The 70,961-nt window shown below is 42.2% G+C and overlaps 4 protein-coding genes and 1 long non-coding RNA gene across 6 annotated transcripts in view; 3 read left to right on the top strand and 2 right to left on the bottom strand.

The window, feature by feature from the left end:
- Window positions 1–2,517, bottom strand: part of LOC122749822 (zinc finger protein 2 homolog) — a 24,085-nt gene extending 21,568 nt beyond the window's left edge. Inside the window, exons 1-2 of one of the 2 annotated variants that reach the window (XM_043996374.1) lie at window positions 2,468–2,517; window positions 1,161–1,244 (exon numbers count right to left, since the gene is read on the bottom strand). In XM_043996374.1, coding sequence (XP_043852309.1) covers window positions 1,161–1,193 — 33 coding nt within the window. In that variant the 5' untranslated portion in view covers window positions 1,194–1,244; window positions 2,468–2,517. Of the gene's footprint in view, window positions 1–1,160; window positions 1,245–2,112; window positions 2,184–2,467 lie in introns of those variants that run through there. The other variant, XM_043996375.1, reaches the window with a different exon arrangement.
- Window positions 2,518–18,932: 16,415 nt separating this feature from the next.
- LOC122748320 (zinc finger protein 93-like) lies at window positions 18,933–37,073 on the top strand. The gene is made up of 7 exons (XM_043993981.1): window positions 18,933–19,088; window positions 19,161–19,229; window positions 22,534–22,620; window positions 27,316–27,442; window positions 28,183–28,278; window positions 34,825–36,737; window positions 36,843–37,073. The coding sequence occupies exons 1-7, from the start codon at window positions 18,933–18,935 to the stop codon at window positions 37,071–37,073; spliced, it is 2,679 nt and encodes an 892-aa protein (XP_043849916.1).
- A 12,032-nt stretch (window positions 37,074–49,105) lies between these two features.
- On the top strand, window positions 49,106–64,314 carry LOC122745507. Its single transcript, XR_006355467.1, has 3 exons — window positions 49,106–49,240; window positions 59,801–59,895; window positions 63,949–64,314. It is a non-coding gene; the product is annotated as an uncharacterized LOC122745507 (long non-coding RNA).
- Window positions 54,198–54,674, bottom strand: LOC122745506 (complex III assembly factor LYRM7-like). The gene is made up of 2 exons (XM_043990844.1): window positions 54,584–54,674; window positions 54,198–54,430 (listed from the first exon to the last, which is right to left on the bottom strand). Exons 1-2 carry the CDS (start codon window positions 54,672–54,674, stop codon window positions 54,198–54,200), a joined length of 324 nt encoding a protein of 107 aa, XP_043846779.1.
- A 341-nt stretch (window positions 64,315–64,655) lies between the features above and the next one.
- LOC122745505 (zinc finger protein 850-like) lies at window positions 64,656–70,595 on the top strand. The gene is made up of 2 exons (XM_043990843.1): window positions 64,656–64,745; window positions 65,923–70,595. The coding sequence occupies exons 1-2, from the start codon at window positions 64,709–64,711 to the stop codon at window positions 68,886–68,888; spliced, it is 3,003 nt and encodes a 1,000-aa protein (XP_043846778.1). The 5' UTR covers window positions 64,656–64,708; the 3' UTR covers window positions 68,889–70,595.
- The last annotated feature ends 366 nt before the right edge of the window (window positions 70,596–70,961 follow it).

Genomic DNA, 70,961 nt, shown 5'->3' with positions numbered 1-70,961 from the left:
GCTAGAAATGTGCTCTCCCTTTAATAGATAGGAATCTAGGCCTTTCTCTCTCTCTTTACCAAATTCTTATTCTCCTTAATAAATGCTTAAAAGTCTAACTCTTGATAAAGCTTATAATTTATTGGCGACCACTCATTAGATATTTTAGACAGTTTAGCTAGAATTTTAGCCCTTAACAATAGACAGACAGATAGATAGATAGACAGACAGACAGATAGAGATGACAAAGATGGAGTTGGAGATAGAGATATATAGAACATACTGAGTAAAGACAAGGATATTTGTGGGAGGATAGCACCAACTACTGCAGTCGGTGGCTGACTCCTCTGAAGGAAGCCGGGGATTTTGGGATATGGAAGTGAAGGACAGTATATTACAGGAAAGGGAAAAAACTTGTTTAGAAGCAGAGAGACAGTGGAGACTGTTGAATACAAGGAATATTAAGTAGACAAGAGTAGACACTGAAGGCATGAGGAGAAACAATATTCAGTGGGGGGGGTGTGAGAGGGAAAGATAACAATGTTAATATATGCAAAAATAAATAAATGAATGAATACATTTTAAAAAGCAGAGGTCATGCCAAAGTCCAGAATGATATGTTATCTATGTGATTCTTGGTCATGTACTTTATGAACTAGGTACCTCTGATGTCCCATTGTTCATATGAAATTCTGAGCTTCTATATATGAGGTGATTAGGCCAGAAGGGAGCTTCCTTTAAAAGACACTGCAAAAACAAAACCAAAAAGGGGCAGCTAGGTGGTGCAGTGGATAAAGCACCAGCCCTGGATTCAAAATTGGCCTGACACTTGACACTTATTAGCTGTGTGACCCTGGGCAAGTCACTTAACCCTCATTGCCCCACCAAAAATAAATAAATAAATAAAAGACACTGCAAAAGTACTGGAAAAAAATCAGTTTCTTCATGTACTAAATAAAGAAGTTAGACTGCAAAATTCCTTTGAGTTCTGATGATCTATAAGCTTTCTGAACTCTAAATCATTCTTTAAAATAGCCAGTCTTCTGGGGGAGAATAATCAATGCTCAGGTCCCAGAACAGGACACTGTTAACCAGGAAAGTCCAGGAGCAAAGAAAAGAAATATATCTATACTTGGAGGAAAGACGGCACTTCAGGAGAGAGGAAAGAAACTGTATCTCACCTGGCACTTGGCCTTCAGAAACACAGAAGTCATTGCTGCCTCCTCCTCTTCTATTCACCTTTCTTAATGAAAGGCAGAGTCATGCTAAGGGATGAGAAAGAAATCGTGAGGGACAAACATGAAAAGACTTTAGGTAAGTTGGCTGGCTGCCCAGTAAGAATACCAAAGGAATCAGCTATGTCCGAAGCCAAATAAGAAATGTCATTCAAACCTTACCCACTCCCCATGGCAAAAAGAAAAGGGTATTTTATGAGGGCAGCTAGGTGGTGCAGTGGATAAAGCACCGGTCCTGGAGTCAGGAGGACCTGAGTTCAAATTTGACCTCAGACACTTGACACTTACTAGCTGTGTGACCCTGGGCAAGTCACTTAACCCTCATCACCTGCAAAACAAACAAACAAAAAATACCCCAAAAGAAAAGGGTTTTTTGTTTTTTGTTTTTGCTGGACAATGGGGGTTAAGTGACTTGCCCAGGGTCACACAGCTAGTAAGTCAAGTGTCTGAGGCCGGATCTGAACTCAGGTACTACTGAATCCAGGGCCGGTGCACCCACATGAGAGAAAGGGAGATCCTGTGACTTCCACTCAAAAACTCTAGAGTGGCACAGTTGGTCCTTGGAAATTATAATAAGAACTAGCATTTATATCGCTTTTTAAAGTCTGCAGACTTGATATCTGTTATCTCATTCCAATCTCACAACATCCCCGATGGGAGGTGCTATTATTATCCTCATTTTGCTAATGACACTGAGGCTGAGAGAGTGTTAGTGACTTGCCCAGGGTCACACCACTACTAAGTGTCTGAGATGGGCTTTGAACGCAGGGCTCGCAGAATCCTAAGTAAGGCGTTCTATGTACAGGGATGCTTCCCAGCTCCCTCGATCTAGATTAGATGTGGGGCTCACTCAGGCACCTCCATCTAGCACCTGCCGGGTCACGTGGAGGGCGCTCACCTGAGCTCCAAGCCCACCAGGTCTGGGGGCAAGGCCCAAACAGGAAGCGCGGAGTCCACAGCATTATTGGCCCCCAACTCCCGCGCTGTGAAGCAGGACTGCGCAGGCGCGAGGAAGGAGATGGAAAGGCGTGAACACGCATATCCTCGCCCCCCCCCCGGCCCCCTGGAGAGGCAGGGAAGAGGCGTAAGGAGTACCGTGGCTCCCCAACCTGTCCTTGGCAGCTGCCCCCTAGCATGCACACAGACGTAGCTGGGGCCCCAGGCCGATCGCAATACACCAACACAGTCTAGGCCTGGCCCTGAGGCCCACATAAGTACTACAGGGACCCCCCACTAAGGGCGCACCCACTCACCTATTCCACCATTCACTTCAAGGTAGCGAAACTCCCACTGCACCAAGCTGTGGAACTACCACTCCCAGAATCCTTCGAGTGCTCAAGAACCGTGAGCGGCGCAGACAGGTTCCAAGGTGCTCCTGGGAAATGGAGTACAGCTGCGGGAAACGGAATCCGAAGGTTTATTTCTGAGCAGGCGCACTGCCCAGTGGGTCAGATAATCTACCGAAGAGTTTCTGGGAGAGGGCGCGCGTGTCTTGAACCCTGTCTGCCACGGGCAGCATTTGGGTCTTTCCTGCACATGTTTGGACTTGAGAGGAGACGTGCAGTTCATGTCTTCTTCTCTAAGATAATTGCATGAATTCGCTGGAATGAACGAAGAACGAACGAAAGAACATTAGATGCGCAGCTCTACGGACAGAAGATAGTTACTTCCTGAATATACTCCCTTTACCAAGTCATGTCCAATCTTGGACAGTGACCTAGAGACCTGAAAGGTTGTACAAATACCAAAGCAAGACAGGGCCTGTCCTCAAAGAGCTTATAGTCTATAGGAGGAAAGAGACAACACAGGGGAAAGGTATTTTAACTTGGAAAATCAGGGATAATGATCGGAATCTGTGTACTCCTTACCCCTCAGTCAACCCCAATGCCTGGATGTGTTTTCCCACAGGCATGATCTGGTATTCATTCTGTGCTCTTTGGATGATCCTTGTCCATAGCTTCGGTAGGTGTCTATTAGAACCAGAGGGCAGGTTCGAGATAAAATCCCTGCTCAGCTCCTGAAAGAAACACCCAAAGGGGGAAAAAAATCCCTAAAATGACATGGACAAAATCCAGAGTTCCCACATCAAAGAAAAAATTCTGATAATGATGTGACTCTTCTTGCAAAAATCAACTCCCCTTCATGTTGGCTTCCCTTCCACTGTTCTACAGCAGGACTGCCCACTCTCTAATCTCTAATGGCTTCTTCCTTCCTGGCTTCAAATATGCCTAATATCCCACCATTCTTTTTTTTTTTTTTGGTTAGACAATTGGGGTTAAGTGACTTGCCCAGGGTCACACAGCTAGTAAGTGTGTAAAGTGTCTGAGGCCATATTTGAACTCAGGTCCTCCTGAATCCAGGGCCAGTGCTCTATCCAATGCCCCACCTAGCTGCCCCATATTCCACCATTCCTTTTTTTTTTTTTTTAGGCAATGGGGGTTAAGTGACTTGCCCAGGGTCACACAGCTAGTAAGTGTCAAGTGTCTGATGCTGGATTTGAACTCAGGCCCTCCTGAATCCAGGGCTGGTGCTTTAACCACTGCGCCATCTAGCTGCCCCCATATTCCACCATTCTTAAACATAAAAACAAAAAAAAATTTCTTTAATAGAAAAAAAAATCGTAGTAGAAAATGTGTTTCTACACTTTGCCTCCACTTCCTCTCAGCCCTTCAGAATCTGGCTTCCAACCTCATCACTCGACCTAAAAAAGCTCTCTGCTGAAGTGCTAATGAAATCTTAATTGTCAAATTTCATAGTCTTTTCTCAATTAACCTCCTTGAACTCTCTGAAGCATCTGACACTGTCAACTACTCTCTTAGTCTGGGAGAAACTAGCTAATCAATGCATTAAAAATCACTAGAGGGTGAACCCAGCGCCTCCCTCGGTGTGTGGGCATGAGCATGGCCAAGGAGCTCATCTTCACAGGACGCCAAATCAATGGAGAAGAAGCAAAGGGCATAGGGCTGGTGAACTATGCAGTGCTCCAGAACCAAGAGGGCACCCTGCTGCCTCCCACAGGTCCCTAGAGCTCACCAAGGAGATAGCACCACAGGCCCCCATCGCAGTGAGAATGGGAAAAGTGGCCATTGACAAAGGAATGGAGGTGGACATCACATCTGGAATGGCCATCGAAGGAATGTGCTATGCCCAGAACATTCCAACCCGGGACAGGCTGGAGAGCATGGCGGTCTTCCGGGAGAAGCGGCCATCCCGTTTTGTTGGCAAGTGAGTCTCCGACGGCATGTGCAGGGGTATCCACCACCCTGCAGACTGGGCCCCCGGAGGCAGGAGCACTTAGGAAATTCAACCCTCTGTTCTGTCATAAAATCCTTCACCTTGGTTGGTTAAAAAAAAAATCACTAGAATTGGTTGGTCATTCAAAATTTCTTGACAGAGTAGAAGTAGAGGATATTATTTGAAAACTGATCTCTTAACAACCCTCTGAGGGAGAGTTAATTTTTTAAATGAGTAGATTTTATGAGATGAGAAAGTTTACCAGTAGAAAAGCTTAGAACCATGTTTAAATGAGAGAAAGATGCTTCACACATAGGTAGCATAGATTTCTTATACCACAAAAATATCATAGATCAATGTTAGGAATCTTCCCCATGCAAGATCCCTCTCTTCTTCTTTTTTTTTTTTTTTTTGGTGAGGCAATTGGGATTAAGTGACTTGCCTAGGGTCACACAGCTAGTGTTAAGTGTCTGAGGCTGGATTTGAACTCAGGTCCTCCTGACTCCAGGGCCAGTGCTCTACCCACTGCGCCACCTAGCTGCCCGATCCTTCTCTTCTTGGGGAAGAATCAGTAGAGGTTTGGACTAGGTATTCTATAGAATGGCTAAAAAGTTGGCAGGCATCTGAGTTGTTACACAAAAGGTGTAATTTAGTGAAAGGTTTCAGAGGCCATGATTTTGAACTTGTGAAGTCTCTGAGAGCAAAACCCCCACAAATCATATATCAAGAGTGCTTGGGAGGTAGTTAGGTGACACAGTGGATAGAGCACTGGTCCTGGAGTCAAGAGGACCTGAGTTCAAATCTGGCCTCAGACACTTGACACTTACTAGCTGTGTGATCCTGGGCAAGTCACCTAACCCTCATTGCCTCCATCCCCCACCCCCCAAAAAAAGAGTTCTTGAAAAAGCTGAAGTGGAGTTATGGATCTGTCCCGAGTGCTGAAATAGTATTTTCCATATTCAACAATGCTATTTAGCACAGCAAAGAATCACCATCCAAATATGTGATGCCAACTGGATAGCTTGATAATAACTTTGGTAAAAATAGGTATGATATAACCCAAGAAAGCAAACATGGTCAAAATTACCCAAATGGCCCACAAGAATGGTCTGAGCTAAAGGTGCATTTTGCAAACTCTATGTTACAGAATAAACATTTGACTTGTATGCAGTTTACTAAAAAAAAAAAAAACTTAAAAAAAAATATTTGAGCTGTTGGCTGAATTTACCAGTTAGCTCAATCCAGGAAAAGTCAATCTTGAGTAACTTTTTTCCATGTCATTTTTATTTTTTAAAAGAAATTGGAGGGGGCAGCTAGACGGCACAGTGGATAGAGCACTGTCCCTGGATTCAGGAGGACCTGAGTTCAAATCCAGCCTCAGACACTTGACACTTAGTAGCTGTGTGACCCTGGGCAAGTCACTTAACCCCAATTGGCTCACACACACAGAAAAAGAATGAAAGAATGAAAAGAATTGTAACGATTGGAATGATGCCACCTGCTGGAGACTTACTGTAGAAAAGCTCCACCATGAGGTGAAGGTCTTTGAAGGCATGACCATGCGGCTTTTCTTTGGCGTCAGGAAGTGACATTTGCTTATAGGAGGAAGAAGGGGGAGCCTGGTGCTTTGACTGGGGGTCTGTCCTGTGGACTCTGGTGGAGAGCGGAGCTAGAAATGTGCTCTCCCTTTAATAGATAGATGAATGTAGGCCTTTCTCTCTCTCTTTACCAAATTCTTATTCTCCTTAATAAATGCTTAAAAGCCTAACTCTTGCTAAAGCTTATAATTTATTGACAACCGCTCATTAGATATTTTAGACAGACTAGCTAGAATTTTAGCCCTTAACAGAATGAAAGCAAAGAAATTGGGTTTTTTAGTTCTGAATTCTGTCCTTCCCACTTTCCTCTCTCCCACATTGAGAAAGCAAGAAAAAACAAAACCATTACAAAATGTATACTCAAGCAAAACAAATTACCACATGATGTAGAAAGATAGACATAGATATATAGCTATATAGCTAGATGGATAGACACATATATACACATACTATATATAAACATACATTTTGAATAAATCTAAGGAATCTTAGAAGAACCATTTTTGGGGGGGTGGGCAATGGGGGTTAAGTGACTTGCCCAGGGTCACACAGCCAGTAAGTGTCAAGTGTCTGAGGCCGGATTTGAACTCAGGTCCTCCTGAATCCAGGGCTGGTGCTTTATCCACTGCGCCCTAGAAGAATCATTTTTAAGAAGGGCACACAGACTTTAACCCCGCCCAGGCCCGTGCCCCAAATGGCATTGTTGGTTGGGATGTTGGTGGGCCAAGAGAAGTCACCCAAGATGACACGATCGCCCTTCACTACGATCTCCTTCTTCTGCCTGAGGTACTAACGAAGAAGGCTCAGACCGTCGGCCATGTGGCCCCCGCCGCTGCCTCCTTGCTCCAGGCTCTCTGTCTACTGCTCCTGGTCAACAGCTGCCGCCACCAGCGACACCAGCACCTGGCAGCAAGGGAAGGGGCACGAATGCTCGCCCCAGCCAGGGAAATGGCACTAAGACAGCTGTACGGTGGAAGACTGAAAGCAAAGCTTGAGCCCGACTTGGCAGGGAGCTGGCAGGCAAAGCTCAGCTAAGCAAGACGCTGTAGAGCTGGCCACAGCCCTCCGGAAGCCGCAGCTCCAAGGCGCTGCGATCGTCTGGCTGCCAGGCGAAAGAGGCGGAGGCAAGGAAGAACGGGTCAAGACAGCTAGGCGCTTAGAGAGAGGAGCAGCCGGGCAGGCAGGCAAAGGCTCAGAGAGCAAGCGGGGCGGGTTGGCGGGGCGGGTTGGCAGGGCGACGATGGGGCGAGGGCCTGGCACCCAGGGAGCACCTTGGTGACTCGAGGCCAGCGGAAGCCAGGGGAAGCGAGGCGAGGAGCGGCGGGTTTGGGCCCTGGAAAGGTCCTGCAGAGTGAGGGAGGGAGGCAGGTGGGCGACTTACCTTCCTTCCCTCAGCCCAGTGACTGAGCATGTCCAGGCACTAGCCCAGCGCGCCTTCCTGGCCGGCAATCTACTTCAGGAAGCATGTCTGGCTCTCTAGATGTTCTCTCTCCTTACCCCGAAAACCTCCTTACCTTGTAATTTCAATTGCTGGATTTCTCACACCAGAAGTACCCTCCACCCTGTCATCCCTACAGCCTCTGATTGTCTGGTTATTCCCAGAACCTCCATTTCCTCCAGGACAGTCTTGTCTTCGTTCCTCCCCTGACTGCATTTCTTACTCTCTAGGCCTTCTCTGCCATCCCTCTCCTGCTACAGTTATGTAAAAGGAAATAGAGTAGAGAATTACCAGTTAGTTCCAAGGATGCAGATGCTCAGGACTGCAAACAAACAAACAAACAACAACAACAAAAAAAAAACCTAGTATGAGACCCACATTTGTTATCAAGAGTTGAAGCAATAAGTTTTATTGAAAAACTTTAGTGTTCAAAACATTTTGAAGATATGTGAAACAAACTGTCATGGGGCGCAGAGCACCCCAGAATTTCTCTAGGGCACACCGAGGAATCTTCTCCTTGAGAAACTAAACCAGAGGACAGATAACGCCTAGAGGAACCAAATCGGACTGAGCTAGTTTGGGATTCCTACCCTTCATTCTGGTCTCCCTTATCCTGGGGAGATAAGTTTGGGTGTGGCTTCGGCCTTTGTGTTCTGAGGAGGGATCCATAGCCACCCCTCACCCAATTCCTTTAGTCACTACCAGTGGGGGATGGTCTTCCACTGCTCACCCAATTCCCCCAGCTACCACCAGTGGGGGATGGTCCACCCCCATCAGTCCTCTATAAAAGTACCTTCCGGTCTCCTGTTCGAGGAGATTTGGTACCTCTGAGCCATGTGCTTTATGCCAAATCTCCCCATGAAAAGTCTAAGGATTTCTTTCATGGTTTCCCTCCCTCCACCCTTCCCTTCCCTTGCTCCTAAATAAACTATCACCTTATTCTAAGTTTTGTGTGCAAGGGGGTGTAATTCTTTAAAGAGGAATTCCCAAGAACCCCAACCCCAACCCGTACCCCATTTCCCACTATATCAAAACTAAATAAAAACTTGAAAATAGACAGAAAAATGTATATATGAGGTATTTTAGCTGAAGAAGAAATCAGAAAGTTAGTTAGAATGAGCAGTTCTCAAACTTTTTGGTGTAAGGGCTCTTTAAAAATTGTGAGTCCCAAAGAGCTTTAGTTTATATCGATTGATATTTGATATATTAGACATTAAAACTGATAGATTTAGGGGCAGCTGGGTGACACAATGGATAAAGCACCAGCCCTGGATTCAGGAGGACCTGAGTTCAAATCCAGCCTCAGACACTTGACACTAGCTGTGTGACCCTGGGCAAGTCACTTAACCCTCATTGCCCTGCAAAAACCAAAACCAAAAAAAACCCAAAACTGATAGATTTTAACATTTTTATTCATTCAATTCAATAAATTATTAATTCATTAAAAATAACAATTGTCATATTACAAGTTAACAAAAAGAACATTTTAATGGAAAAAAATACTTTATTTTCCAAAAAAATTACTGAGAAGAACAACATTGTTTTACTTTTTTTGCAAATCTCTTTAATGTATCACCTAATGAATGGAAAGAAGGAAACAAGCATCTATTAAGTGCTACTATGTGCAAAACATTGTACTAACCATATTACAAATGTTATCTCATTGATCCTAACAATAGCCCTGGAAGGTAGATGCTGTTGTTATCTTCATGTTACAGTTGAGGAAACTAAGGCAGACAAAAGTAAAGTGATTTGCTTAGTGTCAGACATCTAGTGTCTTTTTAAAAAATAATAAATGTTTCTATTTATAGTTTTGAATTCCAAATTTTATCCCTCCTTCCCACTCACCCTTTCCCCCTCCTGAGCCAGTATGCAATCAGATATAGGTTATACATGTACAATTATGTAAAAACTTACCTTAGTTAGTCATTTTGTATAAGAAAACTTGAATAAAAGAAAAAATGAAAGTTAAAAAAAAGCATGCTTCAGTCTGTGTTCAATCAATATCAGTTCTTTCTTTGGAGGTGGATAGTATGCTTCATCATTAGTCCTTTGGGATCATCTTGCTGAGAATAGTTGTCATTCAGTATTTTTTTTCCCTGCGGGGCAATGAGGGTTAAGTGACTTGCCCAAGGTCACACAGCTAGTAAGTGTCAAGTGTCTGAGGTCAAATTTGAACTCAGGTCCTCCTGAATCCAGTGCCCATGCCACCTAGCTGCCCCACCCCTTTTTTTTGGTAAGGCAATTGGGGTTAAGTGATTTGCCCAGAGTCACATAGCTAGAAAGTGTCAAGTGTCTGAGGTCGGATTTGAACTCAGGTCCTCCTGATTCCAGGGCCAGTGCTCTATCCACTGCAAAGTCATTCACAGTTCTTCATCAAATAATATTGCTATCAGTGTGCACAACGTTCTCCTGGTTCTGCTCACTTCATCATACATCAATTCATATAAGTCCACACCTTTCTTAAGTCATCCTGCTTGTCATTTCTTATAGCACAATAATATTCCATCACAATCATATACCACAGCTTGTTTATCCATTCCCCAGCTGATGGGAGTCCTTTGATTTCCAAATCTTAACCAACACAAAAAGAGCTGCTATAAATATTTTCATACAAATAGGTCTTTTTCTCTTTTGGGGATGTCTTTGGGATATAAACCTAGTAGTGGTATTGCTGAATCAAAGGGTATGTACAATTTTATAGTCCCTTGGGTATAATTCCAAATTGCTCTCCAGAATGGCTAGATCAGTTCACAAATTCACCAAGAATGGATTGTTTGCGGGTTTTCTTGGCAAAGATAATGGAGTGGTTTTCCATTTCCTTCTCTAGCTCATTTTACAGATGGGGAAACTGAAGCAATCAGGGTTAAGTGACTTGCCTAAGGTCACACAGGGAGTACGTTTCTAAGGCCAAATTTGAACTAAGGAAGATGAAGATGAGTCTTCCTGACTCTAGGCCTACCACACAGGTGGTTTAGTGGATAGAGTGCCTCTGGAGTCAGGAAGACTCATCTTCCTGAGTTCAAATCCAGCTTCAGACATTAACTATCTCTGTGACCCTGGCAAATCACTTAACCCTGTTTGCCTCAGTTTCTCCATCTGTAAAATGAGCTCAAGAGAGAAATGGCAAACCACTCCAGTATCTTTGGCAAGAAAACCCCCAAAAGGGGTTGGAATTGGACATGACTGAAAACAACTGAACAATAACAACAAAAATCCTTGATACCTGAAAGGGTCCTTGTTACACAAGAAATCAAGACTTTCATGTTGTGGAAATAGATAGTTATAGGCTAAAACATTCTGTGATACTATGGAAGCAAAATTTATAGATAAGCGAAGTTAGATAACATACAAGGCTTAATTGAAGGTTACTAGGCCTCCCTCTACATTTATAAGCTAAGTATTTGGTGATCAAAACAAAATAGCCTCTGTGTGAATTTTGGCTTCCACTATGAGATGTCAGAAAATATACATGATGTGAGAAAATAATGGGATTTGGCAGATACTCAAAGGCCCACCTGGAGATTAATCTAAATTGATTGAATTAAGTGAGAGTGGTTGACTTTGCTGATTAGCCTACTTCAAGTTAACTAGATTGTAACCACACCTGGCTAGCCCTTAAGAAGGTGTTGTTCTCAGAAGCTAAGGACTTTGAACTCAACTTGAGACCACCTTCAGGTCCAGTGAACCAATGGATTTGGATGATGCCTGCCAATCAGCTTGCAGCAGTGTGTAAAGACCGCCTCTGCTCCAGACCTATAAAAAGCTTCCACACTCAGTTTGAGAGAGTTTGTGGTTGAAGGAGGTTCGTGGTAGAGGACTTGAGGAAGAACCAGACCAGGCTGGAACTCTAGGCTAGATAGGCCTTTTCTTAACTCCATGTGTTCTCTTTTTTCTAATACCTAGTATGCTTTAATAAATGCTTAATGCCCAAAGACTGGTGCTAAAGTTTCTAATTTAAGGTAACCACACATTTAGATTTTTTAGATATCACAGATTTTAAACATCACAATGATGAGATAGCAGTTCCCTTAGTCTTATAAAGTTACTATTATTTGAATCTCATCATTTGCAATGGTTTCACTCCATCCTGGAAGTCCTTGAAGCTGTATGATCCCCATGGTTATGATTTAACATCATAAAATGTAATTTCAATCTGTTTCCCCTTTCTATTTGATAAATACTCTGTTCCTAAGCTTTCACCATGTAAAAAGCCCCTCTGGCCTAAGATAATCTCCATGAGGATTTCCACAATAGTATGTATGACTCAGACTCTCCTTTGTAACAGAGAAAGTTCTCTGAGACCACAATCCTCCAAACAGCTGTTTGAATATTTATATTTTTTTCTTTTTTTTAATTAATAAATTATTTTATTTTTTTCCATTACATGTAAAGATAGTTCCCAACTTTTGTTTATACAAGCTTTACAATTTCAGATTTTTCTCCCTTCCTCCCCTCCCTCCCCCCTCCCTTAGACAGCAGGTAATCTGATATAAGTTATATATATATATTGTAACGATTGGAATGACGCCACCTGCTGGATACTTACTGTAGAAGAGTTCTGCCCATGAAGCGAAGGTCTTTGAGGGCAAGACCAGGAGTCTTTTCTTTGGCGGGAGGAAGTGACGCGGACTAGTGGGAGGAGGAAGGAAGAGACTGGCGCTGACTCTGGGGCTCTTTCCTGAGGACGCTGGCGGAGAAGGGAGCTAGAAATGTGCTCTCCCTTTAATAGATAGGAATCTAGGCCTTTCTCTCTCTCTTTACCAAATTCTTATTCTCCTTAATAAATGCTTAAAAGTCTAACTCTTGCTAAAGCTTGTAATTGATTGGCGACCACTCATTAGATATTTTAGACAGTTTAGCTAGAATTTTAGCCCTTAACAATATATATATACATAATAACATTAAACATATTTCTGCATTAGTCATGTTATAAGAGAAAAATCAGAGCAATGATGAAAAACCTCAAAATAGAAAAAAACAACAGCATGTTTGAATATTTACAAAAGGTATCTTCTAATAAAATATCATTTCTGATGTTGTTCAGTTGTTTCAGTCATGTCCAACTCTTTGTAACCCTGATTGGGGTTTTCTTGGTAAAGATACTGGAGTAGCTTGCCATTTCTTTCTTCTGCTCAATAAGGAGGAAAAAAAAAAACAACGTGACACTAACAATAATAATAAAGTACAAAGCAACATAATAATTCTACAGTGACCTTCAACTGGCTGCATAAGTAACCTCTTTTCCTGTGACTTCATAAGTTAGTCTAGTTATAGATTGGACTAGTTATTTTCAGATTTTCTGAGTTTGCATCTAAGTTGGTTGATGGTATATAGGCTTACTACCAGTATTTTTAAACTCTCTAGCTTATCTCTTTACCCTAGGTATATGGATACTGTTTACTAAATCTTTAAGAAGGGAAGGAAGGAGGGGGCAGCTAGGTGGCACAGTGGATAAAGCACTGGCCCTGGAATCAGGAGGACCTAAATTCAAATCCGGCCTCAGACACTTGCCACTTACTAGCTGTGTGACTCTGGGCAAGTCACTTAACCCTCATTGCCCCACAAAAACCAAACAAACAAACAAACAAAAAAAGATGGAAAGGAAGGTAGGTAGATAGGTAACAAACATTTCTTAAGCAACTGCTTTGTAGTGGGCTAAGTGCTTTACAAATATTATCTAATCTAATCCTCACAACGACCCACTTTCAGAGTTGATAAAACAGAGACAGACAGAAGTTATGACTTGCCCAGGGTCACACAGCTATTAAGTTTCTGAGCCCTCAGGTTTACTGACTCCAGGCTGGGCACTGTATCCACTGTACCAATGAACCAAGAATCTAGACAACAGACTGGAGATGATGGCTGGAGAGAGAATGAATGAGGTACAGAAAGAAAAGACCAAGAGAACTTTCCTGCAAGACTGTATTTAACTCTTATATAGTGAAGAAACATGAAGGGAATTCTTGAGAGACTGTCTGCTATTCTGAAAGAGCTGAATAGTTGACAAGGATTCAGCCAATACGAGCAGTGACGGTTGGAAGTTACAGTATGTGATCCTTCTCATAATTGATACGTTGTAAATAATTACTCATGCCTTTGTTTTATTATTACACTGTTAATAAACTATATAACCATTAACCTCAATTTTAAATCTAGGAGAACAGAAGTTTCAAAGCTAGAGATGAGCAGAAGTTTATGCAAAAAAGCTTTTCCAGTTCAATTAATAAATAGTACTAAACTCCATTCGGAGCTCAGAGGTCACTGAATAATGAGCAAGATATTGCAGTTTTAGTAATTAATGAAGCATTTATCAGAACATCTCCTAAGCACCTTAGAACCCAGAATGAGAAATAAGGTAATGAGTCAAGTAGCAGGTAGGGAGGCCACACAGTGCCATATACTATATGTAATCCCTACTTGGAGTCTTTGACTCTAAGTTCTGCTCCTTATATAAGAATCAAAATGAAGGAACTGGAATTGTTTAGGCTGGTGAAGAGAAGACTTAGGGGGATAACTGATAGTTGTGTTCAAATAATAATTACAACTTACATAAGCTTTGCAAAGCACTTTACATATATTGTCTAATTTGATTCTCTGTGGTAGGTTCTACCTCTATTTTACATGCTATAACTGAGACCAAGAAAAATTAAATGACTTGCCCCTGATTTTCTGCTATTAAGTAGTCAGAAGTATGATTTTATTCCAGGTTTTTCTGGGCTCCAAATTCAGCACTCTTTCCAGAACTACTCTGTACTACCTCAGGACTGAGGCTGCCTTACCAGATAACCATTAGACAGACTTGTGTGGCCCCAAAATGTACATGTAAGAGCAATCAGTGGAAGTTACAAGGAAACAAAGTTAGCCTTATCGTAATGTAATGGGGGAAATGGGGTATGGGGTTGTTAGGGGTTGGTGGGTGTTCTTAGGAATTCCTCTTTAAAGAATTACATCCTCTTGCACACAAAAGTAGTTAGAATAACGTGGTAGTTTATTTAGGGGCAAGGGAAGGGGGCGGGGAGGGAAACCATGAAAGAAATCCTTGGACTTCTCATGGGGAGAAAGGCACAAAGCACATGGCTCAGAGGTACCAATCTCCTAGAGCAGGAGACTGGCAGGTACTTTTATAGGACTGATGGGGGGAGGGGGTGACCATTTGACTGTGGAAAGTTCCTTTAGTGAGGGAGGACCATCCCCCACTGGTGGTAGCTGGGGGAATTGGGTGAGGGGTGGCTAAGGATCACTCTTCAGGACACAAAGGCTTCAGCCACACCCAAATTTATCTCCCAGGGCTAAGGGAGACCAGAATGAAGGGTGGAGGGCCCAAAGCTAGCTCAGTCCAAACTGGTTCCGCTTATCTCTCTAGGCTATCTGTCCTCTGGTTTAGTTTCTCAAGGAGAAGATTCCTTGATGTGCCCCACAGAACTTCTGGGGTGCTCTGCACCCCATGACATTAAGAAAAAAATCCAAAGGACCATTTGGGAAAGCAATTCAGAATTATGCAAATAAAGTGACTAAAATGTCTACACCCTTTGAACCAGAGACTCCATTACTGTGCTTATACCCCAAGAAGGTCATCAATAAGAAGAAAGAACCCATATCCACCAAAATATTTATAGCAGCATTTTTTTGTGATAACAAGGAATCAGAAACAAAGTAGATGCCCATGAACTGGGGAATAGCTAAACAAATTATGGTACATGAATATAATGGAATATTATTCTGCTATAAGGAAATAATGAATGTGAATACAGAGAAGCTTAGAAAGATCTACATGAACTGATGCAGAGTGAAGTAAGCAGAGCCAAGAAAACAATATACACAATGCCTATTACAATGTAAATGGAAAGACCACACACATACCCAAAAAATCAAAAGTGAATGTAACAAAGTTATAAAGATCAAGCACGACTTTAATGAAGAGATATAAAAGATACCCCCAAGCTAATCTTTCATGGAGGTGGAAGGTCCCCAAGTATTATACATTGCACATGTTTCCAGACCTTTTCAGGGTATTGATCAGTTGTGCTCTTTTTTCCCTCTTTAAAAACAACTATTTCTTATACAAGATGGCCCTCTGGGAGAAAAAGAAGGAAGGATACCAAGATAGCTATGATGATGTAAGAAACAGAAAATATCAATAATAACTTTTTTTATTTAGAAAAAATCATAATGCAATCTATCAAAAACTGCAAAGGACCTTGGGAGTCATAAAGTCTAACTCTCATTTTACAAATGAAAAAACTGCAACCCTGATTAGAAAGGATGGCTTCTCATACTGGAGATCTTCAGCATGCACTGGCTGATCCCTCGGTAGGTGTGCTGCTCTGGGATTCTGATATTCCCTCCCATGTTTTCTTTACTCAAGTCCAATATGCTGTGCCCCAGACTCTCCAATGCCTCACAGGCTAAGCACTTTGACTCTTCTAGCTCTAAAATCTCAAACTTTGAGCACTCTTCCCAATTTTACTTTTTGCTTTGGAGCTGGGATTTGGTGGCTTATGGGAATGACCACTGGCCCCCTCAGAGGACAAAGACTTCAAGCTGAATGGTCCCTTTCCCCCTTCTCTGGGGCTCAAATCAAACTTCATAGAATGCATCCCGTGCCAAGAGGGATCCCAGAACAGAAGTCACAAAGACCTTTCTCAGAGACCTTATAGGGAGGCTAGGTTGATAGCTTAGGAAGTGGAGGGTGAGCAGCAATGGTCTTGTGGACACATACACAAACAAGAGACTCTGGGTCTGTGTATCAGGTGAATGTTAGGGGATGCTAAGTGAACATTGTCCTAATTTTATTCTCCGTACAAAATAAGCTCTTTGGGTATAGGGATTTCCACTTGTCTTTCTATTCCCAGCATCTAGTAATATCTGTAATAGAAGTAGGTGTTTAATAAATGCATGTCGACCAAAAAGTGAGGTACTTAAGGTGCAGAACAAAACATTACTTTTTCCACTGCCAATATGAAAATTTGCTTTGCTTGATTATGTGTATTTATTACAAGGGAACACAAGGATGGTCTGAAGGAGACAAACAGGACAGTTTGAGAGATATATTAATCATATTAGAAGAATAGCCTTTTGAGAACAGGGACTGCTTTTCTTTTTGCCTTTCTTTGAATCTCCAGTACTTAGTTCACAACTAAGTGGCGCATAATTGGCACTTAAATGCTTCTTGACTGAAAGTGACTCCTTGAATTGAAAAAGGGGGGGGGAGCAGCTAGGGGGCTCGGTGGATAAAGCACTGGCCCTAGATTCAGGAGGACCTGACTTCAAATCTGACCTCAGACACTTGACACTTACTAGCTGTGTGTCCTTGCACAAGTCACTTAACCCTTATTGCCCGAAAGAAAGGAAGAAAGAAAGAAAGGAAGGAAGGAAGAAAGAGAAAAGGGAATATTTACTCAGAGATTGCAGTTTCAAGACAAGGCGCTCTCCTTCTGTTTTGCAGCGCATGTGCTGTATATGGAAATGGAAATACTCCTTTAATTTTCAGAATTCAGAATAAAAGAAACCCTTAAAAATAAAATGCTTGAATTAAAACAACTCTGAGGTACCACCTGACACCTATCAGATTGGCTAAAATTACAAAAAAGGAAAATAATAAATGTTGGTGAAGCTGTGGGAAAATTGGAACACTAATGCATTGTTGGTGGAGCTGTGAACTGATCCAACCATTCTGGAGAGCAATTTGGAATTATGCCCAAAGGGTGATAAAGCTGTGCATACCCTTTGACCCAGCAATACCACTTTTGGGTCTTTTGCCCAAAGAAATCATGGAAAGGGGAAAGGGACCTACATGTACAAAAATATTTATAGCTCCTGTAACGACTGGAATGACGCCACCTGCTGGAGACTTACTGTAGAAGAGTTCCGCCCATGAAGCGAAGGTCTTTGAGGGCAAGACCAGGAGTCTTTTCTTTGGTAAAAAGAAGTGACACGGGCTAGTGGGAGGTAAGACTAGCGCTCTGTCTGGTTCTCTTTCCTGAGGACGCTGGTGGAGAGCGGGGCTAGAAATGTGCTCTCCCTTTAATAGATAGATGAATGTAGGCCTTTCTCTCTCTTTACCAAATTCTTCTTCTCCTTAATAAATGCTTAAAAGTCTAACTCTTGCTAAAGCTTATAATTTATTGGCAACCACTCATTAAATAGTTTAGACAGTTTAGCTAGAATTTTAGCCCTTAACACTGCTCATTATGTGGTGGCAAGGAATTGGAAGTTGAGGGAATGCCCATCAATTGGGGAATGGCTGGACAAGTTGTGGTATATGAATACAATGGAATACAATTGTGCTGTAAGAAACGATGAGCAGGAGGATTTCAGAGAAACCTGGAGGGTCTTGCGTGGGCTGATGATGAGTGAGATGAGCAGAACCAGAAGAACATTGTACACAATATCATCAGCATTGTGTGTTGATCTACTGTAATGGACTAGATTCTTCTCACCAATGCAATGGTACAGAAGAGTTCCAAGAGACTCATGATGGAAGAGGATCTCCAAATCCAGGAAAAAAAAATAAAGAACTGTGGAGTATAGATGCTGAATGAACCATACTACTTCTTTTGTTTTTGGTGCTGATGTTTATCTATTTTGAGGTTTGTCATCATTGCTCTGATTTTTCTCTTATAACATGACTAATGCAGAAATATGTTTAATGTTATTATGTGTATATATACATATATATACACATAATAACATTATGTATATACATTAAACATATTTATTATGGGCAGCTAGGTGGCGCAGTGGATAGAGCACCTGAGTTCATATCCGGCCTCAGACACTTAACACTTACTAGCTGTGTGACCCTAGGCAAGTCACTTAACCCCAATTGCCTAAAACAAAACAAAACATATTTATTAAACATATATATATGTTTAATAAATATATATATAAAACCTATATCAGAAAAATTAATAAATAAAATGCCTGGCGTCAGGAAGGCTCATCTTACCAAGTTCAAATCCGGCCTCTGACACTTACTAGCTGTGCGATTCTAGACAAATCGCTTAACCCTATTTGCCTCAGTTTCCTCATCTGTAAAATGAGAAGGAAATAGCAAAGCACTCCAGTATCTTTGCCAAGAAAACCCCAAAATGGGTCCCAAAGACTACGACACAATTGAAAAAACGACTTAACATTAAAAATAATAAGTGGAGCAGCTAGGTGGCGCAGTGGATAGAGCACCGACCCTGGAGTCAGGAGTACCTGAGTTCAAATCCGGCCTCAGACACTTAACACTTACTAGCTGTGTGACCCTGGGCAAGTCACTTAACCCCAATGGCCTCACTAAAAACAAAAAACAAAAACAAACAAACAAACAAATAAATAAATAAGTGCATGTCGATGGATTGAGTCCAAATTAATGTTTACAGACTAACCCAGGGACCTAACTAACACTGTGGGTTTGCCGACTTCTGGGAGATGGAGTCTGGATTCTGAGCTTGTTAGATGGACCAGAAACCTGATCGGACTCCCCGCCTAAAGCTCAATAAAGGACGCCGCAAGCGGCAGTACACCTCTGCCCTACACTTCCAAGAATCCTCCGAGACTCCACTCTGGAGACTAGACTCTATTTCCCAGAGGAACTTGCGCGGCTCCCAAACTGTAGGCGTCCCTGGGCACTGCCCAACCAGACCAGAGGGATCCTGGGAGTTGTAGTTCCGCGGCTCGATGTAGACCAGGCGTGGCTCCACGTGGGACCAGGTGTTGGGGCCTTTTGTCCACGGGGCGGCTGGGCCGGGTCGGGTGAGTGCGTGCGGCTCCGGCCCGGGCGCAACGCAGAGAGCTGAGCTGGGGTGAAGTGAGGGGTTACGCGAGGCGTTGGGGTTCCTCCCCCGACCGGGGTCCGCGGACAGCCGCGGGAAATGCACGTCCTGAACCCCGTCCTCTTCCCGTAGAGCTTCAGAAGGGGCCACGTCAGCCCCGCCCCCTGGCCTTTGCTGAGCTGTGGGGGAGGGGAAAGGGGCGGGAGGGGGAGGGGGTTCCGGGCGTAGGCGGAGACCTGGGGGAGACAGGACGGGAGGGAGCCTTGTTCCGAGCAGCTCTTCCCTTCTTTGGGGGCCAGTGGTCAGCTCCCTGGATTTGGAGTCTGACGCCCGAGTTCAGTCTGGACTCCGCTCCCTACGTGTGGAGCTGTGCGCCCCTGGGCAAGTCACCTAACCCCTCTGGGCTTCCTGCCTACCTGTGGAGCTGTGCGCCCCTGGGCAAGTCACCTAACCCCTCTGGGCTTCCTCCCCGATGGATTAAGAGCTTTCCCAACTCTATGGTACTCCCCATCGGCTTTGGGCCCTCTTAGCTCTGTCCTCCACCACTTGTGCCAACTGGTTTGTTTTCTGTTTTGTTCCTTGGTTTTGTCCGGTGTGTGTAGGCACACATACGTATCCGCGTTTGCTTATGGATGTATATATACATAAATAAACATGCGTGCACACCTAGCTATGCAGCCTTTAATATCCTGTATATTCGTTTCAGACAGGATGGATCAGTGCTGGCAAGGACACCCTCACAGATGCATATCCCTATCTTTTTAGGCACAGATACTCGCCGGTAGCCAGGCACAAGGCTAGTTGGCGTTGGACGTAGGGCTCAGACCTGGTCGCTCTGATTGTGAGGCCTGCATCTCTCACACCACTTCTCCTGTGGGTTAAGGTAGACACCACCCCAGTGCTCTCCTCTGATGCCACATCTTTGCATACAGGTGACCTGGTTCTTGAGGGCCAAGCCCCTAAGGGTGCAGTCACTAGCTAGTCCTGCCAAGCTGGAAAGGTCTTAAGTAAAAGCCTGGTGGCCAGACAGTGTGAATGCTCTTTTGGAACCAGCCAGGCTAAACTTAGCAATGCTTATCATGAAGTTGGCCACCTCGAGAAGGGGTTATGACTTTTTTTTGGCCACAGCATCGCTTGAAGACCTGAGATCTGTGTCATTGGAAGGAGAAGCCTTGCTGATAAAGTCACAAATCCTCTACATATTGAAGGGTGTGTACACATGTATATATACAGGCAGCTAAGTATAACTGAAGGAGCACCATACTTGGAATCTGGAGACCTGGGTTCGAATCTTGTTGTTAACACTTAGAAGCTGTGAGGTCACCCTTCTGCATTAGAAAAGTCTGAGGGGGTGCCAGACACATAGAGGTTAAATGACTTACCCAGGTCATGAAGCATGGTGTGTCAGAGGCAGGCCTTGAACTCAGGGTTTTTTTGCTTCTGAGTTCTTTGTTCATCTTTGTTGTATCTTATTGGTCACATGATAGATGGTCCTCATCCCCTTTCTAAAACCCTCTCTGGTGTTTCATTGGGTGTGGAGGTGACCTTCTAGTCTCTAGTTGGAAAGGCTTCCACAAAAGGCCTGGTGTACAGGAGCTTGGGCATCAGGTGCATAAGATAACAAAGTTTAACACACTTTTGCTAACTCCAAAGCACTGCTGTTATTAGCCATTAGTATTTACATTTCTGCCAAAACAAGTCACTGCTCTCATCGGCACTTTGATCTCCGGATAGACTGTGAGCTCCTTGCCTCTCCGTATCCCTGGTGTTTAGCACAGTGCCTGTCACCTAGTAGGCACTTAATGAATACTTGTCTCATCTGTGTATATGTAGGTAGCGCCATATGTTCACATTGATGGGTCTGGAGCAGCTATTCACTGACATTTGCACTAGATTCTAATCTCATGCCCATACCTGAGGGGTTTGCATTAAGTATACCTGGTGGATTACCCATCAGTGTGGGCAAGGCTCCTGACCTCTTCTCCCCATCATTCAGATGTAGCCTGGGTTGTGTGATGGAGGCTGCTGCCTCTCTACCCTCCATGCACCCTCCCTCCTCCCCCAGCTTGGCCATAGTTGGCTGCCCTGAGGGTAGAGACTCCAAGGACTTGGCCTTAGGGACTTAGATGCATCATTGATATGAACCTTGGAATGGAGGGCCCAGCTAAAGGGCCCGGCTTTTGGACTCCAGAGTGTCTGGAAAGTATCCAGCAAGATGATCTTTGGGCCTTCCGCCTTCCCTTGAGATTTCGGGGCTCAAGCTGAAGGAAGGAGCAGATCTTGTGGTGCCAGAGCAGAGTCTGGCCTCCCACCTGGTGTGGAGGGCACAGTAGGAAGCCAGGTAGCTCCTTAATCCCTGAGCCTGGGCTAGACTCGGGGTCATCACCCCTAGTTGTGTCTTTTAGAACAGGCCACAGGCTCCTCCTACCCTCCACCCCAAAACTGTTGGCTTATACTCTGAAGTGGCTTCACCCTAAGATTGATTCCTCGAGGGGACAGTGGATAGAGCACCGTTCCCGGATTCAAGAGGACCTGAGTTCAAATGCAGCTTCAGGCATTTGACACTTAACTAGCTGTGTGATCCTGGACAAGTCACTTAACCCTCATTGCCCTGCCAAAAAAAAAGAAAGAAAAAAAAAATTGATTCCTCACATACCTGTGACCTTGATCAGGGAAAGTGTGTGTGTGTCTGTGTATTTATTCGTCTTAATTGTTTTATTGCATAAAAATAGTATCATAGTCACAGACCTAGAGAAGAAAGAGCCTTAGAGGTATAATAACCCTACTCCTTCTCCATCTCTGTCTCTCTGTCTCCCCTTCCCTCCTCTTCTCTCCCGAATGAGGTAATATGCACAGAGCCATGCACACAGTAGTCACTTAATAAATGCTTATTTCCTCCCCATACCCCTACCCCCTTTAACCTTTTGTTATATGCCAGGGATTCTTAACTTGGGGTCCACAGATCTCTAAGGGGTCATGGATAGATTTCTGAGGGGTATGTGAACTCTCATGGAGGGAAAAATGTCTTCGTTTTGATTAGCTTTTAACTGAAATTGAGCATTTCCTTGAATTAAAAACAAACACACAACACAACACATTATTTTGAGAAGGGCCCCATAGGCTTCACCAGACTGTCAGGGGTTTGCGATTCCAAAAAGGTTAAGAATCTCTGTTCCCTAGGGAGCATGGGGCTCTGCTCCCCACTACCAGGAGAGGATTTGTGCCCTGACCAGAAAGTGCTGCACAACAGGATTGTTCTTGATGATGTCTTCCTTGTCCTATAGCTCTGCTTTCCTAAGACTCTGCCCTTCTCGAGAAGCCAAGAGGAGGAAGAGGCAATGGCTCCTGTGCTCCTGGAGGCCAGCTCCCAGGTCAGTTGGAATGCCAAATCCTTTCTCATAGAGCAGGCTTGTTTCTTGATTTTTGATCTTCAGTCATCATCTATGTCCTACCCAGAGACATAAGCTGTTTTTTTTTTTGGGGGGGGGGTGAGGCAATTGGGGTTAAGTGACTTGCCCAGGGTCACACAGCTAGTAAATGTTAAGTGTCTGAGGCTGGATTTGAACTCAGGTGACTCCAGAGCCGGTGCTCTATCCACTGTACCACCTATCTGCCCCCAGAGACATAAATTTTAACGGTTCTCTCTGAAAAGACTCTGGCTGTTCTCAAGAGGTCAGAGAATGTGGAAATGATGCAAGGCAGGAGAGAGCTTAAGGGATCATGGAATCTAACCCTATTCTGTAGAATATAAGGACAAAGACATGTGGACAGGTAGGACAGTGAGGGTTAAGTGACTTGCCCAGGGTCACACAGCTAGTAAGTGTCAGGTGTCTGAGGCCGGATTTGAACTCAGGTCCTCCTGAATCCAGGGTCGGTGCTTTAACCACTGTGCCATCTAGCTGCCCCCAAAGGCCATCCTTTTAATTGCAATAATCTGCCAGTGCTGGGGGCAGCTAGGTGGCGCAGTGGTTAAAGCGCCGGCCCTGGATTCAGGAGGACCTGAGTTCAAATCCGGCCTCAGACACCTGACACTTACTAGCTGTGTGACCCTGGGCAAGTCACTTAACCCCCTTTGCCTAAAAAACAAACAAATAAAACAAACAAACAAACAAAAAAAAGGATGGCCTTTTGTCTCCAGGATAAGGTACTAAGAGCAATTCAAACTCCTCAATCCATAATCTGCTCCCCCATAATCTTCCCAGGTTTAGCTCATGCTATTCCTTTAAAAAAAAAGTTTGTTTTTTTCAATTCACAAGCATTTATTTTCCCTCTCTCCCACCCCCTTCTCAATGGAAAAAAGAAACAAAGAACAAGATGTACCAAATAGTCAAGCAAAATGAATTCTGTCCTGTTCTGTATCTTGAATTCATTGCCTCTCTGCCAGCAGGGGAGTGTGCCGTTGGCAGGCTTCTAGAATTGTGGTTTATCAAGAGTCTGTCAGAGCTGTTTGTTCCCCTGGTTCTGCTCACTTGACTCTGCATTAGTTCTGGACCATCTGACCCAGGTCACACCTGCTGACTGGGGGTCTCCCATTTCTCTTCTCCCTCTGGACTGTTTCACTTGGAGATCTCATCTGCTCCCAAGGATTCAATTATCACTCTATGCATAGGATTCTCATATTTATTTGTCTAGCCTCTCCAGCATCCCATCTTTAATTGCCTATTGAGGGGCAGCTAGGTGGCACAGTGGAAAGAGCATCGGCCCTGGAGTCAGGAGGACCTGAGTTCAAATCCGGCCTCAGACACTTAACACTTACTAGCTGTGTGACCTTGGGCAAGTCACTTAACCCCAATTGCCTCACTAAAAAAAGAAAGAAAGAAAGAAAGAAGGAAGGAAGGAAGGAAGGAAGGAAGGAAGGAAGGAAGGAAGAAAACTGCCTATTGGACATTATGAACTGGATGCCACACAGACATCGTGAACCCAACATGTCTAAAACTGAGCCCATGAACTTTCCCTCTAAGCCCTCCCCTCTTCCTTTCTTTCTGATTTCTGCCAGGGCTGCCACCACACCGGCCTGAAGCCACGGTGCTGTCCTCTCTCACTGTAGTGCCTCCGTTATCCAATCAGGCTGTTGTCAGGTCTTGTTACTCCTACCTTCCCAGCATTTCTCCCCTGCTCCCCTTATCTCCTCTGATTCTGCCACCTTGCTAGGCCAAGCCCTGGTCGCCTCGTCACTGATGGCTGGTCTTCCTCATTCACTCTACTCAGCTTTCAGACTGATCTTCCTGGAGTGCAAGTCTGTCTACATCACTCCCTATTCCATCAGCCCCAGTGGCTCCGGATTACCTCCAGTAGCAAATATAAAAACCTTTAAGGCCCTTCACAACCTGGTCCCTTACTACCTTTCCAGTCTTTTTACACCAATGTCCTGCAGTCCAGATCCACCTCCCAACACTGGGCATTTCCCCGGTGGTCCTCCATGCTTAGAACTTGTCTCTGCTTCCTTCATCTCCCCGAAAGCCCTGCCTTCTACAAGAAGCCTTTTTTGATCCCCTTAATGCTAGTGCCTTCTCTCTGTGATTAGCTCCAATTTATCCTGTATAGATCTTGTTTGTAGGTAGTTATTGAACTGTTGTTTCCCCCATTAGACTGTGAGCTCCCTGAGAGTAGGTAGGGACTCGTTTTTTGTCTTTCTTTGTATCTCCAGCACTTAGTGCAGTGCCCAACACATAGTAGGTGCTTAATAAATGCTTGTTTGTCATAATATAATAATTATTAATTAATAGACTTGCTCGGGGTCACACAGCTGGGAAGTATTTGAGGCCAAATTTGAACTCAGCAGGCCTACCACTATGTCTACTGTGCTGTCTCACTATGGGGGGATAGCTTTCTTATGGTTCCTACAAGTGTAATTTTTTTTGTGCTGTTTACTCATATACCATCTGGTATAAAAGTTCCCAGAGTATGGTCCAGAGACTTCTGGGGGTCTTTGAGATACTTTCAAGTGCTTCACAAGGCCAAAACTGTTGTTATGATAATACTAAAGAGTTTTCATTTCTAATATGGTAAATATCGATAGATATAACACATTTTGAAAAAGAAGCTTTTGGAAGGTGTCCTCAATAATTTTTAAAAATATAAAGGAGTCAGGGCAGCTAGGTGGCGCAATGGATAGAGCACCAGCTCTGGAGTCAGGAGGACTTGAGTTCAAATCCAGCCTCAGACACTTAACACTTACTAGCTGTGTGACCCTGGGCAAGTCACTTAACTCCAATTGCCTCACCAAAAAAACAAAACAAAACAAACAACAAAAAATATATAAAAGAGTCACTTACTAGCTGTGTGACCTTAGGCAAGTCACTTAACTCCAATTGCCTCACCAAAAAAACAAAACAAAAAATATATAAAGGAGTCACTTACTAGCTGTGTGACCCTGGGCAAGTCACTTAACCCCCATTGCCCTGCAAAAAATAAAATTAAATAAAATCCAACCTTTAAAAAAATATAAAGGAATCCTGAGATTTGTAAAAGCACTTTTCACATAATAGGCACAATATAAATGCTTATTCCCTTCCTGAGACCAAAACATTGGAGTCTATTGGGGGGCATCTGTAGACCAAGGACATGTTCTATTTTATCTTCACATTGCCCAAAGACCTTAGTTGGTGCCCTGTGTATGACACTTGGTGGATATGTTTAATACATGCCTTTCGGGTTGACTGAGAGAGGACTCTGTGCTATGAGGTCCTGAAACGAGGGAATCAGTGATTTTGGGTGAGAGCGCATGATCACTCTTGGACCCGGAGGACAGGGAGAACACTCCCCACCGTGTGCAGTTTGTCCCATGCTTTCTGGGTAATTCTACTTTAGACTTGGGGATTGTTAATGGAGAGTGATTGCTACTTAATTTGGAAATCAATTAGCATATTTAAGATGCATGTTTATTATATTAAGTTGTCACATGGGAATTGACAAGTAAAGTGTCTGATTCCCTTGGGCGTCACTTTGGTTTGTAACGGTGAACTTGAATGAGCAAGTAAAACAACCTGTGAACTGCAGATTTAACTGCAAAGTGAGATACAGAACAGTCAGGAGGGGGGAAGGACTTCCACCTCCTTGTTGGGTGCTCACTCCCCCGGCCTGTGCCCTTTCAGAGCCTGCCTCAGAGGGCCAGGCAGGAAGAACCCGCTCCCTCTTTGCCTTTTCCCTGGTTGTCCTTGCTTGGCTGCTCCCAGACTTAGAATGAGATGGACGTCAGCCCCTCCCTTCCTTCTGAGATTAAGGGCCTCTGGACCTGGGTACCCTTCCCATGGCTACTCTCCTAGCACTTCCAGGTCTTCCAGTTGTTGTCTCCCCCGATTACTTTGTGAGCTTCTTGAGAGTGTGGATTATCTAGTCTTTTCTGTTTATATCCCATTTACCTAGCAAGCACTTAATAAATGCTTCTTCCTTCCTTCCTTCCCTCATTCATTCATACTCAGTAAATATTTGATGTAGACATTTCTTTCTTTCTTTCTTTTCTTTGCAGGGCAATGAGGGTTAAGTGACTTGCCCAAGATCACACAGCTACTAAATGTCAAGTGTCTAAGGCTGGATTTGAACTCAGGTCCTCCTGAATCCAGGACCGGTGCTTTATCCACTGCATCTGATGTAGACATTTCTTTGTTTTGTTTTTTGTAGGGCAATGGGGGTTAAGTGACTTGCCCAGGGTCACACAGCTAGTAAGTGTCAAGTGTCTGAGGCCAGATTTGAACTCAGGTCCTCCTGAATCCAGGGCTGGTGCTTTATCCACTGCACCACCTAGTTGCCCCTGATGTAGACATTTCTTTTTTTTTTGTTTGTGGTTTTTTTTTGTTCTTTTGTTTTTTGTAGGGCAATGGGGGTTAAGTGACTTGCCCAGGGTCACACAGCTAGTAAGTGTCAAGTGTCTGAGGCCAGATTTGAACTCAGGTCCTCTTGAATCCAGGGCTGGTGCTCTATCCACTGCACCACCTAGCTGCCCCCTGATGTAGACATTTCAACACCATGACCATCTTGAAGATCCATCCTTTCCCATCCTACCCAATTTCTTTCCCATAATGAATAAGATATTTCTTAAGTGAGTAGTCATATATCTACTCTTTCAGGAATCAGTGACATTCAAGGATGTTGCAGTGGACTTCACCCAAGATGAGTGGAGACAGTTGAACTGGGCTCAGAGAGATCTGTACAAAGATGTGATGCTGGAGAACTATAAGAACCTGGTCTCCCTGGGTAAGGACAACTTTCCCCTGTAACTTATAGCCTGCACTTTGGGGTATTTGTACATTCTCCCTTGCCAAAGGCAGCTGGGTCTCTGACTTACCTGAGGTTTGGCTTGTTTTCAGGATATTCAAGAACATATCCAATAGAGAGAGACTCCTAAATCATGTAGGATGAAGAGATTAGATGTTTCTGCTCTCTCTTCCCAAGTGAATTCTCTGCTTCTCAGACTGAAAAGTTGCAGCTCTGTTGAGCTACTGAGTCCCCACCTTCCCCAATCTCTATTTCTCCCTGGTCAAGGCTTTTTCTCAAAAGCCCCAGTACAGATATCCAAAGACATGAAAGACATTCTTGTCTTCTCAGCAGAATGAATCAAGTGAACTGGGCAGCTAGGTGGTGCAGTGGATAGAGCACCAGCCTTGGATTCAGGAGGACCTGAGTTCAAATCTGGCCTCAGACACTTGACACTTACTAGCTCTGTGACCCTGGGTAAGTCACTTAACCCTCATTGCCCCACAAAAGAGAGAGAGAGAGAGAGAGAGAGAGAGAGAGAGAGAGAGAGAGAGATGAACCAAGTGAACTAATATTTTTCAGAGTCCAGTTCAGCTCTAGCCTATGTCCCCCTTCCTTCTTGGGAATACAATTGAGAACATGTTTCAGAAGTTCTTTGTACCCAGGGCATAACTTTTTTCTGTCTGAAGAGCAGATGTCCTAGGGTGGAATTACAAGATGTTCTCTTTCTCTCTGAGCAGGACTTATGGTTTTTCAGCCAGATGTGTTCTCCCAGCTGCAGACAGGTGAAGTTCCTTGGATACCAGAGAGAGACATTCCAAAAAGCACTTGCCCAGGTGAGTGGGTGACAGCCACGCAGACAAAAATCATTGCACTCCATGGTGCGGCTCTCCAGTTGTTAAGGGTTAAAATTCTAGCTAGTCTGTCTAAAATATCCAATGAGTGGTCGCCAATAAATTATAAGCTTTAGCAAGAGTTAGACTTTTAAGCATTTATGAAGGAGAATAAGAGTTTGGTAAAGAGAGAAGAAAAAGGCCTAGATTCCTATCTATTAAAGGGAGAGCACATTTCTAGCTCCGCTCTCCACCAGAGTCCAAAGGAAAAAAAAGCCTGAGACCGAACGCCAGTCTCTTCCTTCCTCCTCCCACTAGCCCGCACCACTTCTTGATGCCAAAGAAAAGACTCCTGGTCTTGCCCTCAAAGACCTTCGTTTCATGGGCGGAATTCTTCTACAGTAAGTCTCCAGCAGGTGGCGTTATTCCAATCGTTACAGTTCCTTGCTTTGTTTCCTCAAGAAACGGTACGTTTCCTTGAGGAAACAGTCAAAAATAACAGAATATAATAACCTATGCTTAACTAACAGTATGTTAATAACAATATAGAAAAGGGAGAGAGGAAAGTTTTGTCCAGAGGGGCAATTTTTTTTTGTCCTCATGAACCGACACTTTGACATTGGTCTTGCAAAGGGAGGGCCTCTGCAGAGAGTACATATTACAGATGGTATATATTATAACAGAAAGAGAAAAAGGAAAAAACAACAAAAACAAAACTTTTCATTTAAAGTCTCTGAAAGTCTTTTCTCAGATGTCCTCTAGGTGTAATCGTGGAATGGAAATCTTTTCAGGGGTTGATGTGTGGATGCTGGTTATCAGCCAGGAAAATTTCCTACAAAATTGAGCTTAACACAACTTTAAAATAGCTTTATCAATAATCAAATCAAACAATGAAAGTTCTCAAAAACATGTCTAAGGGTTGTTATACATGAAACATATAATAAAACAAAAATTGAAACATTCTTTAAAATTATAATATTACTATAGTCCCCCCCTTATGGAGGGTAATTGAGAAGACAATTGCTGCGATATTAATTTTTAAAAATAATTTTTATCTTTGTTTCATCACTTTTTGCATCATCTGCCTAATTATTCTCATGCCATTATGAGAAATTTAAAAATCTAATATAATTGGTAACAGGTGTCAAGGCCAAATTCAACACTACTTATCATGACACCTGAGATAATTATGGGGGTTACCATAAAAGAACAGAGAAATGATGGGATATGAGCGTTCCCACACTTGAGCAATATGTACTGCCCATACAGTATGCCAGGCTTAAAATAGGTGGATGGAATATATGTCCATGCCACCGAACATATTGGAGGAAACTGAGTCAGACTTAATCAGATGCATGGGATTGAGATGTCCATGGCATCAGGCATATAGGAGGGAGCATAGAAGCCAGGTGTAGAAGTGAGATGGGTGGGATCAATACTTCCAGCCATCTGTACAATATTGTGGGGAAAAATAAAATAAAATATTAAACCAAGAGAATCCAACCTCAACATTAGTCAAAAGCCGTTCCCTCGGCCATACCTTGACTTCATGCATGTCTCCCCTCATGTGACAGTTCAGTGTCTGCTCTTGCATGTATTCCTCTTGTGATTGGATGGCATCTTGGCCAACTGGCATCTGATAACTCAGAATAAAGGCAATTAATGTCTTAATGATAAGTTCCCATAATCCAAGTCTCATATGGATTTAAAAATTGAGGATAATAAACGATTGCAAAAAATGTGAATACATCTTGACTCAGAACACAATATATAATTATGCAACAATTTCAAATAATACCTGTTTTTTTTACTTAGTATACAATTACTTTTGTGAAAAATCAGAACATATTTAAATACAAGTTAAAGCACAACAGAATCTCAAAGAAAACTTTTTTTTTTGAAAAAAGAAAACTTTTACAAACATTCCCCTCTTTTTTTTTTTTGGGGATATGCTTATCAAAAATAATACTTCTTTACACTTGCCATGGCAACCAATTTGCCAGGGAAATACTTTAAAGAGCTTGATCAAATAATCAGTTGAGAGAAAAAAAAATAGCAAAAACAAATAACTCAGAATATGGGAGCACAATACTCCTAGAATTAACATTGTATAATAAAATCAAAACCATCTTGCAGTGTTTCAAAATTAGATAGACAAATGAATAGAAGAAAATACACATGGAACAATAAAAGACAATGAAATTCAAACTAAGGAAATCTAAATGAGCATGAACTTAATATTAATGAGTATTATAAAATACAAACTTGATCACATGACTATAAAAAGCTTTTACAAATATTCTCCTTGTTTTAAAAACTAAGTATAAGATACAATCTCAAAAGCATGAAAATCTCTATAAAAATAAACCCATACCATTAATTTCAAAATGTATATGTAATAGCATAGAAATCCTATGTAACCTCTGAACTGACATTAATACTCTGAGTGAATTCAGAACACTTTTGACTCCGGTATCTAAAATCCCCAACACTCATATCAATACCTTGCTGCTTACTTCTACATTTCTGTAAAATATATACCCTTCCATGGCAAAAGAAGCAGAGTCTTGAACTATGTTGATGATTGTCATTCTTATTCAGCTTAAGTTTTTCTTCTTTAACCCCTCTATATTGTCTGTCATTCTTTTCACCATACAAATGCTTTATAAGATTACTAATTAAAGACAAAAGCAGGTTAGCAAAATTATGAACAAAACGAGCATATCTGGAATTTAAAGGGTTTTCTAAGGTTGTCTCAGAAGCACAGGCAGGCTGGGGAAGGGTTGAGCCTGAAGCTGCAAATGTAGTTAGAGAAAGTTGCGCATGTGCATCAGATCTCTGGACTTCCCAGGCAGGGGAAGCAATGGGCTTGGCCATGGGAGGAGTAGAGGGTGGGGTCTGGAGAGGAGGGGAGGGACCAGCACAATTTGAATCAGACTTGATTTTGAACTCAGGCCTGGATTCCTCTTCCCCCACTTTGCCTCCAGGTGCAAGGGGATTAAAAGCTTCTAGAGGGTGGGTCATTGCCTCCAGGCATGCAAAATTAGAGCAACAATTAGTGTTAGAACTGGGAAAAGCTGCGGGAATCTCTTCAGGTTTCTCTGAAAAAGCATGGTTGGGAGAGGGGGAGATATTTCCTTGTGTGAGTACATTGCTGGCTCTTCTAACAAAAATAAAAAGAAAAATAGAAAATCCACAAAAACAGAGCATTAACATGATCTTATCCCCCATTTGTCTGGTTAAACAGACTAAAATCAAAAATAGGGTAATTAAGGAGTTTAAAAGGTCCATTTGAAAAAATTTAAAGGGAAAACACTGGGCAATTCAGCAGTACTTCGGATTTAAAGGGTTAGGGTAGGGGAAATTTCTTACCCAACGGAGAGATCAGAAGTGAGGTTCAGCTTTCCTCTTCGTGGTCAGCCATCTGTTAAGGGTTAAAATTCTAGCTAGTCTGTCTAAAATATCCAATGAGTGGTCGCCAATAAATTATAAGCTTTAGCAAGAGTTAGACTTTTAAGCATTTATGAAGGAGAATAAGAGTTTGGTAAAGAGAGAAGAAAAAGGCCTAGATTCCTATCTATTAAAGGGAGAGCACATTTCTAGCTCCGCTCTCCACCAGAGTCCAAAGGAAAAAAAAGCCTGAGACCGAACGCCAGTCTCTTCCTTCCTCCTCCCACTAGCCCGCACCACTTCTTGATGCCAAAGAAAAGACTCCTGGTCTTGCCCTCAAAGACCTTCGTTTCATGGGCGGAACTCTTCTACAGTAAGTCTCCAGCAGGTGGCGTTATTCCAATCGTTACACAGTGAAGGCCTGGCTGTGGAACTGTCTTGTCAGAGTCTCCCAGGCCTGTGGGAAAGGGTCAAGATTGCCTCAGACTTTCACTTCAGTCAATCACTTCCCTGATAGTTCTCTCTTTATTTTTCATTTTTGTCACCAAGAAATAGGCCTTTGTGAGGAACCCTGAGCTCATGCCTTACTAGGATCGATTAAAGGAAGTAGGCATACTTTGCCAGAAGAAGACTCAGGGAACATAACTGTGTCCTGCTCAAGTGGCAATGATTGATCTTTTTCTGTGAACTAATGGCAGTGAGTGAAAAGTGAAAAAAGGAAAGTGCAGTCAAGGATAATTGTGTGGTCTGCCTCAGAAGAATCTTCAGACAAAGGCCAGAGGACCACTTCTAGAGTGAGAGGGAAAGGGGCACAATTGAGCCCTCTCTGGTCTGGAATTTGGGGATTCTGAGAGTTAGTCCTTAGCTTATATTCTAAATCCCATCCTTTTGTGCTCCCAGCATGATTCCGTGCCTCTCCTCTTGAATCTTTCATTCAGCAATTATTTGTTAAGAGTCTGTTCTATGATTCATCTCTCCCTCTTCACAAATACACGAGTCCAGTTTATAATCTTAAGACAAAAAAGAAAAGTCTTTGCCCAACTCTGCTGTTTTTTGGCTCATAAGTGGCAAAAATGAAAGTCAAACACACGCTTTCTTAATCTGTGTCCTGGGACTTTCCTACCACTTTCCTTCCTTTTCTCTTTTCTTTTTGATGAAATTCAAGAGTTTGTGTGGTTTTTTTCTCAAATCTCTACTTTTGTCAATATTTGCCAAAAGCTTTGGTCAATTTGAGATACTTTTCATGAAACCACCTCCTCCCTTGCCTGAGATTTATGGATCAAATGGTTTCATCGGTTATTTTAGTCGACTCCTCTGGGTAATGATTCTAAATCTTTTTGTTTTCTTTTTATATCTCTTTAGACATGTTTCCAATACTCAAGCCTTCAGTGTTGATGTGTCTTTGTTGCACATCCCACATTTGCTGCTTGGTAAATTGCTTCCACCCCAAACTCAATATTCCTCAAACTTAAGTTGCCATTTTCCTGACCCCCACCCCCACCCCTGCAAATTTCCCTTCCCAACATCTTCATTTCTGGCAGTGGTGCTTACAGCCTTTCAGCTCATGAATATCTCTATTCTCCTTAGCCCAATAGTTACTGAATCCTCTTGATTCTTCCATAATTTCTCTTGGGTTCGTTTAGTCTTTATTTCTGATGTGTCAATCCAGTCCTGCATTTATTTTTTCAAGCTCAGGTAACCTAAAAGGCCTCTTGGTGTCTCTGATTCCCCACTTCTTTATCTAATATTGGGTTTAATCTGGGTGACACTGAAGATGTGCTGAAGTCAGCTTGTAGTGGCTTGTGAGAGACAATTGTTAAATTGTCAGTGTGAACATTTTCACCCTGGAGATCACCAAACTCTACAAATCAGGCCTTGGTTATATTGTTTTATTAATTGAAACAAAAAGAGACTTCTTAATCTCTATAGATCACTAGTCTAAACTACTCTGCTTTGTTTAATGTTTTTTCCCACTTCCTCTCCAAAAATCGTTCTCAATGTTGGTCTTGTTTTTAACATCCACCCATACATATTACATTCTTTCTTTTCCATTCTGTGCTTCCTGCCACCTCTCCATACCCACCCTCCACATATATCCCTTGAGTAGATTTTGCTCATTCACTGGGCTTACATTTTCTATTCTCTCCCCAGCTATTAAAACTTTGTTCATTTACTCTCAAAATCCCCCCAGATCTGCTCCCAAAGCAGCAATATCAGCTTTTCCTCCTCTTAGAAGTCAGGGAGAACCTCAGGATCATGGAATTCCAGAATTAAAAGGGCCCTTGGAGGCCATCTAATCCAACAATATACCCAGCCAATGATAACTTGGTCTTTGCTTGAAGACCACCAGTGAGGGGCAGCCCATCACTTCCTGACACAGTTGCACATCACTCTATTAGCTAAAAATGTTTTCACAATGTCAATCCCAAATTTGTCTCTTTGCAGCTTTTGCTAATTGTTCCTAGTTCTGCCCAGCCCCAAATAGAAGAAGTGCACCTAGCTGCCCTAAATTGTTTTCATCATTTACTGTGGTTTAAGATTAGCTAAGATGTCCACAAAGATATATTGAGAGGTTTTAACAGATATATTGCTAAAAATAGAAATTTTAGATATGCAACACTTCTTACTTATTCTCATTAACCAATCATGAACATTTGTCAATAAAGAGAAATAAGGTTGAGTTTGAACAACTAGTTCCTATTGACCCGACATCAGGCCTTAGCATTACTTTCTTTTCTCAGTGCTTCCAGGTCATCTGTTAGGTAATAGAGTCTAGAAGTTTTTCAGGAATTGGCATCAGGTTTATCAGTCTATATTTTGAAAAATTTGCCTGTTTTCCCTTTCTGAAAATTTAGGTAATTTTCCAGTTACCAATAATGAGTCCAAAGTGGCAAACGACAGGGAATGTGATTTCAGAAATAGAAAGATAAAGATGGAAAGTCTAGGCAAATGATGATCAACTATTTTGTCCTAGAGACTTAATTTTATTTAAATCAGGGGCATTTTATGTTAGGATCTCCTCAGTTAACTTGAGCTTTGCTCCCTCTCAATAATGTTTATTATATACTCTCCCAGCCAATGTTCCTTCTTCTTCATGGAGAAGAGTTTCCTTAATTTCCTGCAGAGAAGAGTAAATATCAACACTTTTATTTCTTTCAGATTTCCTTACTCAAGAAACAAGGCAGTATACCACAGAGTCTGTTGCAAAGGAAGGCATTTCTATGAGAAAGTCATCTAAGAAAAGGCACATAATGAACGGTCCTGGGGATTACAGATTGAAAGAAGACTGGGAATGTGACATCAGGCTACAGAAGCAAAGGAGCAACAAAGAAAGAAAATCCAGACAAATGACACTCACTCATAAACCTAATACCTTTGGGAAAAAGTTCAGTCTGGGTTTAATCCTTGTTCCACAGCAGAAGACTGCAGAGGGGAAAAGTTTCCACAGATGTGGTGTATGTGTAAAGAGCTCTCAGCAGCATTCAAGCATTCTTAAATGTGATAACATTTCTGGTAAGCAGCTTTGGAAATCCTCTAAATCCAGGAAGTCCTTTAGTTACCATACAGACCTTATTCAATATCACAAAAAATTTGGTGAAGAAAAACCATATGAATGTAATGAATGTGGGAAGGCCTTCAACAACAGGTCATCCCTTAGAGGACATCAGAGAATTCATACTGGGAAGAAATCCTTCGCATGCTATGAATGTGGAAAAGCCTTTTTAGAGAGGGGAAAACTAGCCACACATGAAAGAATTCATTCTGGAGAAAAACCCTTTGAATGTAATGAATGTGGAAAAGCATTTAGGACCCCAGTAAGAATTACTGAACATAAACGAATTCATACTGGAGAAAAACCTTTTAAATGTAATGCATGTGAAAAAGCCTTTAGCTACCTAGGAAGTCTCACTGAACATAAGAGAATTCATAGTGGTGAAAAACCTCTTGAATGTAGCGAATGTGGAAAGTCCTTCAGACAAAGCTCATCATTTAGGAGGCATCAGATAATTCATACTGGAGAGAAACCTTTTGTATGTAATCTCTGTGGGAAAGCCTTCATTCATAACTCATCTCTTAGGTATCATTGGAGACTTCATACTGGAGATAAACAATATGAATGTAATGAATGTCAGAAATGCTTCATTGCAAGCTCATCACTTAAGAAGCATCAGATAATTCATACCGGAGAAAAACCCTTTGCATGTAATGAATGCAGAAAAACATTCATAGAGAGAGGAAAACTTAATGATCATAAGAAAGTTCATACTGGGAATAAACCTTTTGTGTGCAATGAGTGTGGGAAATCCTTCTTGGAGAGAGGGAAACTTATTGAACACAAGAGAATTCATTCTGGAGAGAAACCCTTTGAATGTGATGAGTGTGGGAAGGCCTTCATCCACAATTCATCTCTTAGGTATCACTGGAAACTTCATACTGGAGATAAACAGTGCAAATGTAATGAATGTGGGAAATCATTTAGCACAAGCTCAACACTTAGGAAACATCAGAGAATCCATACTGGAGAGAAGCCCTTTTCCTGTAATGAATGTGGGAAAGCCTTCATAGAGAGAGGAAGGCTTTCTGAACATAAGAGACTTCATAGTGGAGAGAAACCCTTTGAATGTAATGAATGTGGAAAGGCTTTCAGCAAGAGCTCATTACTTAGGAGGCATCAGTTAATACATAGTGGAGAAAAACCCTTTGAATGTGATGAGTGTGGGAAAGCCTTTATAGGGAGAGCAAGACTTAATGAACATCAAAGAATTCATACAGGAGAGAAACCCTTTGAATGTGATGAATGTGGGAAGGCCTTCAGCAACAGCTCATCCCTCAGGGTTCACTGGAAACTTCATACTGGAGAGAAATATAAATGTAATGAATGTGGGAAGGCTTTCAGTAGAAGCTCATCGTTTAGGAAACATCAGAGAATTCATACTGGAGAGAAACCCTTTGTGTGTAATGAGTGTGGAAAAGCCTTCCTAGACAAGGGGAATCTTACTGCACATCAGCGAATTCATACTGGAGAAAAACCCTTTGAATGTAATGAATGTGGAAAGGCATTTAGCTATACTGCAAGTCTTCTTGAACATATGAGAATTCATACTGGAGAGAAACCATTTGATTGTGATGAATGTGGAAAAACCTTTCGCCACCGAAAAGGTCTTACTGCTCACAAGAGAATTCATACAAAAGAAAAACCTTTTGAATGTGATAAATGTGGGAAAACCTTCAGCAACAGATCAAACCTTACATTGCATTGGAGACGTCATACGGGAGAGAAACCCTTTGAATGTAATGAATGTGGAAAAGCCTTCAGCAATAGCTCAAACCTTAGGAAACATGGAAGACGTCATGCTATTGAAAAACCCTTTGCCATGAGTGTGGGAAAGTCTTCAGAGAGGAGATAAAGATTGCCTAAGAACATTCATTAAGAAAACTTTTCAATAAAATGAATATGGAAGAGCCTTTGCTTATCCAACAGGTCTTGATTGAACATAAGAGAATTCAAATTGTATTAAAATCTATGCCAGGTAATAAGTATGGAAAACCTTAAATCACAGCTCGTCCCTCAGGAATCATAAGAAATGCACAGCATAAAAACAAAATTGGTAAAATTATGGAAAACCCTTTAACAACAACTACTTTATGAATCAGTGGTGAATTCATGTTTGAGAAATACCATATGTGTAATGAATATGAGAATGTCTTCAGAAACATCTCATCCTTTAGAGAATTTATGGAATTTCAGAGTTAGACAAAACCTCAAGGGCCCTCTAGATCCACCCAAGCCCATATAAGAGGGCCCCTACATTATACCTGAAAAGTGGCCATCCAGCCATATTTTGAAATTTTCATGTGAGAGATAATTTACAATTTAGGCAGAGCAATCCTCTTCAAAAAAAAAAAACTAGGAAGTTTTCCCTTACAATGAGTGGAAATATACTTTTTTGGTTTTTTTTTTAACCTTTTGGGGGGGGGTTGTTTTGCTTTTTAGATATTTACTTCTAAGTTCTACCAATTATTCAAAGTTTTGCTTCTGGAGACAAGGAGATTTTATTCAAACATGTCATCTCTTAAATACTAAAACATTAAGATGCCAGAATTTATCTAATATGTTATTGTTTGGGGGTTTGGATAATAAAAACTTATTTTTCCCCAGCTCTAACATTCTCTAAAATATGTGAATCTTCATACCATGTCTTTCTGCCCTACTGCAGTTCAGTTTAACTATTTCCTTCAAATATTTGCTCCAAAATTGAATTCCTAGATTGGAAGACATGACCAGTTTTGTGCAACATGGATCAGATGGCCAGATTGCTTGCCAGGAAGATGGAGACCACTACAAGTTTATCAATAGACCTGTTTTCTCATATCCTTACTGATACTGATTTTTAAAAATGTAATTGTTATTTTAATTGAGATAAGGTGATTGTTGTTGTTGTTGTTTATCCTTCATACCCAAAGAGGACCATAACATCAGGGTGATGTCATGACATGCACTGAATTGGATTTAAGTGAGGGAGGGCTGTGCAAGGTCACCAACTTCACTCTCTCCTCCAGAGCCATCTGGATCCAGAGATATATATCAGGATAACTGGAGATGACCCAGATGTTTAAGGTAATTGGGGTTAAGTGACTTGCCCAGGGTCCCACAGATAAGTGTCTGAGGTGAGATCTGAACTCAGGTCCTCTTCACTCCAGCACCAGCACTCTATCAATTGTGCCACCTAGCTGCTCCTGAGGTGATAAGAGTAAAGTGATAGAAAAGATGGAAGACTTTTGTAATTTTTTTTTAAAGTACAGACCTGAGATTTTATCAGTAGAAGAAACTTACTGGTAAGTAAGCTCCCCCCACAAATGCTAATCAGCAAATGTCCTTCAACTTACTGTCTTAGTTCTGCCTATGAAAGGATGCAAAGCAGAAAACAACAACAACAAAAACAGAATTAGAAAAGCATTGTGCCTATCCAGTAACTACAACCACAAAGGAGGAAAACTGTGAAAGGGAATGAATGGACAAAGAATTCTGGTGGAGAGTTAGGAGGAAGTGACTGGAAAGTTATGGCATTTTGTATAGCAAAATCATTTATTAACATGTAAGTACTTGCAAAGTAAATCTAGTTGGTTTTATTTCTTTTAATGTTAAGTTTATAATAAAGTAATGATTTTTTCCAATCAGCAAACAAACTTATTAAGCACATTGGGTCAAACAGCCTCCTTTAGATTTATTCACCAAAATTATTCACAGGCCATGTGCAACAAATCTTCACCTGTGAGGAGCCACACACTATACAGAGATAAGCGTAGATAAACAGGGAATTTATTGCCCATATATTTTAAAAAACACAAACATACAGAAATGGAAACAAGGACAGGTTATGAAGGATAAAAATCAAAGTATGGCATGGTCCTGTTAAAGAGAGTATTACAAATGCTGCTAATGGTCAGAATAGTCTGAACTTGGTGTTTTGAAAGCTTTTTTGTGGGGATTTAAAGCCTGTATTTTCATCCACCAACCTGGCTATTTCTTCCTCCAATATGGATCATCAATTTGTCTATAATTTAGAGCCAATAATAGATGATCAAAGAAAATAAAGGACTATTAAGCAAGAGAAATGGATGGCCATAATTGATGGTGAAAAGGCAGATGTGGGTCAGACCCCTTCAGCCTCCGCCGCCGGTAGCTCCTCTGCCACCAGCTCTAGTGCCACCTCGGCTCGGCGCAGCTCCTCCAGCTGAACAGGGTGGAGGTTGGGGGGAAGGCTCTGTAGCCATCGAATTCCATTCATCTTCAGCATCTCCATGGGGTCTACCCACTCTGTCCATGCCCTTTAAGAGAACTTCCAGTGCAACGGCTGCACCGAAGGCACAATCATAGCCTTATATTTAACAGGACTTTGTCTTCCTGGAGAACCACCTTTGGTGCAAAGCTGGAAATAGCTTGTCTTTAAATACCATCTCTTAGTTTTCTATTTTGTTGCACTTTAGAGGAACACCAAGAAACCATGAACAGCTTTAGCAATGATGAATTTGACTTCAAATTCCTTGATGAAGGTTTTACTGCTAAGGATATTCTGGACCAGAAAATTAATGAAGTTTCTTCTGATGATGATAAAGATGCCTTCTATGTTGCCGACCTTGGTGACATCCTAAAGAAGCATTTGAGATGGTACAAAGCTCTTCCTCGAGTAACTCCTTTTTATGCTGTTAAATGTAACGACAGCAGAGCTATAGTGAAGATACTTGCTACTATAGGAGCAGGATTTGATTGTGCTAGCAAGACTGAAATAGTTAGTACAGAGTCTTGGGGTACCTCCAGAGAGGATAATCTATGCAAATCCATGCAAACAAGTGTCACAAATTAAGTATGCTGCCAACAATGGAGTACAAATGATGACTTTTGATAGTGAAGTAGAGCTAATGAAAAGGCAGATGTGCTTCAGTCTTTATTTTGCATCTTTTCTCTGCCAAGGAAAGTAATCTTGTGATTGGAAAGAAACAAGCAAAATGACTTACAGTGAACTGAAATCCAGAGTTAGTATGGAGCATCTCATTGCCTTTGATGAATTCAAGACCTCAGACTGAGAGTAACTATTCCAGGACACTGAAAGAACAATTATATATTTCAGAATCAGGCAACTTCAGAGAATCACAGAGTTATTTTTGTTTAGGTTCATGTTTGGTTTTGTTTTTGCAACATTTGCACTTGTCTAGTCCCATGCAAGGTTTCTGTTTTCCATGATCTTTCAGAGCTCACTCACAATGACTCAGCAATCACATCTGCCAAGCCCTTTAATACCCTGAAGTATATTTCTTTTGGGACTGGTGACTTGAACTTACAAAGGTGTTGGTGCTTTCTGACTAGTTCTTTTCTTATTTATCTTGATATTTAATTTCATATTAAGCATTACTGTTTCTCTCTTGGAAAGCATTGAACAGCATTTTAAAATTGTTGAGGAATTTGGGTATCTGTTTCCTGTGACCTTTTTTAATATTGCTCCACTATCTAACAAAAAGTCTTCATATTAGTCTCTTTTAGACGACCTTCCCCTTGTCATCATTATCAGTATTACTTAATTTTGGGTCTTTCGAATTTTATATTTGGGTGGCTCCCATCTCCTGTGCTGACTTCATCTTAGAATTTTAGTCCTTAGGATTCTACCCATCCTTTCTCTGAACCATTTGAAATTCACTCTTTGAAAATATAAGATACATGGCAGGGAGTCTTTTCCCTGTTCTCTCTCCTGATTCTAAGATGGAGGGATTATCTCCCCTTATTGATTCCTCCATTTTTTGAAAGATGAAATCATAAAGACAAAAAGTTATTAGTCATATTTTTAGTGGAGGGCTCCTTCCCAAGTGGAGATAATTGAAATTAAAATCATGTCTTCCTGCCAGGTTTGCAATCTTTTCCCCAAACTACTCAGTTATTTCTTTTTGGGGGATGGAGAGAGGAAAAAGATGCAAAAAAGGAAGCACAAAAGTTCCAGAGACAAAACTTGGGTGATTCTAAATTTTCATGAGAGCCAGGGACAGGCATTATTACCCTCTTACCAGAGCTAGAAAACCTAAAATAAGAGATGGAGGAGGATCATTATCTTATCCATCCCATCTCTGTGACTCATAGTAGAATGTTGAAGGGCACAAATGTTGAAGAATAGACTCTATGCTTTGCATTTTTTCTATTTTAAACAAAGCAATTTTATTACCTAAGGACACAAGGGAAGAGTCAGACAATGGGCACATGAGCAGTTGTCATGACCATATTTTTTCCTCATTGAGTGTCGTTAACTAATTTATCATATTACAACTGTATTAGGAAGACAGATGATGAATTGATGGTGGTACAAGATGAAAGACAAAAGGGTGATAGTGTTGAGCAATGTGCACAGTTACAGGATTGATAAAGGTATCGTTATTGGGCCATAGTGACTGTGCTGTGATTAGAACGTTGGGGGGGGGGGGCGGAAGGGGGAGGGAGAATATCCTGGGAATAAGCTTGGCAAGTTAAGCAGGTGGTTTTTTATTATTCTGCCTATGAACAACAAATTTTTTCATGGGAATGTATGTATTTTTCCCTGCCCATAGTTTCTTTATTTTAGCAATGCTTCATCTACCAACTGCTCTAGCAGTAATGTGTGATTTTTAGAAGCATCACAAAATAAGATAGGCCTAGAATACTGAATCTGCACAAGCAAGTCTTTTCTTCTGCTAATGTGATCTAAACTTCCTGGCTGAGAAGTGACATCAAACCTCCCTTTTTTGGCCCCAAATCTTGCTGACCCCTCTTGAAAGGCTTTCTCTTTTCTGTTTTCTGTCCTTCATCTGTGTGGCTATTTAGGGTAAGTGGTAAGTAGCTTGAGAAGCCTAGGAAAGGAATAAGACACAAGGTAAGCTGTATATAGTATTATTTTTGGTTGTGAAGTCACCAAATAGACACCAGCGGTTCCTAAACCAGCACACAACTGACCACTTGCTGCCAAATTTTTGGATGACCAATATTTGTGTTCATTTGCAAGAATCACTCTCTAAAGACAGTGAGCTCTCGAACTCATAACACAATTGCCCCCCAAAAACATCCAAATAATGCCATAGTAAAATGCCTGGAGCAGTAAAACCCACAGAAGAATGTGCTGAAATCATCTTCTAACCAAGAACAGCTTGGAAGGTCAGAAGGAGGGAGCTGCTGTGCTGAGACAGGAGTGGAGCCCAACCCCACAGTCACCCTGACACAGATCCAGTCCCAGGAAGTCCTCACCAGAGAAGGAGACCCCCAGAGCTGAATCAGCTGAAGTGCCACTGTTGTCTGGAACTAAACTCACAGTCTGGTGAGAGGGCTGAGCCCTTAGCAGGGGGGAGACTACAGGGGTCTCTGCTGGTCCTGAGGTGGAACTTGGGTTTTTCACCCCTGCTGAGAACCAGGAGGTAGGCTTGAGTAGCACTGGCCCAAGTGGGGGAGGGGCACAGGCTCTTCGGAGCTGACAACCACAACACATAAAGCTGGTTGATTAGCAAGTTGTTCTGGTGTCATCTATGGACCAAGGAACAGGCCAGGTGAGTGAAGAACCTGATCCTCCTTAAATCATACCACCTGGGACTTCTGAAGCTTGGGATACTGCAGCCTGGAAACAGTGCCCCACTTTAAGGAGCTAAAAGTCTAGCTAAAGAAAGGCAAGATGAGCCGACAGAGAAAGGTGAGGACCATAGAAAGTTTCTTCAGTAACAAGGAAGACCAAGGGGCACCCTCAGAGGAAGATGTCAACATCAGGGCCCCTATACCTAAAGCTTCCAAGAAAAATATGAATCGGTCTTAGGCCATAGAGGTGCTCAAAAAGGACTTTGAAGAGAAAGTTAGAGAGGTAGAGGAAAAAATGGAAAGAGAAATGAGGGTTATGCAAGAAGGACATGAGAAAAAAGTCAACAGCTTGAAAAGTCAAATTGGCCAAATTGAAAAGGAGGTACAAAAGCTCTCTGATGAAAATAATTGCCTAAGGATTAGGATTGAAGAAATGGAAACTGGTGACTTTATGAGAAACCAAGATACAATAAAGCAAATCCAAATGAATAAAAAAAAAATAGAGGGCAATGTGAAATATCTTCTGGGAAAAACTGCTGACCTGGAAAATAGGTCCAGGAGAGATAATTTGAAAGAAGGAAGGGCAGATTGGGGGAGGGGACAGACAGAAGCAAATCCCTTTTGAAGAGGGATAGGATAAAAGAAGATGCATAATAGAATAAATATCATGGGCATAGCTAAGATTCTGGCAATACTGTCTAAAAAGCTAATGAGTGGTTCCCAATAAATTAGAAGTTTTAGCAAGAGTTTAGACTTTCAAGCATTTATTAAGGAGCATAAGAATTTGGTGAAGAGAGAGAGAAAGAGGCCCAGATTCAGCTATCTATCTTAGGGAGCCAGCATCTCCTGCTGAGGTCCTCTCTCCTCTCTCCTGAGGTCCTCTCGAAAAAAGAGCCAGAGAGAGAGTGCCTCACCCCTTCTTCATCCCACAAGCCTCCTGTGCAAACCAGGAACATCCCATTCACACACACATAGCTCCAAGCTAATTGGCTGTTAGCTTTGATAGACAGTACCCATGAGCAAATGTCACTTCCTGATGCCAAGGAACTGACCTTCCAAGTCACATGGCTTGCCCTCAGATGCCTTCTCCTCATGGCAGAGCTTTCCTACAGTAACTCTCCAGTAGGTGGAGTCATTCCAATTGTCACATGGGGAAGGCAATGGGATGGAAGGGAAATAGTTAACAATAGTAATCATGAAAAAGAAAAAAGGGGGAAAATTGTACAAAAAATATTTATAGCAACTCTTTGTGGTGGCTAAGAATTGAGAATCAAGGGAATGTCTATCAATTGAGGAACGACTGAAGAAACTGTGGTATATGATTGTGGTGGAATGGTCTTGTGCTATAGGAAATGACAAACAGGATGATCCCAGAAAAACCTGGAAAGACTCATGGACTGATGTATAGTGAAGTGAGCAGAGCTGGGAGGACATTGTGCATAGTGACAACAGTATTGTTCAATGAGCAATTGTGAATGACTTAACTACTCTCAGCAATGCAATGAGCCAAGACAATCCCAAGGGACTAATGACAAAGCTTACTATCCACCCCCATGGAAAGAACTGATAAAAAGAGCACTTGTGGATTGTATATATATAATCTGGTTGTGGTCTTGTGGGGAGGAAAGGGAGGGAGGGAGAAAAATTTGGAATTATAAATCTTATGAAAATGAATGTTATGGGGCATCTAGGTGGAGCAGTGGATAAAACACTGACCTTGGATTCAGGAGGACCTGAGTTCAAATCCAGCCTCAGATGCTTGACACTTAACTAGCTGTGTCACCCTGGGCAAGTCACTTAACCCTCATTGCCCTGCAAAAAAAAAAAAAGAAAAAAGAAAATGAATGTTGAAAACTACCTTTACATGTAACTAGAAAAAATAAAATAAATGTTTGTTGCACAATTCCAAAAAAAATAATCACTCTCTAAAAATAATGTTAATGAATGCTAAAAACAATTCTGTTGATTGCAACATTGATATATCTAAGAATTGTCCAGGCTGACACAGTCACCTCTACTGTCAGAAATGACTATCCTAAGACGATTTGGAGTTGACTTGTAGGAATCTTGAGCAAGGAAAAAATCATAAAGTGTTAAAAATACAGTTACAAGGCAGAAGGGTCACCACTCAGTTCCTTCTTGGACCACTGACTTCCCTTTATGACTGAAGAATGTCTTCCTGCAATCACTCTCTTAACCTGGAATACAAAAGAAGCCATTGCTTTTACCCTTCTTTTTTTGGGGGGGGGGGCAGGGCAATGAGGGTTAAGTGACTTTCCCAGGGTCACACAGCTAGTAATTGTTAAGTGTCCGAGGCCGGATTTGAACTCAGATCCTCCTGAATCCAGAGCCAGTGCTTTATCCACTGAGCCACCTCGCTGACCCTGAGGCCATTGCTTTTATTGGGGTCCTGGCTGCCTATGGGTGGATTGGGGGCAATGAACTCATGAAGGCAAGAATTAATTTCGTTTTCAGGCACCAGAGTTCCCCATTTGGGATAGGTGGGATGGACTAGGTATGAAGGGTACCTATAATGAATGCCCTTGCCAGAGTTATACTCATCTGACCTGTCCCATATCTTAGAGTCTGCTGTAACAGAACTAATTAATGAGCCAGGAGGTACACTGCAGTATTTTCCACTGTCGATCACCCTCTAATTTTGAACACTCTCCTTTCTGCATGTTCATGACATTTCTCTCTTGCTTCTCCCCCTACCTGCTTGCTGCTTTTGTCTCTTTTGCTGGATTAGCTTCCATATCCTACCCTTTAACTGGGTGACCCCAAGGCTATGACCTACACCCTCTTCCCGATCCTTTTTCATTTGGTAACATCATCATCTCCCAGGGGGTTAATGATCATGTCTACACATGTGACTCCCATATCTACATATCTAGTTCCAGGCTTTTAAGCTCCAGGCCCATGTTATCTACTGGCCTTTTGGACATTTTGAACTGGGGATCTATAGACATGGAAAGGGCATTGGGGCAGCTAGGTGGTGCTTGGAGTCAGGAAGGCTCATCTTCCTGAGTTCAAATCTGGCCTCAGATACTTAATAGCTGTGTGAACCCAGGCAAGTCACTTAACCCTATTTGCCTCAGTTTCTTCAACTATAAGATGAGCTAGAGGAGAAAATGGCAAACCACTCCAGTATCATTGCCAAGAAAACCCCAAATGGGGTCATGAAGAGTCAGACATGACTCACCACCACCAACAACAACAACACAACATGCACATCTTCCCTTTCAATCAGCTCACTATGATCAGCTCTCTAAATGTAGTTTATTGTGTAATCATACTTGGTTTATCTATAGAGTCTGTTTCCTTAGGGGATGTATAAGATTATGATACTCTTTAAGTTTGTTCAATTTTTATGATGTTGAAGGAAGTGAGAGAGACATAGGGATATGACCCTCCACTGAGATGGAAAGTGCCCCCCCCTTCGGCCTAGTGATCTGATCTCAAAGTCTTAAAGCCCCTTAGAGCCCCCTATTTCTCTCTCTCTCTGTTTTTTCTCTAGAGAGAGGCAATAATGGGAAGCTACTATCCCTCTTTCTAAATATAGGCATATCAACTTAAAAATTGCTTCATAGAGTCTGCACCGAGACATTATGTAGACATGATACATTGTTGCAGAAACAGAAAATTTTACAAAATAATCTAACAACCCAGGAGAGACTTATCGCTGAACATTCCAGGAGAATGATTTCTTGCTGAACCCAATTACTGCATTTTGCTCAAATTAGATGTCTGTAAAGAGTATAAAAACTGCTTGGTTTCTTAATCCTGGTGTGTCACACCTCCTGGTTGTCCCAGTGAGTGTGGTGCACCTTTCTTTCAAAAGAAATAAAATCAATGCTTTGGCCTCCTTTCTCCTCAAGTCTCTATTACAGGGGTCAGTGGGTGTATTTCCCATCCCACTCAGAAGCATGAGATAATGACTCTGTCTTTTTAACTTTTATAGCTTAAAAAGAATGTATAAGAGATTGTAATAATGTATAAGAATTAAAAAGAATGTATAAGAGATTGTCTGATTTTCTCTGTGAAAGCGTGTTGGAAATTCTATTTTGGGTTCAGGGTTGTTTTTCCTGAATCCTGAATGTGTGCTTAAGCATAACAAAACCTAGGTTTTTACCTCTATAATTTCTGCTGTCAGTAGACAACAAAACTCAGAACTGAAAATATTTAAAAAGAAATTTATTAAGTTGACTGGCCTTGGGGAGAGTTGAAAAAAGGAGGCTGCTATCTCCAGTCTCTGTAGAGTTATACATTATATTGATTTCAAACAAAGGAACAAAGAAACAGAAGCAGCTTTGCCAGCAGAGTGGAAGTTTTCAGAAAGGACAGGTGAGTTGCTTAAGATGTATATTGGGAGAAAACTTCTCATCTAAGTCTTTGGATCTGGCTCCCCTGGAAGGTTTTTGGGGGTCAGCATAATCTGGAGTCCTGAGTTAATCAAGCATTAAACAAATCTGATCCACAAGCAACAAGTCTGGTCTCTCGGTCATGCCAGACTAGGTTTAAACAATATAATAAAATTTTCCCCCATTGCGTTGTGGTGGTAAATTTATTTGGCAGTATTGCCCTACCACTTGAACTCTGAAGAGATAAGTCCTCCACAATACTTTTAAGGGCCACTTCAGGTGCCATTTCCTTCATGAAATCTTCACTGTTGCCTGTCTCAGGAATAGCTGTATGCATGATGTGTGTATCTTTTACATCTCAACTTCTGTATTAGTTTGCAGACTTCTTTAAAATATGCTGTAAGAAGAGTACAGATATTTTAAATATTTGTGTGTTCTATCCCCTTCTTATCATGTAAGCCCCTGTGAAGATGGGCCCCTTTCTTTCTTTTTTTTTTTTTTGCTGAGCAATGAGGGTTAAGTGACTTGCCCAGGGTCATACAACTAGTAAGTCTCAAGTGTCTGAGGACAGATTTGAACTGAGGTCATCCTGAATATAGGGTTGGTGCTTTATCCACTTTGCCACCTAGCTGCCCCCTGATAGGTCCTTTTCTTATTGTCATGGGGTACAGAGTACCCCAGAATTTCTCTGGGGCACACGGAGGAATCTTCTCCTTGAGAAACTAAACCAGAGGACAGATAACACCTAGAGAGATAAGCAGAACCAAATGGGACTGAGCTAGCTTCAGATTCCCACCCTTCATTCTGGTCTCCCTTGGGTGTGGCTGCAGCCTTTGCATCCTGAAGAGAGAGCCACCCCTCACCGAATTCCTCTAGTCACTACTAGTGGGGGATGGTCCTCTACTCCTCACCCAATTCCCCCAGCTACCACCAGTGGGGGATGGTCCACCCTCACTAAAGGAACTTTTCATAGGCAGATGTTCCACCCGCATCAGGACTCTATAAAAGTACCTTCCAGTCTCCTGTTCGAGGAGATTTGGTACCTCTGAGCCATGTGCTTTGTGCCTATCTCCCCATGAAAAGTCCAAGGATTTCTGTCATGGTTTCCCTCCCCCCACCCTTCCCTTCCCTTGCTCCTAAATAAACTACCACCTTATTCTAACTACTTTTTGTGTGCAAGAGGGTGTAATTCTTTAAAGAGGAATTCCTAAGAACCCCAACCCCTACCCAAAACCTGTATCCCATTTTCCCCCATTACATTATCTAGATTTTGTATCTTTCCTAGTGCCTAGTGTAGTGATCTGCACACAGAAGTCACTTAATAAATGCTTATCCAATTTAACTGAAGTTTATGTCTGCTGTCCTCTTCTCCTGGAGAGCTTCCCTGCACTCTGGGCTTGGAGAAGGAAGGGATGACCTTTGTCTCCCACATTAGACCTATCTTTCAAGGTGAAAAGTGTCCCCTTGGGCTCATCTTTGACACATGAAAAGAGCCAATATCAGAAGGACTCCCAAACAGAACAAGGCCCCTGTCATGGGGAATTTGGGGTAGGGGGTTTGGGTCCTACCCTCATGAGATTCTGCCCAGTGCTTCATATCAAATTTTTGGAGTTGTCTCAGATACACAGGGCTTAGTGCAGTGCCTGGCATATAGTGGGCACATAATAAATCCTCATTGCTTCGCTGGATTGACTAGTTTATTGGAACAGATGCACGGAATGCCCACTTCACTGGGCCAGGAACTTTATCCAGAATCTTTCTCCTGTCAGATTTGCCCCAGGGTTGCACACTCTGCCAGGAGTTTTCTTCTTATTTTTTTCTCTTTGGTTTAGTTTTGGAAAGGAGGCCCGCTGAGATCTCTGGGAAATGAAGGCCGTTAATCCCACACCAGGTCAAGATCAGTGATGGGGGAATCAGTCCTCTAGGCTGGGCAGGTAGCCAGCACTCAATAAACATCCATGTATTCCTTGGTCTGTGCGCCTGCCGAGGACTCCATTTCCCAGAACCCATTGCGATCACTAAGATTCCATTTCCCAGAGTCCCTCGGAACAGGTCTGCGCTGTTCACCGCCCCTCAGCGCCAGTGCGGACCGCAGCGTTTCGGAGCCAGGCGGCGTTTGGAGGCTCCGTGGGATCAGGTGCGTGGGGCGGCTCTGAGGGAGCGGGTCAGTCTAGGGTTTTTTCCGTGTGCGTAGATGTGTAAATTGGGGAACGAGGGGGCTCCGAGGGGCACAGGCCTGTTTATCAGGGGTAGCCGGGAGGTGGTAACCCCGACAGGAGGCCGCGCCTGAGCCCGGAGACGGGCATCTCAACTACTGCTGCCGCTGGCGTGAAACGCGGGGCTTTGCGCGCGCGCGCCCCGGACCCAGCAGGGCCTGCGTGCGCGCGCCCGCGGCCGCCTATGAGGGCCTGTGCTGGGAGGTGCGCGGCATAAGCTCATCTCTCACCTCCGCGCCTTTGCCTGGGCGCCCCCTCCGCCCGGCCTGCAATCCGCCCCTCTGGCCTCTGGGTGGCGCCCCTTCCTCCCCTTGCCTTTCCCGACCCCCCCAAGCTCCAACCTGTGCAAAGTTGTTGCTTTTGTATCTCCATGTGTTCTGGGGCAGGAACAGGCTTAGACCCCTCCTGCCCCCCAGATCCAGCGTGCATTCCCCCCTGAGCTGGGGGACCCCATCCCCACGGTGCCCCAGATCCACTCCCTGGAGGGTCTTGGAGTCGAGCCTGGGAATGGGCCGGGGGTGGTCCCGAGGAATCGGAGGGCTGGCCCTCTGGGGGGAGGGGAAAGCCTGGCTGTAATGGCTGCCTCCTCCTTCCTTCCCTTTGGGATGGGCTGCTTTGTTACTGAAGAAGACCAGGTGGTGCAGTGGATGGGGGCGCCCAGCAGGGAGTCACAAAGGCGCGTCTTCCTGCCTTCAAATCTGGCCTCAGACATTAGCGGTGTGACCTTGTTTGCCTCAGTTTCCTCATCTGTAAAATGAGCTGGAGAAGGAAATGGCAAAGCACTCCAGGATCTCGGCCAAGAAATCCCCACGTGGGGTCGGCTTTGTCTGAATCCTCGGACAAGCCCCTAAAACTCAGTGCCACAATATCTTCCTTAGTTGAAATGAGGGGGGCAGAGGAAGTGCGCAGATGAGTCTTTGGTCTCTTCTCCTTTCCCCCTTCACTGTGCTTCTCCCCCTTGCTTTCTTCTTCAGATACTTTGTTTATTATTTATTTGTTTGTTTGCTTATTTATTTATTTATTTTGGCGGGGCAATTTGGGTTAAGTGACTTGCCCAGGGTCACACAGCTAGTGTCAAGTGTCTGAGGCTGGATTTGAACTCAGGTACTCCTGAATTCAGGGCCAGTGCTTTATCCACTGCGCCACCTAGCTGGCCCTCTTCAGATACTTTGTGTCGAGCCCTGGGCTGCATTTGTGGGTGTTTGCATCTGTGTCAACAGGAATGTGTCCTATGTGGGCCTAGGAGAGCCCCTCAGCCCCTCCAAAGCTGTGCCCTTGGAGGTGAGCCTTGAGTGCAGGACTGGATGCCCGAGCTGCCTTGTGAGCAGCAGGGCGAGCTTTGCACAGGCTCTTCCTCAGGAAGGCCCCGGGGAGACCACTGAAAAAAAAGAGCAACTCCAGCATCCACCGTCAGTCAGCCGATCAGCCAGCATTTATGAAGTGCCTACCATGGGCCCGGCACTGGGGACGCTGGGGCAGAAGTGACACAGCCTCTGCCCTTGAGGGGTTAAATCCTCATGGGGAGATAACCTAGACATATCTGGTGTTTATAAAACGCATAGAAACCACCTAACAATGATAGCAGGCATTTATATAGTGTCTACTGTATGCCAGACGCTGGGCTAAGCACTTTACAAGTTTTATTGCATTTGATCTCACAACAGCTCTGGGAGGTAGGTGCTGTTCAGTTCACTTCAGTCACTTTTCAGTCTTGTTGGACTCTTTGTGGCCCCACTTTGGGGTTTTCTTGGCAGAGACACTGGAGAGGTTTACCACTTCCTTCTTCAGCTCATTTTACAGATGAGGAAACTGAGGCAGAGTTAAGTGATGTGCCCAAGGGTCACACAGCTAACAAGTGCCCGGGGCCAGATTTGAACATATGTCTCCCTGACTCAGGCCTATTCTAAACTGCACCAACTAGCTGTCTGAAGCAGATATCAGGTAACTGGGGGGAGTGGGGGAGGAATGACACTAACAGCTGGGAGAGACTTGGTGGCTCTTCAACTGCTTCTTTGAAGGAGGCCAGGGCTTCCTAGAGGAGGTGGGGCATTCTGGTGTCAGGCAAAGGTGTGGAGGCTGGAGATGGGTTCCTGTGTGAGGTTAGTAGAAGCTTTGGCTGCTGTGTGGAGAAAGATGGAGGGGTGAGCTAGAGAGGCTGGAGGCAGGGAGACCAGTGAGAAGGCTGTTGGCTGTTTGAGCTCAGGAGTACCCATCTTGATGAAATCACAAATACCTTTGAAATATGTACACACAGCTCTACAGGCATGCCTTGTTTTACTGAACTTCACCTTCTTGCCCTTCCCAGAATTTTTTTTTTAAACAAATTGAAGGTTTGTAGCAATCCTCAGTCCAGTGTAACGATTGGAATGACGCCACCTGCTGGATACTTACTGTAGAAGAGTTCTGCCCTTGAAGCGAAGGTCTTTGAGGGCAAGACCAGGAGTCTTTTTCTTTGGCGGGAGGAAGTGACGCGGGCTAGTGGGAGGAGGAAGGAAGAGACTGGCGCTCGGTCTGGCTCTCTTTCCTCTGGACTCTGGTGGAGAGCGGAGCTAGAAATGTGCTCTCCCTTTAATAGATAGGAATCTAGGCCTTTTTCTTCTCTCTTTACCAAACTCTTATTCTCCTTCATAAATGCTTAAAAGTCTAACTCTTGCTAAAGCTTATAATTGATTGGCGACCACTCATTAGATATTTTAGACAGATTAGCTAGAATTTTAGCCCTTAACAGATGGCTGACCACGAAGAGGAAAGCTAACCCTCAGTCTTCTTCTGATCTACTACTGGTTGGGTAAGAAATTTCCCCTCCCTCTCCCTTTAACTGCTAAGTACTGGTGTACTGGCTGTGTTTTCCTTTAAATTTTTTCGAATGGACCTTTTAAACTCCCTAATTATCCTATTTTTGATTTTAGTCTGTTTAACCAGACAAATGGGAGATAAGATCATGTTAATGCTTTGTTTTTGTGGATTTTCTATTTTTCTTTTTATTTTTGTTAAAAGAGCCAGCAACTTACTCACACAAGGAAATATCTCTCCCTCTCCCAACCATGCTTTTTCAGAGAAACCTGAAGAGATTCCCGCAGCTTTTCCCAGTTCTAACACTAATTGTTGCTTTAATTTTGCATGCCTGGAGGCAATGACCCACCCTCTAGAAGCTTTTAATTCCCTAGCACCTGGAGGCAAAGTGGGGGAAGAGGAATCCAGGCCTGAGTTCAAAATCAAGTCTGATTCAAATTGCGCTGGTCCCTCCCCTCCTCTCCAGACCCCACCCTCTACTCCCCCCATGGCCAAGCCCATTGCTTCCCCTGCCCGGGAAGTCCAAAGATCTAATGCGCATGCTCAACTTTCTCTAACTACATTTGCAGCTTCAGGCTCAGCCCTTCTCCAGCCTGGCTGTGCTTCTGAGACAACCTTAGAAAACCCTTTAAATTCCAGATATGCTCGTTTTGTTCATAATTTTGCTAACCTGCTTTTGTCTTTAATTAGTAATCTTATAAAGCATTTGTATGGTGAAAAGACTGACAGACAATATAGAGGGGTTAAAGAAGAAAAACTTAAGCTAAATAAGAATGACAATCATCAACATAGTTCAAGACTCTGCTTCTTTTGCCATGGAAGGGTATATATTTTACAGAAATGTAGAAGTAAGCAGCAAGGTATTGATATGAGTGTTGGGGATTTTAGATATCGGAATCAAAAGTGTTCTAAATTCACTCAGATTATTAATAGTATCAGTTCAGAGGTTACATAGGATTTCTATGCTATTACATATACATTTTGAAATTAATGGTATGGGTTTATTTTCATAGAGAGTTTCATGCTTTTGAGATTGTGTTTTATACTTAAGCTTTTACAATAGTCATGTGATCAAGTTTATATTTTATAATATTCTTATTAAGTTCACATTCATTTAGACTTCCTTAGTTTGAATTTTATTGTCTTTTATTGTTCCATGTGTATTTTCTTCTATTCGTTTATCTATCTAATTTTGAAAAATTGCAAGATGGTTTTGATTTCATAATACAATGTTAATTCTAAGAGTATTGTGCTCCCATAATCTGAGTTGTTTGTTTTTGTTATTTTTTTCCTCAACTGATTATTTGATCAAACTCTTTAAAGCATTTCCCTGGCAAATTGGTTGCCATGGCAAGTGTAATTAGCCCTTAACACCAGCAAGACAATGGGCACCATTTTTCCAGCTTTCCTTCTTCAGCTCATTTTACAGAGGAGAAAAGTGAGGCAACATCATGTGTTTCCAACATCATGTGTTCACATTGTGCCTGTGTCATAGTTTAGTAATTCTTGCAATATTTCAGAGGCGGCAAAGTTAATCCATAAATGTTGTGTGTGTTCTAACTGCTGCACCCATTAGCCATTCCCCTGTCTCTCTTCCTGTTCTCTGAGCCACAACAGTGTTGAAATTGGGCCAATTAATAACCCTACAATGACTTTTTTTTTTCCAGAACACTAAAATTTCTATATTTAACACTTCGAAGAGTATATAATTTAAGCCAGAATTTAATAGAAAATAAGTCAGTTTGTTAAAACACTTCATTCTCAATCCATGGTAAAATCACAAAAACACAAATTCACAATATGATATACCTGAGCATAACTTATAGAAAAAACATGGACTGACTTCCTATGAAAATGAACTATCTTATCAAATATTCTTCATAAACATTCAGTCACAATGAGTTATACCAAATGACATCTTTCCAATGGAAAATGCAGTCAAGCATTCTAATTCTGTTGTACAATTAGCTTTCCCCAACGATGCCTTTCCAGTATAAAATGTATTCAAGATGCACATTCTAATTGTCATTTTCTGGTTTTAGATATAAAGGGTGTCATAACATGCAATAAATTGTTCAAGAAGATTCATGGCTTTTGGGCAGGTGCATCACAGTAAGGAATATTTTCTGCAAGAAGGTCTTTCCTAGGAACTAATTTCAAAGTGTTGTGATCTGTGTGAATTCCTTGTATGACAGATTTTCTGAGTATTAATTCAACATCAGAACCTATTTTGATAAATTTTTCTGTTACCTGCAGTGAAGTCTCACTTTTATTCTTTTTGAATTCTTCATTTATCTTTTTTCTTGCTGCTTCTAATGCTTTGATATAGTTTTGTTGGGGTTTTTTTGGTGAGGCAGTTGCGGTTAAGTGACTTGCCCAGGGTCACACAGCTAGTAAGTATCAAGTGTCTGAGGCTGATTTGAACTCAGGTCCTCTTGACTCCAGGGCTGGTGCTCTATCCATTGCGCCACCTAGCGGCCCCGTGATATAGTTTTTAAAAACTTGCTGTCCAGTCCTGTGCAAGGTTTTAAAAAGCTGTGACACCTTGGCAGGGTCAGCCATCTCTGTAGTCTAGTCTCTTCAGTTCAGCAGGACTCCAAGAGCCAATCACCTTCTCCCTCCAGCCTGCTCTGAGTCTCCTTAGAAGAGCTTTCCTCAGACTCTACTTTTATTTAGTTAAGTTCGTTTTCTCTGCCCTGTCACATGCTCCCTTCTGCTCCCCAGACAGGCTTTGGGGATTCCCCCTTTGGGCAGCAGGAGGGGCCCAAGAGTGCCTTCCGAGCTCCTGGCTTAGCTCAGTGCAGCCTGAGAAGAGAGACCACTGAGGCCACTCATCTTCCCTCCGCGAGCCTCAGCGGGGTTCCATCAGAAGGAAGTTCCTTGAAGCTACAGTGACTTCTAAGTGTTCAAGTGAAAGGAAGAGTCAATCTATGTGGCAAACTTCATTATCTTATTTTAGGAAATTGCCAGAAAAGAAATTGCTACAGCAAGGGGCACCTAGGTGGTTCAGTGGATAGAGCTCCTTGCCCTGCACTCAGAAGGACATGAATTCAGATCCAGCCTCAGACACTTGACACTAGCTCAGTGACTCTGGGCAAGTCACTTAACCTTTATTGCCTTGCCACCTCAACCTTCAGCAACCACACTCCCCTGATCAATCAGCAGCCATTGACATCTGGGCAAGAGCCCCCACCAGCAAAAAGATTAGGACTCTGAAGGCTCTGATGATGGTTAGCATTTTTTTTTTTTATCAATACAGCATTTTTTGATTCAAGGTATGTACGATTCTTTGGACATAATCCTGTTGCACACTTAATAGACTACAGTATAATGTAAATGTAACTTTTATATGCACTGGGAAACCAGAACATTTATGTGACTCACTTTATTGAAATATTGGCTTTATTGTGGTTGTTTGGTACTGAACCTGAAACATCTCCTAGGTGTGCTTGTGTGCATGTGTATACTGTGATTAGTTGGAAAGACACTATATTTATCAGGAGACAGCTGGGTTTAAAAGTCCTTTCTTCAGCACTTAGAACTATGACCTTGGACAAGTCATTTCCCCTCCTTATGGAGTCTTGGGATTGTGCTGAGGGTCATTGAGAGAATGTTCCTTAAGCACTTTGCAAATATCTGCGAGCCCTTTATTGTCCAGCTTTTCAGTCAAGTCTTCACTATCCCATTGGGGGTTTTCCTGGCAGATAGTCGAGGGGTTTGCTCTTTGCTGCTCCAGCTCATTTGACAGATGAGGAGACTGAGGCCAACAGTGAAAGGGAGGGTGTGTGTGTGTGTGTGTGTATCTGTGTCTCTGTGTGTCTGTGTGTGTGTTTGTGTCTGTGTGTTTCCACATTACTAAAAATACTCTTCTGTCCCCCTCTGAAGGCCCACCTCTCTGGGGTTTCAAAGGTGGTGCAGTCCTGGTAGCCTCAGACGCTTATTTGCTCTGTGACCCTAGAGAAGCCTCCTAACTTCTGTCTGCCTCAGTTTCCTCACCAAATGTAAAATGGGGTTAAAAATAGCACCTGCCTCCCAGGGTTGCTGTTGTAAGGATCAAAGGAGATAGTGCTTTCACTTTACAAATACTATGTCAATACGGCCATTACTACTACCACTACTGCTTCTACTACTACCACCACTACAAGTACCACCACCACCACCACCACCAGGTTAAAAGGCTGCAGCTCAGTCTGGGGGATAGACTCTGTGTGCCTGGTGCCTGAGAACAGGCTTCCTTAGCACGGAGGACAAGCAGATTCTCTCTGAAGCTTGGCCAGTCAGTTAACAAACATTGATTGAATGCCCCAAGCACAGTGCTTGGCTGTTGGGCTGCAGAGTGAGGCCAAAGACGGTCATTGCCCTTGAGGGAGTCAGAGTCTGAAGGGGGAGACCCCGTGAAGACAGCTCTGGACAGACAGGACAAATAGAATAATCAGGCCACGTTAATGGGGATGAGGAAGGACTTCTGGCAGAAGGTGGGAGTTTTGCTGGGACTGGAGGGGGCGGTGAGGAGGCATGGGGCAGAGCCACTGAAAATGTCTAGAAGCCAAGAGATGGACCGGAATAAGCACTTAGTGCACGGAGCCTGCTGTGTTCTGGGTGCTGTGCTAAGCACTCTAGTAAATATCTCATCTGATCCTCGCTGTAACCCCGGGAGGCTGGTGCCGTGATTGTCCTCAATTGACAGATGAGCAAACTGAGGCAGGCAGTTTGGGGTCACACACTTAGAGGTGTCTGAGGCCAGACTGGGACTCCATTCTTCCTGATGCCAGGCCCAGTATGAGTCAGGGGTGGGACTTGACCCCAGGTCTCCCAGGCTCAGAGGCCGGTCCCTCCTGTGTGCAGCTGCACGCATTTGTATCTTTAATGTTCCTGTAAGACTGGAGCTGCTGACTTCTGACCTTTCAGCTCTCTGTCCCAGTGAATCTGAATTAAGTAGAAGTTGAGTGGAAGGTGGCCTCTGAATCTCTCTTCTCTGTCCCTCGTGAAGGCCATCCTTCTCTCCTAGGGCCTGGTCTCTGGCATCAGAGACATAGGTGATTGAAGGCCCCCAGCGAAAGAAGCCTTGCTTTTGAATCCCCATGCTGCGGCTTTCCAGGACCTCGAAGTTAGCCTTTATATCATCCAACCCATCAGAGAGGACCTTCCTGCCCTAAGACCTCCCTTGGGATTTGGGGCCAAAGCTGACTGGAAGGAACAGATCAGGGAGCTGTGAAATGCTGGTGATTTCTGACCCTCCAGCCTGGGGGACAGGCCTGGAGCAAACAGAACACCCAGGAAATGGTGAAAGTGGAGAATAACACCAGTGTGGTGGGGGGAGGGGGAAGGTCATCTGTACAGTGCATTGTGGGAGGAAAAGAGATCTCTAAAGGGAGAGGGTGGGAAGCTCCCTTGCTCCCTGTGTGACATAGGAGCTCTGGTCCCTACCTTCCTGCCATCTGTGTGCCATCCCTATCTTTCCCCTTCACTTCACCTGCCTTAGTTAGCCCTTTGTTCCACATCCCCACTGGCCCTTCCCATCCCACCCCCGCCCCAAAATCCCAAGCCCTTCCCCTCCCCAGTTTCCTGCCTTGACTTTGGGGGTTCCTGCCACCCATCACTTTCATTTGTCAAGACGTTTCCCTCCATTACCTTGTGTTACCTTGGTGAGAGCCAGTGAGGTTGGTCAGGCAGGTCTTGCCAGATCCCTTGTTTGTGAAGGTGGAAATCAAGACTCAGAATTCCAGTGTCTGGCTCTTCATCAGTATCAAAGGTGGAACTGGACTCCAGGCCAGTTTATACCTGATTCTGACCCCTTTCCACCAGTCTATACTGACTAGACAAAGAAGCGATAGCATATATGGACATAGCATGGAGATGCTGCAGGTTCGGTTCCAGACAACCACAATAAAGCCAATATTTCAATAAAGCGAGCCACACAAATGTTTTGGTTTCTCAGTGCATATAACAGTTATGTTTATACTAGACTTTAGTTTATTAAATGTGCAATAGCATTATGTCCTGAAAACTTGCGCATATACCTGGATTTTCAAAATGCTGTATGGTTAGAAAATGCCAACTGTCACCTGAGCCTTCAGAGTCCTAATCTTTTTGCTGGTGGATGGTCTTGCCTCTATGTCAGTGGCTCCTGACTGGTGGCTGCTGAAGGCTGGGGTGGATAGCACAATTCCTTCAAATAAGACAATGAAGTTTGCCACATGGATTGACTCTTCCTTTCACTTAAACACTTCCAGGTCATTGTAGGGTTATTAATTGGCCTAATTTTAGTATTTTGGCTCAGAGATGGGAGCAGTCAGAACACATATTTATTGATTAAGCTTGCTGCCTTATATAGCCATGGTTCATTGGCACCCCAAAAGAATTTCAGTAGTAACATCAAAGATCACTGCTCATACATCACCATGACAGATATAGTAGTGGTGGTGGTAGAGCTTGAAATATTGCAAGAAATACCAAAATGCGACACAGATACACAAATCGTGTATATGCTGTTAGAAAAATGGTGTCAATAGACTGGCTCGACCCAGGGTTGCCACAAACCTTGAATTTATAAAACATGCAACATCTGTGAAGTGCAATCACGTGAGGTAAGCCTGTATTTACTAGAGGGCTTGGCCCTGGAAAGCCAGAAGACCTGGGTTCAATTATGATGATGAAGACTAAGGTTTCTATAGCACTTGAATGTTTTCCAAAGCACTTTACAAAAGTGATTTCTTTTGATCCTCACAACAGCCCTCTGAGGTTGGTGTTGTCCTCTTTGTTTTACAGATGAGGAAACTGAGGCAGGCAAGTTAAGAGACTGGCTCAGAGCCTCTCTCACACGCTCCCCTCTACCAAATGGGTCTGATTGTAGAAATGAACACATGCCTTCCTGACTCCAGGCTCAGAACTCTCTCTTGTACCACATAGTAATCTCATCAAGTCATGCATCTGATGCATACTGCCTTTGTCACCCTGGGCAAGACACTGAGCTCCTTTCTTTCTTTTCTTTCTTTCTTTTTTTTTTTTTGGGTAGGGCTATGAGAGTTAAGTGACTTGCCCAGGGTGACACAGCTAGTAAGTGTCAAGTGTCTGAGGCAGGATTTGAACTCAGGTCCTCCTGAATCCAGGGCCACTGCTTTATCCACTGTGCCACCTAGCTGCCCCCAAGCTTCTCCTTTCTAAGGGCAACTCTCTGAAATGATAGAAGTTTCTGAGAGGGTGTTGCCCTTGTCCTTTGTCTCATTTCCTGTGTCCTTGAAGTGACAGATCCAGGCCTTCTTCCACTCACACTGACTCTGGTAGGAAATAGAGGCTCATCCTGTGAAAGTTTTCTCTGAAGAATCCAGCCGATTGATTCACCTACTATGGAAAGGGGAAGGCCTTGGGGAGATGTGTGTTTCTCATGAAGATGTGATGCAGACAAGGAGAGCTTGAGATGTACACTGAGGGTCATGGAGCCCGTGGGGCTGAGGCTGTGAGATGAAATCAATGTTTCCTGGTTCCCAGACTGGAGCTCAGTCCCTTGGCAGCTGCTGTAACCCCAGGGCTAGTGTACTCTGCCGATTTGGGGGGGAGATTGGGGTGGGGGAGTTCATCAGGAGGGACCACGGGTTTTCACACCTCACTGGTGTATGGGGAATTCAGCTCTGGAGGCTATGGACGCTGCAAAGCAGAACTATGTTCATGACTTCCTTTTTGTCTCACAGCTCTGCTTTCTCAAAGTGTGGGCCTTCTTCCAGAAAAGAGGCAAGAGGGGAAAGGAAGGATGGCTTCTGTGCTCCTGGCAGCAGTGAGGTCCCAGGTGAGTCAGGCTTTCTTCCCTGAAACGCGGTCTCATCTTCTGGACCTTGGACACATTTCTTTCTCTCATCCTTGGTTCCACCCTGACTCAGCCAGGCATCTGAGCCCCAGAAAGCCCTGGCTGTTCTGATGGACAACTTGCCATTGATAGCATTAATCCACCCTCCCTGATTTACCCGCCCAGGCAGATGCATACACTCGGCAATCTTCTCACAGGATCTCGGGGTTGGAGAGGCCCTCAGGTTCTGCGGGCCGTCCTGCTGGCGAACAAGAATCCCACTGACAAAATATGGGACAAAAGGACGTGCACTGGGTCTGGTGTGACCTGATCTTGGGGGAGCCACTGGTCTCCTTGGCCAAAGTACATACACAAAACATTTGAAGGTCGTGTATTTCTTTTGTAGACTTGACATCTTTCTGTCCCTCCTATCTCTGAGTCATTCTCAAGGTGATAGAGATAAAGCTGGAGGAGACTTCAGAGGCATTCTGGGTTGCGTGTTTGGTGGATGTCTGTCCTCACATTCAAGTAACCCCAAACCTAACAGGGACATCCTCAATCTACAGTGCCCTAGGACAGGGCTTCTTAAACTTTTTCCACTTGTGAGTCCTTTTCGCCCAAGAAATGTTTACGTGACCCCAGGTATATAGGTCTATAGAATAGGTATACATAACCTTTACTGTTGCCACCCATGCAGTTGTGTGACCCCATATGGGGTCATGATGCACAGTTTAAGAGTTAGGCTCTAGGATCAAGCTGTCAGCCAATCAAATACTATCTAATGGTTAGATTGGGGCTCTTAGCCTGGGGTCCACTAATCCTCAAGGGATCTATGGATGGATTTTAGAGGTTCCATGTATTTGAACAAGAACAAATATCTCATCTTTTTTTCACTAACCTCTGATGAAAATTTAGCATTTCTTTCAGTTATAAATGTAGACAACAAAACATGATTCTGATGAGTCCATAGGTTTCACCAAATTGCCAAAAGAGTCTGTGATACCAAGAAAGGTTCAGGACCCCTGTGTTAGATGAATTAGAGCAAAAGGTATAAAAAGTCTCTAGAGGGCCTTGGATAGTCAGTTCTTTCTGACCATCAGTCTTTCTGACAGCGTTATTTTAGGACTGTTGTTCCACTTTTGTACTGTCTATCACTTGCATCCTTTCTAGATGCTTGTCCAAACCCTATGTTGATATCAGTTTCAAACTTTGACACCTGTCTCTTTTAAGAAGTCACATTTAGGGGGCAACTAGGTGGCACAGTAGATAAAGCACCGGCCCTGGATTCAGTAGTACCTGAGTTCAAATCTGGCCTCAGACACTTGACACTTACCAGCTGTGTGACCCTGGGCAAGTCACTTAACCCCCATTGCCCCACAAAAAAAAAAAAAAGAAGTAACATTTGAAGAGAACGAGTGGGGTTGTGCACACGCAGGTTCTTTGCAAATTAACAACTCTTGATTGAATATGAAAATTAAGGACTGTGATGTTTAAAAAGTTCAAGAGACATTATTTCTGGGTAATTAGTCATTTTATTAATAATGCCAGCATTTGAATAAAAAGAGGTCAGTGGCACTCTTGAATGCCAAAGACAGTCATGGTGGCAGGCTCGTGGCTTATGTGCCCTTGGAATAGGGGTGTTCCTGAGGGTGGCAATCAATTCTGGTTAACAAATGAGAGGTGGACTTTACATTGAGAAGTGAACTCATTCCAATGAGGAGCTGAGAATGACATCAGGTCACTCTTGGACAGAGGGACTCTCCCTATACCCAGACCACCCTTTCTGACCAAGATTGAGGAGAGTTAATTCAGTGTCTTTCAAGAGATTGAACTTTGAATGGATGACTCTGGATCTCCTCAAATCATTGGTTATTAATAATCATTTCTCGCAGGAATAAAACTTAAAGTTAGGAAAAAGGACACAATTTCAGGGTGGTTAGACATCTTTGTTCAGTTTATATAATAATAGTAATAATTTATTAAGAGCCTGCTATTTGCCAGGCCCTGTGCTAAGTCCTGGGGATACAAAGAGTCAAAAGGCAATCCTTATCCTTCAAGAACTGACAGTCAGATAATAGTTATGTGATGTATTACAGATTGAAAATTGATTTCCTCAAAGCAGTCTTAGAAACTAACAGAAGGGGAGGGAGGGAGAAAAATCTGAAATTGTAGAGCTTGTATAAACAAAAGTTGAGAACTATCTTTACATGTAACGGAAAAAATAAAATACCTTATACATTAAAAAAAGAAACTAACAGAAGGAAACTGAGACTCAGTGAGGCATGCTCAGCTACCAGTCTAGTCAGGGGCAGAGCAGGAGTCAGACCTAAGGCAGATCCCCTTCAAAATTTGTGTCACATTTTGTAAGTTGTAAGTCTAAGATTATCTGACAAATTGCTTATCATTTTTGCTAGCTGTTCTTTTTTAAATTTCAAATTAATTTTGTTTTCAATTTATCCCAAATCTGCATTATTTTCCCTCTCTTCTTCCTGAGGAGAAGAAACCTAAGCTATGCACATGAAAACCAGTGAAAAATGAATTCCTGTATATTGCCATGTAAGGCAAATTCTCACATTGGCCATGTCCAAAGTGTGTGTGTGTGTGTGTGTGCGTGTGTGTGCGCGCACACGCGCACATGTGCATATCTCTATCCCTGTCTGTCCAAATCTGTGCCCTGAGTCTAACACATCTTTGCCAGGAAATGGACACCATGAGTCTTTTGGAATTGTGGTGAGTCATTGCATTGATCATAGCTCTTAAGTTTTTCAAAGTGTTTATTTTTTCAGTAGTTATTATATAAATTAATCTCATGGTTCTGCTTACTTCTTTCTGTATCAGTTTATACAAGTTTTCCCAGATGTTTCTGCAGCCTGCACAGCACAATAATATTCCATCACATTCATTTATTATAACTTGTCTTAGCCATTCCCCAGTTGATGGGCATCTCCCCTCAGTTTTTAGTTCTTTACAATCAGAAAGAGAGCTGCAAAAAATACTTTTGTTTGCTTTTACCTCTTTGAGGTATAGATCCAGTGGTAGTATTGTTGGTTCAAAGGGCACAGGCAGTTTAGTAAATTTTCGGGCATGTTTCCAGATTGCTTTCCAAAATGGAGGGGCAACTTACCGTTCCCTGAACATATGTTAATTTGCTGTTTTCCCATAGCAACTTTAGCATTTGTTGTTTTTCCTTTTATGTCAACTTTGCCAATCTGATGAGTGTGAGGTGAAATGTCAGGCTAATTTTTTTGTGTGTGGGGGGCAATGAGGGTTAAGTGACTTGTCCAGGGTCACACAGCTAGTAGGTGTCAAGTGTCTGAAGCTAGATTTGAACCCAGGTCCTCCTGAATCCAGGGCTGGTACTTTATCCACTGTGCAACCTCACTGTCCCCAGAGTAATTTTTAATTATCATTTCTCTAATTCATTGTGATTTAGGGCATTATTTCACATGCCTATTCATAGCTTGGATTTCTTCCCTTGAAAACTGCCTTTGATCAATTAGGGAATGGTTCTTATAACTTTTAATCAATTCTTTATACATCTTGGAAATGAACCCCTTATCAGAGAAACTTAATACAAAGGATTTTTTTCCCTATCTACTTGCTTCTCTTCCAATTTTATTTGCCTTGGTTTTGTTTGTACAAAACCTTTTAAATTTTATGTAATCAAAATTATCACATATTACCTTTCTGTGATAATCTCTACTCTTTGATCACATACTCTTCCCTTATTGTAGATCTGCCAGATAGATGGGTTTGGGGTATTAATTGTGGTTTGGGGGTACATTCAGGAGTAAATCACGAGATTGGCTTGGGGCTCACTTTGGAAGCTAGTTTGTTGCGATGAATTGGGGCAATTATGTATAACAGTTTATGTGATTGAGGGTGTAGTCTCTGATGTGGACACTAAGTAGGCTTGAGTAAACATTTGACATGGAATATTAAAACCCCTAGTGCTCTCTCAGCGACTTATTGTGCACCCTTTGCCAGCTGCATATCTCTTCTATGGTCCATATGATGTGGTTGGTCCCTGAGTGAGCAGAACTATTTGTGTTTTAGAAGTCGTTGACATTTAAGGATGTGGCTGTGGACTTTACCAAGGAGGAATGGAGGCAACTGAACCCTTCTCAGAGAGATATGTACAGGGATGTGATGCTGGAGAACTATAAGAACCTAGTCTTCCTGGGTAAGGCCGTGTCCCCCTGGAAACCAGTCCCTGGGGGCTAAATTTAGGCTGTGGAATATCTGAATCACTCAGCTGAGTTTTAGTTTGGTTTTCAGGGTGGTTCAAGAACCCATGTCATAGAAGGAATTGCTTGAATTCTTTAGGGCAAACAAAACATTTCTATTCTCTCTTCACTAGTGAAGACTTTAAAACACAACAATCTGGGAAGCCTGTGTCTCCACAGTGCATCCCATCAGGCAACATCTTCCTCATTCTCTGGTTTCCTCCAGGTTTTAGCTTGTCCTGTAAAAGGTAGATACTTTAAGACATGAAAGATTTCCATTAACTTAGCAATAAGTGAGTTAAATCAGCCAGTTTTTTTATGAGTCTAAAGTGAATCTGACCCCATCCCCTGCAGCCCCTTCCAACCCTCCATATTTCCCAAGACATAGCATCCTGTAGAGGTCTTCAGTCTACCCCACCTTTGCCCTTCCTAGTATGCCCCCTTTTCCTTAAGGAGAAAAGAGTTGTGAGATTGAAATGTGAGATACCTCTATTCTCAACACTTTTCCCCCATTTCTTACTCTTTGAGTAGGGCTTATACGTTCTCAGCCAGAGGTGATCTCCCAGCTGGAGAAAGGTGAAGTGCCTTGGATGCCTGAGGGAGAAGTACCCAGAAGCCCTTGTCGAGGTGAGTGAATATGTTAACCTTCCTCTCCCACCCAGGAAGTACATGAGATCTCTGACATGTCTTAATTTTTCATTTTGATAAATTATTTTTTGCATGTCTCTGCCCCTGTGTCACATTTTTTATGTTTCTCTCTCAACCTTCAGACAGACTTCAATGATTAAAAAAAGGGAGGGAAAGGAATAACCATTTACTACATGCTTATTAAAAGTACTGTGCTATTTGTTTTACAAATTCTATTACCTCATTTGATATTCACAACAACCGCAGAGGTAAAACCCCATTTTATAGTTAAGGAAACCAAGACAGATAGATTAAGGGACTTGCTAAGGATCATACAGCTAGTAAGTGTTTGAAGCCAGATTTGAACTGTAACGATTGGAATGACGCAACTTGCTGGAGACTTACTGTAGAAGAGTTCCGCCCATGAAGCGAAGGTCTTTGACCTTCCTGGATTATAACTTGACAAATCTTCAGTGATATCTTGAAAGACTTCAATGAAATTGTTGTTAAAATCTAAAAACCCAAAGTACCTGCTATCTCTCAATCAATTAGTTGTTAAAAGGAAATGAGGAATTTAGAGTTTTGGGCACATCTTGTTTTTATTGAACCCTTGCCAGTTCCTAATGGGCATTGCTTTATTTTCTCAGTAGTTACAAAACCATTTATCTGTTTAAAACGAGGATTTTGTGAGAAATTGGCATCAGATTTGCCTGTCTATAATTTGTGGAATCAACCTATTTCCCTTTTCTGAAAATTTAATTTTTTTTTTGTTGCCAATTACTAACAATGATTCTAAGGGGATAGAATACTGTGAAAATGATATATGGTTAGGCAAAAGTCAAACCACGAGAAAAAAAATGTAGGCAGTGATCTTCATTTAGCTTTGTAGCTTTGTAGAATTAACCTTTGTTTAAAGCAGTCAGTTGGTTGAGCTTCATTTATCTCATAACAGTATTTGTTCTGCAGTTTGCATATCATTGTTCTTTTTCCTTCACAGAGAGCAATTTCTGTTTTGCCTTTCAGGAAGCAGTAAAGCCCTTGAATGTAATGTGAGTGGAAGAGTCCCCACAGAATAGGTCTTTCTGCACATTAGAAAATTCATAAAGAAGAAAAGTTGTTTGAATATAAAGAATGTGAGAAAAACTTCAATAACTTTTTTTGTTGTTGTTTTCTTTAGATTCTCTTATTCTGAATACTAGGCGTAAAACGACAGAATCAGTTCTGAAGCATTCGGTTTCTCTTGGAGAAACATCCAAAGAAATACTCACAAAGGATGGATCTTGTAATGCCATTCTGGGAGATGGCTGGGAATGTGATGTCAAGTTACAGAAGCAGAAGGATAACCAGCAAAGAAAGTCTAAGAAAATGACAGTCACCCATGAAAGCAACATATTTGGGAAAAGCTTCAGTTCTGCTTCATTACCTGTTCTACAGCAGAGAGCTGCCACAGGAAAAAGTCTCCATGGGTATGGAGGAAGCACAAAGATCTCCAAACAGCATTCGAGCATTCTCAAATGTCATAAAATCTCTGGCAAGAAACTTTCTAAGTCTAATAAATACAGGAAATCCTTCAGTTACCATTCAGATCTTATTCAGTATCATAGAAAACTTACTGGGAAAAAAACATGTGAATGTAGTGAGTGTGGGAAAGCTTTTAGCACCAGATCGTCACTTAAAAGACACCTGAGGCTTCATACTGGAGAGAGACCCTTTGTATGCAATGAGTGTGGGAAAGCCTTCGTTCAGAGGGCCAGATTGAATGTACATAAGAGAATTCATACTGGAGAAAAACCCTTTGTTTGCCATGAGTGTGGTAAAGCGTTCAGATACTCAATAAGTCTCACTGAACATGAGAGAATTCACACAGGAGAGAAACCTTTTGAATGTAAAGAATGTGGGAAAGCCTTCAGGCAGAGCTCAGCACTTAGGAGGCATCAGATAATCCATACTGGGGAGAAACCCTTTGTGTGTAATCTGTGTGGGAAAGCCTTCACACAGAGTGGAAAACTTACTATACATAAGAGAATTCACACAGGTGAGAAGCCCTTTCAATGTAAACAATGTGTTAAGACCTTTAGCTACATCTCATCCCTTAGAGATCATTGTAGGCTTCATACTGGAGAAAACCGTCATGAATGTAATGAGTGTGGGAAGTCTTTCAGTACAAGCGCATCACTTAAAGGCCACCAAAAAATTCATACAGGTGAGAAACCCTATGTATGTGATGAGTGTGGGAAAGCTTTCATAGAAAAAGTAAGACTTACTGAGCATAAAAGAATTCATACTGGAGAGAGACCCTTTGTGTGCAATGAGTGTGGGAAAGCCTTCATTCAGAAGGCCAAATTGAATGAACATAAGAGAATTCATACTGGAGAAAAACCCTTTGTTTGCCATGAGTGTGGAAAAGCTTTCAGGTGCTCAAGAAGTCTTACTCAACATGAGAGAATTCACACAGGAGAGAAACCTTTTGAATGTAAAGAATGTGGGAAAGCCTTCAGGCAGATCTCAGCACTTAGCAGGCATCAGATAATCCATAATGGGGAGAAATCCTTTGTGTGTAATCTGTGTGGGAAAGCCTTCATGGAGAGTAGAAAACTTACTGCACATAAGAGGATTCACACAGGTGAGAAGCCCTTTCAATGTAAAGAATGTGGGAAGACCTTTTGTCACTTCTCATCCCTTAGAAATCATTCTAAGTCTCATACTGGAGAAAACCGTCATCAATGTAACGAGTGTGGAAAATCTTTTAGTATAACCACATCACTTAAAGAGCACAAAAAAATTCATACAGGTGAGAAGCCCTATGTGTGTGATGAGTGTGGGGAAGCTTTCATAAATAAAGCAAGACTTACTGAACATAAAAGAATTCATACTGGAGAGAAACCCTTAGAATGCAATGAATGTGGGAAAGCCTTCAGCCACACCTCATCTCTTAGATATCATCAGGGGCTTCATACTGGAGAAAAGAGATACAAATGCAATGAGTGTGGGAAGTGCTTCAGTGCAAATTCAGCCCTTAGAAAACACCAGAAAACTCATACTGGAGAAAAACCCTTTTCCTGTACTGAGTGTGGGAAAGCTTTCATAGAGCGAGGAAGAGTTACAGAACATATGAGAATTCATACTGGAGAGAAACCTTTTGAATGTAATGAATGTGGAAAGGCCTTTAGCTTTGCCAGTCGTCTTACTAAACATCAGAGAATTCACACAGGAGAGAAACCTTTTGAATGTAGTGAATGTGGAAAAGCCTTCAGCCAAAACTCAACCCTTAAGACACATCAATTAACACATACTGGAGAGAAGTCCTTTGAATGTAATGAATGTAAGAAAATCTTCAGTAGTCGGTCATCCTTGAAGCTTCATTCGAGAATTCATACAGTAGAGAAAAAGTTTCAGTGTACTGAATGTGAGAAATCCTTTATCAGAAGTTCAGCACTTATGAAGCATCAGAGGATTCACACTGGTGAAAAACCATTTGCATGCAGTGAATGTGGGATAGCCTTCATAGAGAGAGGAAGACTTAATGAACATATGAAAATCCATATGGGAGAGAAACCCTTTGAATGCAATGAATGTGGAAAAGCCTTTGTCTACCTAGGAAGTCTTAAAGAACACAAGAGAATCCATAGTGGGGAGAAGCCCTTTGGATGTAATATATGTGGAAAAGCCTTCCGCCACAGTATGGGTCTCACAGCCCATAAGAGAATTCATACAGAAGAAAAGCCTTTTGAATGTAAAGAATGTGGGAAAGCCTTTCGTAACAGCTCACATCTTATGATTCATTGGAGACTTCATACAGGAGAGAAACCCTTTAAATGTAATGAATGTGGAAAAGCCTTCAGAAATAGTTCAAACTTTAGGACACATCAAAGACTTCATACTGGAGAGAAGCCCTTTGATTGTGATCAATGTGGGAAAGCCTTCAGAGAGAAGAGAAAACTTACTTTACACAAGAGGATTCATACTGGAGAGAAACCTTTTGAATGTAATCAATGTGGAAAAGCTTTCAGTTATCCAACAAGTCTTACAGAACATAAGAGAATGCATACTGGAGAGAAACCCATAGAATGTAATGAATGTGGGAAAACCTTCAGTCACAGCTCATCTTTTAGGAATCATAGGAAGTGTCATATTAAAAAATAACAATATCTATGAAACAAATATGGGAAACCTCTAGTGAAAACTGATTCCTTTTGTATCTTCAGAAAATTCATATTTTGGAAAAACCAGTTCAAGGTTCTATATGAATGCTTTTTCCCTTCTTATCCATGGATCTGAAAGCTACTTTCTTCCTTGTTCCTCTAATTTGTCAATGATGTGTCCTTTTATGTCTATGTCATTTATCCATTTGGAACTTACATTGGCATATAATATGTGATATTGGTCTAAGTATAATTTCTGTCAGGCTGCTGTTCAGTTTTCCCAGCAATTTTTTTTTTCAAATAGTGAATTCTTACCTTAGTAACTGGGGTCCTTCCTTGGGTTTATCAGACACTATGCTTTTAAGTTTATTTGCTTCTGTATGCTGTATACCCAACCTGTTCCATTGATTGATCTCTCTCTCTCTCTTTTTTAACCAGTACCAAATTGTTCTGATGATCCTTCCTTTGTAGCAAGTTTGAGATCTGGTACTGCTAAGCTCCTTTCATTCCCATATCTTTTCAAAAAACTTCCCTTGAGAAGCTTGATGTTTTGTTCCTTCAGATGAATTCCATGATAATTTTTTCTAGTTCACTAAAGTGATCTCTTAGTACTTTGATGTGATATTGAATAAGTAAATTAATTTTGGTGGTATTGAGATTATTATTATATTGGCTTAATTTACCCACATGAGCAGTTTTGAATCTTCCTCTGCTGGGTTTTATTGGTAGTTTACTGAAGTCTTGATGATTTGTGTGGATTCATCTTATATTCTGCAACTTTGCTGAAGTTATTATTTAATTTTTTTTAGTGAACTCTCTAAGTACACAATCATATCTTTGGCAAAAAGCAATAATGTTTCCTCTTTGTCTATGATAATTCCTTTAATTTCTTATTCTTGTCATTGCAGTTGCTTGCATTTCTATATTAAATAGTAGGAGAAAGAGTGGACAGCTTTGCTTTTCCCATGATCTTACTGGAAAGGAAACAAGTTTATCTCACTTTTATGTAATTTTAGCTCTTAGTTTTAGATATACATTATTATGTTGATGGTAGGTCATTTTATTCCTGTTTTCTAGTGTTTTTAACTCAAATGGATGTTGTATTTTGTCCAAAACATTTTCCATGTCTATTAATGTAATCATACGATTTGTTCTGGTTATTAATATGATTAGCTGTATTTATAGTTTGCCTAATATTAACCGACTCTGCACTCCTGATGTAAAGCCAACCTAATTGTAGCGATATTTCCTTTATTTTTTACTCATTTGGGGTTAGCTATCAAGATAATATTTGTATTGTAGAAGAATTTGATAGGATCCCTTCTTTTGATATTTTTACAAACAGTTGATGTGATATTGGAATTTATTGTGCTTTGAATATTAGATAGAATTAACTTGTGAATTAATCTGGTCCTGAGCATTTTCCTTTGGGATTTCATTAGTTGTTTGTCCAGCTTGTTTAAAATCTCTACTACTTGTTATACTAATCTGCGTATTTCATTTTGGGGGCAAATATTCATTTATTTTAGTTAAGTTGTCAGTTTTATTGTCATACAACTTGGCAGAAAGTAGTATCTTTTAATGCCCTTTATTTCTTCTACATTTTTTTGTGAATTAAAAAAAAATTGGTACTGGTAATTTGGGGTTTTTTTCTTTCTTTTCAGTAAAATCAACTAATGGCTGGTTTATTTTATTGTGTTTTTTAAAGAGTTCCTAGTTTTGTTTATTAATTTAATAGTTTTTCTGCTTTCATTTTTGTTAAATGTTCCTCTTGATTTTCAGGATTTCTATTTTGGTGTTTGGTGTTTTAAAATTTGTTGGTTTTCGGGGCAGCTAGGTGGTGTAGTAGATAAAGCACCAGCCCTGGATTCAGGAGGACCTGAGTTCAAATCCGGCCTCAGACACTTAACACTTACTAGCTGTGTGACCCTGGGCAAGTCACTTAACCCCAATTGCCTCGCCAAAAAAAATAAATAAATTAAAATAAAATAAATTTAAAAAAATTTTTTTAAATTGTTGGTTTTCAAGATTTTTTAAAAAAATGACATTGCCAAATTCATTGATATGTTCTTTT

This window comes from Dromiciops gliroides, chromosome 3, assembly GCF_019393635.1.
Source record: "Dromiciops gliroides isolate mDroGli1 chromosome 3, mDroGli1.pri, whole genome shotgun sequence".
NCBI classification, from domain to species: Eukaryota; Metazoa; Chordata; class Mammalia; order Microbiotheria; family Microbiotheriidae; genus Dromiciops; species Dromiciops gliroides.
Note: the sequence above shows the minus strand (reverse complement) of the source record. Positions and strands in the feature narration are given on the sequence as shown.

Excerpts from the sequence above, each read along its gene's own strand:
- LOC122745506 (XM_043990844.1), bottom strand. The coding sequence starts at position 54,674 with ATGGCTGACCCTGCCAAGGTGTCACAGCTTTTTAAAACCTTGCACAGG. Across the intron at positions 54,431-54,583 it reads CTATATCACGGGGCCGCTAG|CATTAGAAGCAGCAAGAAAA; the intron begins GTGGCGCAATGG and ends ACTATATCAAAG.
- LOC122745505 (XM_043990843.1), top strand. The coding sequence starts at position 64,709 with ATGCCTGAGGGAGAAGTACCCAGAAGCCCTTGTCGAG. Across the intron at positions 64,746-65,922 it reads ACCCAGAAGCCCTTGTCGAG|ATTCTCTTATTCTGAATACT; the intron begins GTGAGTGAATAT and ends TGTTTTCTTTAG.
- LOC122748320 (XM_043993981.1), top strand. The coding sequence starts at position 18,933 with ATGGACCAGAAACCTGATCGGACTCCCCGCCTAAAGCTCAATAAAGGA. Across the intron at positions 19,230-22,533 it reads GGGCGGCTGGGCCGGGTCGG|CTCTGCTTTCCTAAGACTCT; the intron begins GTGAGTGCGTGC and ends CTTGTCCTATAG. Across the intron at positions 36,738-36,842 it reads GAAAGGCATTTAGCTATACT|AGAATTCATACAAAAGAAAA; the intron begins GCAAGTCTTCTT and ends ACTGCTCACAAG.